This window comes from Mauremys mutica, chromosome 2 (genome assembly GCF_020497125.1).
Source record: "Mauremys mutica isolate MM-2020 ecotype Southern chromosome 2, ASM2049712v1, whole genome shotgun sequence".
In the NCBI taxonomy this organism is placed as follows: Eukaryota; Metazoa; Chordata; order Testudines; family Geoemydidae; genus Mauremys; species Mauremys mutica.
This window is the reverse complement of record NC_059073.1, coordinates 208377360-208449448: the sequence shown is the minus strand read 5'-3', so window position 1 is coordinate 208449448 and position 72089 is coordinate 208377360. Positions and strand designations below refer to the sequence as shown.

General features: G+C 42.6%; 1 protein-coding gene across 1 annotated transcript; it reads right to left on the bottom strand.

The window, feature by feature from the left end:
- Positions 1-33429: 33429 nt before the first annotated feature.
- On the bottom strand, positions 33430-71682 carry DCLK3 (doublecortin like kinase 3). Its single transcript, XM_045006554.1, has 5 exons — positions 71601-71682; positions 49407-51286; positions 38757-38889; positions 37657-37824; positions 33430-34131 (listed from the first exon to the last, which is right to left on the bottom strand). The coding sequence occupies exons 1-5, from the start codon at positions 71677-71679 to the stop codon at positions 33935-33937; spliced, it is 2457 nt and encodes an 818-aa protein (XP_044862489.1). The 5' UTR covers positions 71680-71682; the 3' UTR covers positions 33430-33934.
- Positions 71683-72089: the final 407 nt, after the last annotated feature.

The following is a 72089-nucleotide window of genomic DNA, read 5'->3' as shown; positions in this document are numbered from 1 at the left end:
CCCCAGTGCTGGTGCACCATTGGCCCAAAGTGAATTCAGCTCAGCAGCCTCTAGCTAGATTCCTAGTGGAATCAAAATTAGCTCTGCTATTCAACAGTGGTGACGGAGGGAAGGAGAAAAAGGTGCAATTGTGTGCCAGGCCTTCAAAGGGGGCCCATACCATCAGGTACACATACCTGTCTCCAACCTCTCTCAATTCACTGGGTTTTGGAACCCATGTCCCTTGTCTAGCGAGTGATACTTAGTTGATGGTGAGACCCTCTGTCATAAAACAGTCTCATAGTCCTTCATTCACATAATCAGGGTAACGACACTTTATTCCTCCTACCCCAATAACCGAGAAATTGGGGATCCCACAGCGGTCAAAGTGACCATTTGGGGCTGCCGTGGGCTCATCCTAGGCAGAGTGGGTGTGCCTATGCAAACAAGATCAGCCCCCTAAGTTCTTTTCCACACTCGCCATAATTCACCACCAGATGTCAAGGCAGAGCTCATCGTGACTCTGCTTACACAGATAAAGCCAAGATTGTGTCTGCTCTCTGTGTACATTAAAATTCTCACCACACTTTTCATTAGAGCTTTTGCCCTGGTGTCTTAGGAAAAATATCTCCTCTCCCCTTAGTGGTGCTCAGTCTACTAGTTGGTTGCTCTCCTCAACCCCATAAGTGGACATATTGCAGTACTGTAACAAGTATTTGAGTAAAATTTTCTAAAGCACCCAAGTGACTTAGGTGCCTAAGTCACATTTCAAAAGTGACAACCTGTAGAAGGGTTCGGCCGGGGCTCGTCCCCCTCCAGGATGGCTGGGAACCAGGCTACCTTACTACTTAGGTCCAGTGAATCGACTATTTAGCCTGGCTGGGCTAAATACAGTCAGGAGCTCAGGCCCTTAGGCAGGGGCTGAGCAAACAAGTAAGTTTAGGAGGCCCAGGTCCTAGATCCGAAGGACCAGGGAGAGGGGGAGATGGCCACCTGCACATTGGGTGGCAGGAGGGATGCAGGCTCACCCGCTCCACTGCGTCCCAGCCCAGGACCCTAGCAGCAGCAAACAGCCCGCAACACACTGACATCGGCTCTGGGTGTGGTGCAACCAGACTAGGGTCGGCTGCCCCCAGGCTACTTCCCATCTCCCCCTCTAGAGGTACCTGCGCCTGGACGGTGTCTTCCAAAGAATCAAGCAGCATGGGCTCCTCGGGGTATTCGGCGAGCGGTAAGCTTGGCAGCTCCTCCAGGTAGCTTGCCACAGGCAGGCTTAATAGCTTCTCTGGGGCCTGGTCGGCATCAGGCCTTGGCTGGTCTGGCCAGTCCTCGGGTCAGTTGCAGACTGCAGGAGTCTCTCCACCGGGAGCTAGGCCACAGGTGTCTGGCTTCTCCGGCGGCCGGGGCTCTAGTGAGCTCTGCGGTTGGGCTTTTGTACTTCCTGTCCTGCACCCTGATCTCTGGGGGGGCGGGTGCAAGCTCCACTGGCTCCTCCCACTTTGGCATCTGGAGGGGCTCGTCCCTCTCTGGGGCAGCTGGGAACCAGGCCGCCTTACTACACAACCATTGACTTTTACCATGTACCCAAGTCACATAGGAGCTTTTGGAATTGTTACCTCTAGCTCTGCTCTCCTTCGTATCTATATAAATCTGCTCATGAATTATTAGGTTGAAGTCAGTGGAGTTTCTGGTGTAAATGAGAGGAAAATCGGGCCCATAGGTCCAAATTCTGAAGCCCTTACTCACCCAAGTGTCAGAGCATTGGTTCCACGATTTTCAGAGCATTTGAGATTAAAGATGCTATGTAAAACTATTTTGTTTCACACGTCAGCAGGTGTGACATTCCATCTGGTAGAGGATAATCAGAGTTATACACAGAATAGCACATTACAACTGTGTCTTATTGAGTCAGCCACAAAGAGGTCAATTCTTATCTAGCAAGTCAGACAGACAGAAGAAAAACAGATAACAGCCAAAGGATTTTTAAATGTTATATTTGACTCTTTTATGTTTAAAAAAATAGAAGAAGAAATAAAAGAAACCGGATGAGAGGTTTAACTTCAGGTGCTTTTCCAAACAGGAACAAATAACCTCAGAGCTCAGCATTTAAAACCTCAGGGGGGTTTATAATTTCAAGATGAACCAAATTATCATTTTTTGGTTCCATTCAAGGCAAGACAGGTGCAAGCCTGAATCCAAATAGGTAGATAATAAAGATTGCTATAGCCAAGTGTTTTCTGAACCAGTGCAATAGGTTGATTTCCTGGTAGCACTGAGGTGTCCTACCAACCTTTTTCAAGACCGTTTATAAATACAAATTAAAGTCTTAATCCTGCACCCCTTACTGAGTAGTCCTGATTTCTGTGAGCACTGTCTTCCCAAACTGTGTCCCAAAATACTCTTCTGATATTTACATTTCATCGTTGTAGAGAGAAATGATTACTTATAGGCCAGAGAGTAAAGATACGTTTTCAGCAGAGACCTGAAATGAGATAGGAATCCTCCCATGTAGAAAGCACAACAAGGAGAAGACAGAGCTCAGATTGTATGGATGGCCAGAAATGAAGCCGGTGTTAGATGAGCAGAAGGTTTGGTATTATGTTTGCCAAGTCTGCTTTATGTTCTACAAAATGTAATGCAACTATAGTAAAGAATCTCAGAAAGATTTATTTTCTCCTAGCAGAGCACTTTATTACAATAGTTTTTAGAATGATAAAATGTCAGGGGTGGAAGGGACCTCAGGAAGTCATATAGTCCAACCCCCTGCTCAAAGGGGGACCCAATCCCCAGACAGATTTTTGACCCAGATCCCTAAATGGCCCCCTTGAGGATTGAACTCACAATGGTGGGTTTAGGAGGCCAATACGCAACCCACAGAGCTATTCCTCAGCCCCTGCCTTGTGCCAATGTTGCCACATAGAGCAGAAACTAGTCCCTTCACTCCTTCTCCATCATTTTCTGCTCCTTAAGGTTTCTCCTGGGTGCCTTCCTTTCCTCACACCACTTAACAGTTGCACGTGGGAGTACATGCCCCAAATATGTCCAGCGCTTTCTTCCAATTCTGGTGGAAACGAGCTGCTGGTTGTTAATTTCTCAGACCTCAGAGTATGTCCGAGTTGAAAATTCTGTCACGTTCTCTTTTTGATTTCCATATATGCTACAATAAGGAAAGCAGTATTATCCCTAAAGTTTCTCTGCCCTCTCTTCACTGCAGAGCTTATGCTTGCCCTCCCACCTATGGGGTTTCCTGTTACAGTTTTAAAGGAACCATGCATATATCATCACAGAAGATGCATTCGAAGAGCTGTTCAATGTTTTGAACTCCTAACAGAACTGCCCACCCACTTCCTATCTCTGGAAAACTGCCTGCTCAGCCCTCTTAAAGAGACTTGTCTAAATACTGTCAACTGTCAGCTAATTTTCAGGTTCTGCAATGATCCTTTTTCTCCATTACTTTTCTAATGTCTCCTAGTCTAATCCTGGCCATTATCAAGGCCTATGAGAACATACACGTCAGGTGGAAATGGCCTGCAGCTGAGAACTCAAGCATTTTCTTCATGATTTTAAAGAGTTTTGGCCACCTTCTCCCTTAGGCTTGCAAAGTGAATTAAATTTCACACACGGCTTCTTTCCCTATTATATGTATTTGAGCAGGCTTCTGTTAAGGAGTTTAGAATAGAAATGGAAACAGGCACTTATCCGATGTAGTACAAATACAGTCAAACAACAACAAAAAAAGCTTCATCTATCTTACGTAGTTATATAGGCCCTACTACCACAGTATCCGACCTCCTCACTCGCCGTGGGTTCATACATCATTCCACATTCCACTTAAGGAGAAAGTGAAAAATAGGTAGGAAAAGGAGAGGGAATAAATCTGTCATCTGCTCTGACAGGAATGGGGTTCCCGGTAGGTGGAGTTAGACGGGACTCATTCTAAGCAAAAATCCTGCCCTGCTGCTTTTACTAAACGTTTGTAGATAGCTCCGCAGATGTTAATGGCACTTTCTACACAGTAGATATGTGACGAAATAGCCCCTGCCTTGAAGAGTTTACAATCTAAATTGAGAACAAAGGCAGCATATGGGGAAATAACATCAGGCAAGAGAGCGGGTACTGATTTGCAGGAGCCAGGAATACATTCTTCTTTCAGCATACCCCAGTATTTGATACACTTAGGCCCAACTCCTGCAGTTCTTACGTTGCTCTGGGAAAGCGTCCATTGACTTCAGAACACTGTATGATTTAATCCCTAAGGATGAGCCAGTGCCTGAAGGGTTGAAAAACTGCCAATCCCTAATGGGAAGTTTTTAAAAAATACCCTATTTTACTTACCATAGTAATAGCATTTCCCCCTCACTTGCTCTCTCCCCTTCCTTACGCCTTTTTGCTCAAAACATTTGCTTAAGAACAGGATCTTAGCCTGTGATCGTAGTTCATCAGCTCCTGCAGCTTGTTGCCCACTTGACAGCATAATCCGCTGCCTGTGATAATCACTTCCACAGCAACCCAATGTGATGCTTGTCACCACACTGAAGGGGCTAACTGATTGTTCAGAGACAAAGATCCTGTTTTCATGCAAGCGTTCTTAGTAACAAAGAATTTAAAAAGACAAATACAGAAAATATTAGGCCTATCAGCAAAATTGTTTACAAATAGAATTAGGCTACGTCTACACTACAGGGATTATACCAGCATAGCTACGCTGGCATAGCCATGTAGGCATAAACCCATAGTTTAACACACCCTACACCGATGGTAGGGTTTTTCCATCCATGTAGTAACACCATGTCCCCACACTACAGTAGCTATGTCGATGGAAGCATTCTTTCGTTGACATAGCTCCATCTACACTGAGGGATAGGTCAACGTAGTTATGTTGGTATGGGGGTGTTTTTTCACACCCCTGACTGATGTAGCTAGATTGACCTAACCTTTAAATGTACACCAGGCCTTAGTTTCATTGCTTCAGAGAGGCCAGCAGCATTCTGACTCAGGTTTCTGTCCTGTCTGGGTTTAAGACCGACTGTTATTGCTAAATTCTTCAGTTCCAAGTCAACCCTTCATACAATCACAGAAATTAGAAAAGACTGTATAGATCACATCGTCCATTCCCTGGCAATATAGGATCATTCTCTACTTTACACATTTTAGTCCATCATTCAGTCTAGTTTCAAACCTTAGAATCCTAAAGACAAATATATTTATCCTGAGATTTCTTGGATGAGGGGCAGGTGTTGTCATGATGCATAGAATCACAGCCCATCTTAAATTTGAGGCATTTTTATTAACTATAAATGCAAACCAACAGGCTTCCACTCAGCCAGAGTTCAGGTTTTTCTCCCTTCTTTACTAGGAACGACTGCTGGACTGGAACCCTATGCAGCACACACATGCATCTAGTGAATGAGTAATTTACTCCAAGTGAACATAACAATTACAGGAACCAGTCTGCAGAGTGCTGAGTTGAAGGACTCTTCTCCTTGACTCTTTCCCTTTCTCTCCACCCAGATTTTTCCACCTCCTTTAACTCTCCCTCCCAGCCACAGAAGCTCCTCTTTCCTGTTCCTCACCCACCTCACCTCAGCCACTGGAGCAGTGGTGACAAGGAGGCATTGAGAGTCCCAGAGCTAATGGACAGGACTTCCACACAGATGGCCTTGTGCCTTTAGGACATCCATGAGGTTTGAGGGCCTGACCCATGGGCTTCTTCTATAGGAGGTCCCATCTTGCTCAACTGACAGACAAATCTGAAGAAAGCGCTGCAAGAGGAATCTCAATTGTCCTTCCCTAGTCCCCTCTTGTAACATATTCCATGGGAGGAAACAATCTGAACCAACAACAACAAATACTTGGGGCCTGGTTCCAAAGCCCATTGGACTCAAAGGAAAGACTCCCATTGACTTCAAATATTCCCTAATTAATTGTTTTATGAGTTCATTAAATTTCATCCCACAACAAACGTCCATGAAGGAAGAGAATGAAAGAACACAGAAGTAGGGGACTGAGAGGTAAAGATAAAACAGACTGACAGAGAAACACCCAGCAAAAGACAGAAGAAAAATATACACTGATACAAAGTAGAAGGAAATAAATGTGAGGGCAAGAAACTGAACATGGAAAGAGATGCAAGAACAAAAAGCAAGGCCATTCTATATACTTGAATAGGCTCCAGTACTGTAAACACTTAAGTATGCATTTAACATTTCTCATGCAAGCAGCTTCTTTGTATGCTATGGGTGAGTAAAGTGATGCACATTGATTTTGTGTTTGCACAATGAGGGCCTCAATCGGTTTATGCTTTTTATGTCTTGTACATTCTGGCATTATTAAAGTTTGATTTTATGGACAAGCAATAACTTTTGACCAGCTCTAAAATAAGTCTAATTCCTCTCAGAGATACACATATAAGTGATTCTGGTGAATTGTGTGACATGGTAAACTTAGGTGAACTGTCTAAACAATATTACCCAGGGTCCTTGCACACACTAGCCCAGCACTCTATTACTTCACAGTAATCAGTTCCTTATTCAGAAGAAAGTGTTTCTGTACAGCATAGGACCAGTTTCAGAAATCCTGCAAACCGGTGCAATTCCATTGAGTTCAGTGATGCTACGCCCGCTTACATAGTTAAAAAATTCAGCCCCTTAAATTCAGCAACAGCTTTGGACCAGGCATCCTAAAACTCTTGGGATAGATTCTCTTCTGCTGTGCACCTTGTGACATCATTTATACCTGAGTGAAGGTGGATTTTAAACATTCCCAGATCAGAATTCTCCACTCGCACCAGTGGTAGCATTTTATACCCACATTGCACAGGTAAAAGATGATGTAAGGCAGGGAAGAATCAGGTCCCTAGTTTCATATGAACTTCTTAGTACTGGCTGTAATCCATTCAAAACCATAGAAGGCTGCTGGCACGAAAAAGGGGGATTAGCAACACATGTTCTTTGTGAGAAAGAAGGCCAATAATCTATTTAAATTGGTGCAATTATCCAGTCAGGTCAGGACAACAGAACATTTCTTATCTAGGAGAATAGTGGTGGGTACTCCAAGCTACACGTTTTAAGGGGGCATCTAGACAAAGAAATACTATTTTAGGGGTGATTATACCCCTCTTGCCATAATTATATTCATAATTTAGATCAGATACATCTCAATCAGTGCCTAGATATTGACGTAATGCATTCAGCATCAGCGAGGCATGACTGTGTTTTAACTGAGGCAGCAGGACAGCATAAATCCACGGCTTAGAAAATCAGTTGTAGAAGCTTGGGACTGTTAGACACCAAAGTACCCAACAGATAATTGCAGAAGCCAAGTGCGGAATGTGGTGCACAATTATTTCATTAGTCAAAATAAAACTAGCAGAAGTCCTAGTATTAACTTGAAAGGAGAGGTGATCAGCATTCAAGCACTGGTTGCTATAGTGGCTAAAAAGAATAAAGAGTGATCTAAAGACTAATTCTATACAGGGGCGGCTCCAGGCCCCAGCACGCCAAGCACGTGCTTGGGGCGGCAAGCCACTTGGGGGCGCTCTGCCGGTCTCCCGCAGATGTGCAGAAGGCAGTCTGCCTGCCGTGCTTGGGGCGGCAAAATGCCTAGAGCCGCCCCTGATTCTATAGGATTGTGCGTATGTGCAGGGGTTGGGGTTTTTTTTGGAATTTTGGGGCAGGGGGTTAAAGTGTAATGGGCTAGTTCAGTGCTTCTCAACCTTTTCTTTGCTGAGACCCCCTTATTTAGTAACGTGGAAAGGGCAGGGTGGTCACAATCCCAACACCCTTTTATGACCCTGGATTGAGAACTCATGAGATATTTAGGTTGCATTGTACCACTGCCCTTTACAGGAGAGAGTCAGAACTGTTCACATATGTTTCATAGACCTTTTAGTGGTATGAGTTAATGAAGAGTCTCTTATAGCTGAAGTGGTAGAGGCCAGTGCTTTCAGAGCAGGCGGCAGTGAGTTCTGTCCCCTCTGCTACAGTGAAGTTCTGATTATGCTGCACATCATAGCCAATGATAACTGTGACATTCCTAGGGAACCACAGATTTGTTACAACAGGAAATAGTATAGTGTTCATAGAGGCTTTTTTCTATGCTATAGTACAGTTGTTCTGGAAGCTACAGTAGGTATGATCCAGAAGTAGAAATGATCCCAGTTACTTACCATGCTTTCCTCTCTGCCTGATTTGACTGGAATATTGTGCTTCTCACCCCACAGCTCTTTATAAGCCCTGAATTGTAGCACGTTTTTCGTGCTCAAACAAAGCAGTGCTATAGCTCCAGAAATGGGAAAGTCCAGTTTGAAGCAAAAGCACAGAGGCCGGGATCCTCAAAGGCCCCATCACCCATTGATTTCTGGCCCAAAGAGACACCCCCTCCCCCCGCCCCACACACACACACACACACACGTTTATGTAGCAGGTAGCAAGATAAAATAAGCAAAAACATCCAATATTGTAACATGTATTTAACCTTGGTTTCTCAGATATTTGGCATCGCAAACTACGTCCACAATTCTCAGAAGCTTATGCAGCCAACACTGGAAGCTTGGGTGACTACAAATATACACTTATGGAGTGTTTTACAAGTTTTCTTCTTTGCCCTGTTGCAGAGGATATGAGTCTGTTATCAAGTGATACATCTAGATCTTCTCAATGAAAATATGTTTTAAAGGGGGATGAGGGGGAATATCCAGATGGGAGTAGATGAAAGAATGGTGTTGTTCAGGGCATAGCTACTCAGCTGGGATTCTCATGAGCCACACCAGGGCTTTCATGGACCCATTTTAGACATGTTCAGGCACAACTAACTCAGCATGCCCCAGCTAATAATCTGAACTCACAAGCACTCATTGGCTGAGGCAAATGCTGTACGCTGTTGGCCCTAGTACACAGGGATTAAAAGACCGCCAAACACACAGCATAGATTAGAGAGACAGAGCATACTAGAATCTAGTCTTTGTTTGTGGGTTTGCCCTTGGCAGAAGGAGGCTGGCAGGAAGAAAAGTGAAGAGAGGCAGGCATGAGGATTGAAGGCTGCTGCCCAACTACACATGCTTCCAGACACGATTCCTTTCTACATGCAGAGGCAGGTGAGGGAGAGGAGGGAGACCAGACTGGCACAGCAATGGAGAAGGCAGTAGCAGCAACACTACCTGGTTAATCAGGTGTTTGAGCACTGCAGAATCTTCTTCAACCTCATGGAGACATGTCATCTGGCAGTACCCCTGAAGCCATCATGAGAGGTGACCTGGCCAGGCGGACACAGAGGAGACAGTTTGGAGGTGGTTTTTAGCCTTCATTGGAGAGGCAGGGTTTGCTACCACTCAAAACAGGAAAACAACAACATGTTCTACGGAAAGTGCCGGGTTACGCAAAATACAATTACCTGATTTGGCACTGGGCTGGGACAGCAGGTTTAATGTACCCTTAAGTCTACCAAAATCGCTAGAAAAGTTCAAGTGTTCACTTTGTCATCCCCACCAGAAGCCAGCACCTCTGTGAACAGTGCTGGCATGAAGTACTGGGTGAGTTCTTACTCAGAGGAAAGTGTGCCACCTATTGATTCACAGTAGGGAACAGAAATGAGGACCATAGTTAAACCCAGATATATTTTAACAGCAGAATCCCTATACACTCAAATTATTTATTGTATACAAACCTGACTTACAAGAACCTCAGCTGCTCACCTTTGATCTGGACCCACTATCCTTAGTGTCTGAAGGCTCCTGCTGGCAAATTGCTAACAACTGTGCTGTTTGCCTTTGTAAACAATACAGATATTTTAGTTTTCCTCTGAACTAGACAATATTCTAGCAAGTTAAAAGCAAAACAAGACAAAAAAATGCTAAAGCCTTTTCAATACAAAAAGGGTGGTACTGTTTTATATGAATCATTTATATGGTTTGGGTTCTGTTATAGGTCCCAGGTGTGCTCCTGCACTGCCTGAGAAGGAATTTAAAGAATATGCACTTGATCTGGTCATATTTAAACCAATGGAAATTTTGTTCTTGATTTCTATGGGAGCAGAATCAGAGCCGAAATCTACAACTAGTTCAAGCACTAGCTGTTGTTCATGATATGTTGTTGAATCTCAAAAGACCAGATACATTAGTGACATAGGTATGTACAACTCCATTGACATCCATGTTGATTGGAATGGAACTGTGCTCAGTTTCACCGGTGGGAGAACTCTACTCTGATCTAATAAGAGGAGAACACAAACTCCCCTTTGCAGAGTCTATCTGGAGTGAGTAGAAGAAAAGAAAATACCTCTAGTAGAAGAGGACAAAAGATATATTTGACATTTCTTCCACAATGAAAATCCAGAACCGAGCCATTACTTTTATTTTTTAATCCTTAACTCTGTTAGTGTTTTTAAAGCAATGATATAACCATCCAAGGGTCAAGTATGGACACTACCATGATAGTCCTATATACCAATCATGCTCTAAACCTGAGGTCAGTAATAGTTTTATGTAAAACTGCTCTCTTCCTGTGGAAACACTTTTATATAGAGAAATTTTGTGTAACTGCTTCATCTGGATTAGTTTCAAAGCAAAGGGACTTTTATGCATTCTGAATAAAAACAACTGTTTGTGGCAGACTCCATTTCAAAATTAATATTGTTCCAGTAAAAACAAATACGTTAAACAAACCAAAGAAAGTACATACTGTGATAGTCAAGATTTTACTATCATTTTTGTGCTGAGATCACCACCTGGTGGTCATTACTTGAAAATGATGTTTTCTCAGTGTATTAGAAGGCCAAGGGATGAAAATATTTTAAGGAGAGGACAAGTCAGAAACAGGCTCTGTGAGAATTGAGTTGACATTAAGAGTTTATTGGATTGGCTGAATTTAGAGCAATTATCATTAAGATAGAAGTGAATGAAAGCCACTGTTGTGTGACAACAGTTCAGTGCCCATATGAAAGGAGTTGGTAGTCTCTATACTTGACTGGTTTTTGTTTTGATCTACTAAATGCTCAGTAAAATGTTACTGCAGTGGCTGCTTGAAGCAGCATCACCCATGAAAAGGAGTAACAAACATCCCTGACAAACAAGCCCTTGACAATTTTTCTCAGATAAGAAAATTATTGGTGTTCTAGAATCTTTAGGTTTTCCAGAGTAATACTGTCATTCAATGGCCTATCAAATTTCAGTATTTACCATCTTAAAGATAACACAGCAGACATTGCTTGTTTGTTTAATCTCATGCAATAGTATTGGGCTCCTTCATAAGTCATCAAGTTTCAGCAATTCATATTGGTTTGGCTTGGCTTATCTTCTAGGCAACCTTCCCTATCTCTCACCACTAAGTCCCAAGGTCTTGTTTTCTGCACAGAGAAGCAGCTTCCTGTGGTGTAACACCCAAAGTGTACACACTGCCAAGCCACTTAGTGCACAGAAACTGTGCAGTTGCAGCGCTGTAAAAAAAACCACCCCGGCGAGAGGCGTACAGCTTTCTGCACTGGTGCTACAGCACTGCGGTGCCAGTGTAGAGACACTGACCAATTACAGCGCTGTGATTGGCCTCCGGGAGGTGTCCCACAATGCCTGTTCTTGCCTCTCTGGTCATCGGTTTGAATTCTACTGCTATTCCCTCAGGTGACCAACCGTGAGTCCCACCCCTTAAATTCCTTGGGAATTTTGAAAATCCCCTTCCTGTTTGCTCGGTGATGTGCCAGTGGTCTCAGCGCATCTTTCCAAGTGGCCATGCCTGTTTCACGCACCAGAGGCGATCCCCCCGCTTGGGGCAATGCCAAGCTGCTGGACCTCATCAGCATTTGGGGAGAGGACGCTGTCCAGTCCCAGCTGCGCTCCAGCCATAAGAATTATGATACCTATGGACAGATTTCACGATGCATGACAGAAAGGGGCCATGAACAGGTCACACTGCAGTGCAAGGTCAAAGTGAAGGAGCTGCGGAACACCTACCACAAGGCATGGGAGGCAAACCGCTGCTCCAGTGCTGCACCCACGAGCTGCTGGTTCTACTAAGAGCTGGATGTGATACTCAGTGGCAACCCCACTTCCACTGCGAAGGCCACTGTGGATAGTTCAGTGGCTCACAAGCCAGTCAAGAGTGGACTGAGCCAAGAGGAGGAAATCTTGGATGAGGATGTGGAGGAGAAGGGTAACGCAGAGGACGACTCGGAGGTCAGAGATGCATGCAGCCAGGAGGTCTTTTCTACCCTGGAGGAGGTTAGCCAGTCACAACTGTTGGAGCTTGGCGAAGCACAAACAGGAGAGGAGGCTCCTGGTAGGTGGCTTTGATTTTGGGAATTACTGAAGGGAGTTGTTGGGGGCAGGAGAGTTGCAGAAACAGGGCCGGCTCCAGGCACCAGCTTATCAAGCAGGTGCTTGGGGCAGCAACTCTGGAGCAGGGCGGCACTTTCAGGTATTCGGCGGCAATTCGGAGAAGGGTCCCTCACTCCCATTCGGAGCGAAGGACCTCCCGCTGAATTGCCGCAGATCGCGATCGCGGCTTTTATTTTATTTTTATTTTTTTGGCTGCTTGGGGCGGCAAAACCCTGGAGCCAGCCCTGTGCAGAAAGCAGGCTTGTGTCTGTATGATGCTCTTACATCACATGCCTAGTCTGGGCAGTGGAACAGGGTGTTGATTGACTCCCTCACTTCACAGGAATCTGCCTCAGAGATCTCCAGGAAACTCTCATGGAGGTACTGGGCAATCCGCTGCTGCAGGTTCTTTGGCAGAGCTGCTTTGTTTCTTGTCCCTTTAAAGGTAACTTTCCCACGTCACTCTGCCGTCACTGGGGGGGGCGAACCATTGCTGCACACAGGTGAGCCGCATATGGACCTGGACAGAAGCCGCAGTCTTGGAGAAGACCCTCCCTTGATTCCCTGCTCACTCTCAGCAGTGAGATATCTTCCATAATGAACACAGCCTGTGGAAAATGTGGGGACAGTAATGATTATAAGCTCCCCCCCACTAGAGCCACGTGCCCAGTGTACAGTAGGGTCTGGGAACACTGATTTCCCCTGCCCCTACGGTTACTCAACATTTTGGGGGTCTTATGGCTCATGTGTGCTTGCCTAGGGTCAGCCAGTTAGTGACAGGTGTGTAAATAGTGGCTGTGTTTTAAATCAGTGGTCTGCGTCTTGCAAACAATACTGCTTCTGTAAAATGTTGTATTTTGGCTTCACAGATATGACCTTGGGAGCCCAGCCTCCCTCTTTGTTATCGCTGGCTGAACAGCTGCACAGAAGTAGAAAGTGGCCATGAAGAACTAAAGAGGACTTCCTGCGTGATGTCATGATGCACTCTGCAGCCAAAAAACAAGAATTGAAGGAGTGGCGGGACAGTGAGAAGAGGGACCGAAAGGAGAAAGCGGCGCTCCAGAATGAAGCCACGGAGTGGCTCTTAAACGTTATGGAATGCCAAGCGGACATGCTCCAGGCACTACTAGCACTGCAAACCGAGCAACTCCACACCCGCCCTCCCCTGCAGCCACAAAACTCTTTGCCATACGCCCCCCCACCCCCCAGACACTGCCAACACACTCTTATCAACCTGCTGGATCCAGTCTGTACCCGCTGTATTCCACTCCTGCCCCATCACAGTCCAGCCCTGCGGACTCCCAGTACCCACTGCACTCAATACCCGTCCCTCTGCAGTTTAGCCTGGCTGAAGTACAGTACCTGCTGCACTGTACTCCATAGGACAAAGTTGCATATGATACCTGGACATACACAAAACTTTAACCATCCTGGGACCCCACCTCTCCAGGGACCCTCCCTTCCCTCAGTTCCCCACAGTGCTGATGTGTTTTTTGTTTGTCTCTCTCCTCCGGTTGTTGTTTTGTAATAAAAGAATTGTTTTGGTTTGAAAGCAATCTTTATTCCATTAATTGAAAGCAAACAAAGCCCTGCAAAGCAACAGGCAATTTTCTTAAACCTTCATAGTGCATCATCTGCACCAATCACAATCACCTCCTAGCATTACAAGCACTGCACTCTTGAGCATAGCAACAAATATTAGTGGCTTTCAGCTTCAAATTGCTGCCTCAAGACATCCCTGATCTTTATGGTCGTGCTCCTCTAATAGCCCTGGTCTCTGGCTGTTCATATTCAGATTCCAGGCACTGAGCCTCAGCGGTCCGGCCCTGAGTGAAGCTTTTACCCTTCCCTTCACAAATATGGAGCATGCAGCACGCAGCTATAAGCATAGGAATATTGTCATTGGCCAGGTCCAGCCTCCCATAGAGGCAGGGCCATCCCTAGCTATTTTGGTGCCCTACGCAGTCCCCCCCCACGCGGGGGTAGGGGCTGGCTGCTCTGCTCCCCTGGCTCCCAGGCTTGTGGGGAGGAGGGAACCACCCCCCAGCACTTGCCGGCGGTGCAGCTGGGAGTCAGGGGAGCAGAACAGGCTGGGGCCGGGTCGCTCTACTTACCAGTGAGGGCAGGCCCAACCACTTCTGGAGTCCTCAGGGGAAGGGCTGGTGTGGGGGCAGAGCAGGGGTGGGAAGAGGCAGGTGGGGGCGGAGCAGGGGTGGGACTTTGGGGGAAGGGGTGGAGTGGGGGTGGGGTGAAGCAGGGGCGGGAAGAGGGGGGGCTGGGCGGGGTAGGGGCAGGAGCCATGGGGAAGAGGTGGGGCAGTGGCTGGAGCAGCACACAGCTGCGTAGGGCACCAGATTGGTGCCCCAAATTCCATGGTGCCCTACACAGCTGCGTACTTTGCATATGGGTAAGGATGACCCTGCATATAGGCAGGGCCAGCAGGCCTTTAAATGGCCAAAAGCACACTCAACGGTCATTCGGCACCTGCTCAGCCTGTTGTTGAACTGCTCCTTGCTGCTGTCAAGGTTCCCCATATATGCCTTCCTAAGCCAGGGCATTAAAGGGTAGGCAGGGTCTCCCAGGATCACAATGGGCATTTCAACTTCCTCTACAGTGACCTTCTGGTCTGGGAAGAAAGTCCTGGCTTGCAGCTTCCTGAGCAGGCCAGTCTTCCAAAAGATGCGTGCGTCATGCACCTTTCTGGGCCAGCCTGCGTTAATGTCCATGAAACTGCCATGGTGGTCCACGAGCACCTGGAGAACCATTGAGAAATACCCCTTGCGATTAATGTACTTGGTGGCTAGGTGGCCTGGTGCCAGAATTGGAATATGCGTCGCATCAATCGCCCCTCCGCAGTTAGGGAAACCCATTTGTGCAAAGCCAGCCACAATGTCACACATGTTGCCCAGAGTTACAGTCTTTCGGAGCAGGATGCGATTAATGGTCCTGCACACTTCCGTCAACATGCGTTCAGCAGTCAACTTTCCCACTCCAAACTGCCCAGCGACCAATCAGTAGCAGTCTGGAGTAGCCAGCTCCCACAGTGCAATCGCCACGTGCTTCTCCAGCGACAGGGCAGCTCTCATTCTCGTGTCCTTGCGCTGCAGGGCTGGGGCGAGCTCATCACACAATCTCATGAATGTGGCTTTCCTCATCCGAAAGTTCTGCAGCCACTGCTCATCCTCCCCGATGTGCATGACGATGTGATCCCACCACTCAGTGCTTGTTTCCTGAGCCCAAAAGCGGCGTTCCACTGCGGTCAGCACCTCTGTGAATGCCACAAGCAATCTTGGGTCGTAGCTACTACGCATGGCAAGATCAATGTTGAACTCCTCTTGCTTTTGTAGTTTAAGAAATAACTCTGCTGCCACTTGTGGCGTGTTAGTGAGAGCAAGCAGCATACTGGTCAATAGTGCAGGATCCATTCCTGCAGACTGAAGAGGCAGAGCGCACTGTACACAAACCGTTGAAAGATGGCGCCAAATGCGGACGGAAGCACAGGGATTGCTGGGATGTGAAACAATGCATCCCGGGGCATTGGGATAGGACCCAGGATGCCCCGCAACCCCCTCTGCCTTTCCACAATTCTTAGTGGCAGAAGAGGAAGAGATGCTCTGTAGGATAGCTGCCCAGAGTGCACTGCTCCAAATACCGCTGCAAGTGGCGCAAGTGTGAACACGCTATTGCGCAAGCAGCTGACAGTGTGAAAACACAACAGCAGTTTCCCTTCAGTGCTCTCTGATTGGCGATGTAACTGCCAGTAATGTAACTCTGCCAGTGTAGACATACCCTGAGTCACAGCTATATTGCAGTACTGCCTACAGGACCTCCGTCGGGCTAGGTATTGTATAAACCCATTAGAGCCAATGGTCCCCTGCCCCAAAGAGCTCACATCTAAAATCCCAATCCTGCAACCAGCTCTACATCCACAGACCCCTCTGGTATCCTACTGAAGACCCCCATGTGGATCTAATTGCAGAATCGGGCCTAACAGACAAAAACAAAGGGGAGAGGAGAAAGAAGGGTTAAAACATTCCAAGCCAGTCACCAAGGTGAAGACTGATAGATGAACATCTTATTTACCATATTCTTAAAGAAATTTTAAATACAATTTTTACTCCAAACTTTCTCTTTTAAGTTTACATATTTATCCTTATCCCCATTCAGTGTTTTATTTAACCCTGGCCGTACTGAGTGTTAAGGTTTTAAAACACTGTATATTTAACTCTCTTTCCTCCTTCTTTCAGTGACAATCAATCCTTACCTGCTTTAAAGTATTTTTAATTTATTTTAACCTTGGGAACCCACAGTTCGGCTGCAACATTACTTCCCTTTTTCACTCGTTTTCCCCCAGAGGCCAGCCCTTCCCATTCTCCACCTGACCAGTGTTAGTGATAACAAGCCCCCTTCCCTTTGCAATAGGGATCATTCCATTGATGGCGTCAGCATCCTACACCTACCTGCTTCTCCCAGCATAGTGGGGAGGAAGATCTCCCTGGAGCTCCCGTCGCACTTAGCTGGGAAATTGAGGGAGGTGTTCCAGTCTCTGCTCCCTGCTGGCTTCTAGGGAGTGTAGCAGTGAGAGAAGCTTGGACCACTCAGTCACTACCCTGCCTTTGAGCTTCTCTTACTCCTCTCAAGGGGAAGGAGCATTTAAAGTTCGTTGTGGGATGAGGAAGTTACCATAATTCATTACAGACATTACAGTAGTGGTTAGAGATACTAACTGAGGTTGGGCCCCTGCAGTACTAGCACTGTACATACACACTGTCCCTGCCCCAACGATTATCATCTCAATGGACCGGTCAGACAAAGGGGTGGGAAGGAAAACAGAAGCACAGAGAATTGACTTAACTAAGGTCACACAGCAGGTCTGTAGCAGAGTCAGGAATAGAACAGAGGTCTCTTGCCTTTTACGATGCTGCCTTAGCCACTAGACCATGCTACTCCACTGAGGCTTCAGACTTCTTGCTCACTGTGACCAGGGACTCACACCTTCCTCTTCATTTGCAATTATTTATGTGCTGCCTTCAGGCTTCAGCTAGTGTTTCACAGTCCTCGGTCTCCCTTGAGTACAATAAATAAAGAACTTTCTCCTGTAGGATCTATCTGTGTGTTCTTGAGCTATTGGCTGCAGAAATACATTAAATAATTCAAAGTGAGCTAGGGGAGACATCCTTGTGGGAAATCATTTATCTAAGTATATGACTGTTTAATGGAAATCTTAACAGGGAGAAATGTGCATGTCAATTGAAAAAAAAAAGAACATATCTCTTTAACAGAAAACTCCCACTGGCTCTACCTGGTTAACTGATGAGCAAAGATAAAGAAAACTGTGACATGTTAAATATAAAACACAACTTTGGGATATTTTCAGAGGAATGGAATGAGTCTGAAGGGGAATCCCAATCGGTGTATGAACGGCTGCTCCACTGAGTGGTGTGATCACGGTTGGAGAGGAAGACCTGGGGAAAAAATTCAAACAGAAGTCCCGTGGGGAGCCAAAAATCTCCCAGAAAGCTGGTCTACCCCATCCTTTAAACCCTTTTCCATCTCGGAAGCCAGCAAGCTCACTCCTCCGCAGGCTCAGGACCTCATTTAGCTAGTAAGTTACCTGCAATGGAGCAAATCCCTGCCAGAAACATAACCACTAAAGAGAAAAAAGCCCACACAGAGATAATTTGGGAGCAAATTACCTACATTTAATTTCCTCAGAGATCCAAGAAAGAATCACAGACCACTGGGAACAGCACATGCAGACTGACAATACAACACACTCCTAGGTGGGCAGCATAGGGTCGTATGATGCTTTGGTATGTAATGCTGGATTCACAGATTGGTAGAAACATAACATCAGAGGTCAAATATCCTCTTTAATTCTCCCTCTCGCTTCCTCATCTCCATTCTCATTTTTTTCCCTTAGGGCTTGTATTCTCTGTAGATAAACTGGCAGGATGTGCATTCATAGACGCGATATATTATGTTGATGTGTGGTAAACACATGTATCACATACCAGTGCAGTTTATCACATGCCTCTCCAGTTTATCACATGGCTATCACCTTTACATAAATACATTGCAATCTTTTAGCCAAGAGGAACATAATGTTAAAGTTCCAGAGGGAGGATCTTTTTCATTTATAACATTAACACTTGCTGAAAGAGCCTTAAATTGAAGAAATGATGCTTACTGGTGATATGAGCTGACCCTTTGAATTATATGAATCTTTGACAGAACAGACATCAAGTTTCAGCCACAGTTATCAAGTGGGACTGAATCTGGGCATTTTCGCCTCAAAAGCCTCCACCATTTGAGCTAAAGGATAATGCCTTCACCTATGAATTAAATTGCAGGCTGCATAGTTGCTGGGACCAGCCACTAGAGGGATATTCACCTACACAGTGTATATTATATTCACATTCATGTCAGTATCTCAAAGCAATCTCATGTTTTCATTTCCTAAAAAATTTCTAAAGCCCAGTTTTACACAATGCAATTAAAAAGATAAACACATTCCATTTCAATGGTTACATTGCTATTATTCCAACATATGTTTTTCTCAGTTATCAACCGCCATAGAGCCTGTCTTACAAATTTTACCATGGTCGATGCTAAATGAGGGAGCCCGTAAAGCTATCTATCTCATTTTAAAATTCTTCTGGGAAGTTGATTAGTTTGTTTAAAAATCCTGTGTGAGTCATTTATATGATTATAGGAAATTAGTGATCTCTAAAGCGATATCTGTTTTAAAAACATGATAATATTACTTGTCTTTTTGTTGACATAAATTATATTAATGTCACAATATGTAAAGCAGTCATTTTCTTTTATGCTACCATGGCTTTCCTAATAGCAGTCCTTCCCAAACATATTCTTTCATTATGTCATGTTTTCAAGATGCACTTGGCAATGTGAAACTTGTCAGATTGAGTGTACAACCACCTCTATTTTTTAATGGCATGTTTACAGGTTCTAGCATGAAAAAACAGTTTACCTGCAGCAACAGAATGAATATCATATGCTGCTCACTTTCAGTATGAATTTTCAAATCATAAACCTGCCTTGCAGTTTTCGGTACTTATGTCTCTGGAGAAGAAATTAGGAGTCTTCAGTTTGTAAGCTGTCATTTACTATGTTTGTACAACTCCAAGCAATTGGAGTCCAATCTGGTTGGCATCTAGGTGCTATCACAATATTAACACTGAATAAATAATAATGTTTATTTTTTTAAAAGACCTGACAACCAATTTCCCTGATTTTTTCCCGCACTGTTAGACTAGGAGTCAGGAACCAGGGTTCAACTCCCAACTTTATCACAGACTTGCTTTGGGCAAGTCACTTAATCTCTCTATGCCTCCTTTTCCCAGTCTGTAACGTTGGAATTATTATACTTATTCACCTAAGAAAAGCACTTTGAGATTCTCAGATAACATTGCTATAAAAGTGCTAATACCAGAGAGTATTGTTCCCCAGTGCAGATGCCTCAAGCCACTTTTTAGAATGCCCCATGCTGCTCTGCAGTGTGACGTAAGATAGGAGCAGCACAAAGAAAAGATCCATTCAGGTCAGACAATAAGCGCCAACCTTGAAATTACATCTACCTTAACTCTGGTGATGTAACAGGAAACATCAATCCTGTCAGGTGGCTGATTCCTTAATGCCCTGGAAAACTCCCATAAGCCCACACGTGCTTGCTTACAAAATTAGTCGAAACAATAGTTAAGAATAAAATTGTCAGACACATAGAAAAACAAACTGTTGAGCAATAGTCAACATGGTTTCTGTAAAGGGAAATCGTCTTACTAATTTATTAGAGTTCTTTGAAGGGGTCAACAAACATGTTGAGAGGGGGGATCCAGTGGACATAGTATACTTAGATTTCCAGAAAGCCTTTGACAAGGTCCCTCACCAAAGGCTGTTACATAAATTAAGCTGTCATGGTATAAAAGGGAAGGTCCTTTCATGGATTGAGAACTGGTTAAAAGACAGGGAACAAAGGGTAGGAATTAATGGTAAATTCTCAGAATGGAGAGGGGTAACTAGTGGTGTTCCCCAAGGGTCAGTCCTAGGACCAGTCCTATTCAATTTATTCATAAATGATCTGGAGAAAGGGGTAAACAGTGAGGTGGCAAAGTTTGCAGATGATACTAAACTGCTTGAGATAGTTAAGACCAAAGCAGATTGTGAAAAACTTCAAAAAGATCTCACAAAACTAAGCGACTGGGCAACAAAATGGCAAATGAAATTTAATGTGGATAAATGTAAAGTAATGCACATTGGAAAAAATAACCCCAACTATACATACAATATGATGGGGGCTAATTTAGCTACAACTAATCAGGAAAAAGATCTTGGAGTCATCGTGGATAGTTCTCTGAAGATGTCCACGCAGTGTGCAGAGGCAGTCAAAAAAGCAAACAGGATGTTAGGAATCATTAAAAAGGGGATAGAGAATAAGACTGAGAATATATTATTGCCCTTATATAAATCCATGGTACGCCCACATCTCGAATACTGTGTACAGATGTGGTCTCCTCACCTCAAAAAAGATATACTGGCACTAGAAAAGGTTCAGAAAAGGGCAACTAAAATGATTAGGGGTTTGGAGAGGGTCCCATATGAGGAGAGATTAAAGAGGCTAGGACTCTCCAGCTTGGAAAAGAGGAGACTAAGGGGGGATATGATAGAGGTATATAAAATCATGAGTGGTGTGGAGAAAATGGATAAGGAAAAGTTATTTACTTATTCCCATAATACAAGAACTAAGGGTCACCAAATGAAATTAATAGGCAGCAGGTTTAAAACAAATAAAAGAAAGGTTTCAGAGTAGCAGCCGTGTTAGTCTGTATCCGCAAAAAGAACAGGAGTACTTGTGGCACCTTAAAGACTAACAAATTTATTGTAGCATGAGCTTTCGTGAGCTACAGTTCACTTCTTCGGATGCATAGAATGGAACACACAGACAGGAGATATTTATACATACAGAGAACATGAAAAGGTGGAAGTATGCATAACAACAGGAAAAGTCTGTTATGCATACTATGTTATGCATACTTCCACCTTTTCATGTTCTCTGTATGTATAAATATCTCCTGTCTGTGTGTTCCATTCTATGCATCCGAAGAAGTGAACTGTAGCTCACGAAAGCTCATGCTACAATAAATTTGTTAGTCTTTAAGGTGCCACAAGTACTCCTGTTCTTTTTGCAAATAAAAGGAAGTTCTTCTTCATGCAGCGCACAGTCAACTTGTGGAACTCCTTACCTGAGGAGGTTGTGAAGGCTAGGACTATAACAGCGTTTAAAAGAGAACTGGATAAATTCATGGTGGTTAAGTCCATAAATGACTATTAGCCAGGACGGGTAAGAAATGGTGTCCCTAGCCTCTGTTTATCAGAGGATGGAGATGGATGGCAGGAGAGAGATCACTTGATCATTGCCTGTTAGGTTCACTCCTTCTGGGGCACCTGGCATTGGCCACTGTCGGTAGACAGATACTGGGCTAGATGGACCTTTGGTCTGACCCGGTATGGCCGTTCTTATGTTCTTATGTTCTTACCCATCTGAGGTAGTAACCTGGACACCTGATTGCAGTGTAGCTGTAGCTATGTCGGTCTCAGGATATTAGAGAGACAAGGTGGATGAGGTAATCCATGGTCCAATAAAAGGTATTACCTCACCCACCTGGACACCTGATTGTCATTTGTAATACTGTAGTGTACAGAGTTCAGCTGACCATGGATCTTCACATTTCCCCTAGATGGCCACCAGTGCCTGCATATTGTTAAGAGCTGTGGCAAAGCACAACACTACATATGTTGAGTGCTATCTACTGGCACTTTATCTATTAACTCATGATTTACATCTACAGAGAGCTCTCAGCCTCAAGCCAGCTGATAGTACACTTGTATGATTGATTTCTTCTGTGATACATAAAAGTGAGTATTTTTTTCTTATAATGTAGGCCCAAATTACCAGTACAGAATCTCTGGGCCTTCACTTTCAGACAATGCACCCTCTCAATCAATCCCCTTCCCTTGGTACCAGCTCTCTCTAGCTCTCCTTGCTACATGCAAGTGTAAAAGTATAATTAGCCAGGCCAAAAAAGAATGTGAAGACCAACTAGCAAAAGACACAAAAACTAACAGCAAAAAATAAAAAATTAAAACATCAGAAGCATGAAGCCTGCTAGACAACCAGTGTGGCCACTAGCTGATCAAAGTGCTAAAGGAGCATTCAAGGCAGACAAGGCCGTTGCTACTCCTGGGGGAATTCTGCACCAAAAGTTAAAAAATTCTGCACACAATATTTTAAAATTCTGAATATTTTATTAGTCAAAATAACACAATATAATCATGCCAGTGTCAATTATTTTGGTAATTTATTGTCAACAACTATGTCTGTAACAATAAAGATAACAAAAAAGATTCAGGAAATGTTTTTTGACAAATAAATTCCTTACTAGGCATATTAATATAGAACTTTGAGTATAATTCATTTAAACTACAATACAGAAATGTATTTTCCTCCAACCCTTAGAAGCAGTGCAAAGGCTTAGGTGAGTCAGGGGTAACAGAGGAGCTGAGGGAGAGGGAAGCAAATGCTAGGAAGAAGCGTGGGAGTGAACCTGGAGGGTTATTAGGGGAAGTATGAACAGGTTCTTTGGTTGGGAAGGGATTGTTAGGGAGACCCTGGCTGATCCCTAGCCTCTTTCATTCAGTCAGGCACATCTGCCCCAGTCCCCATGTGTGCCTACACCTCAATTCAGCCAAGCACATCTGTACATGTTACCATGTGGCCTTGCACCCCCACTCTCCCGTCGCCAATGTGTCCCTGCACCCTGGCATAGCTGCCCCATCTCCTTATATCTGTGCACCCTCCTCCCCCCATCCTTATGTATCCCTACATGTATCCCCTCCATCCTTATGTATCCCATGTGGCCCTGCACCCCTACTCCCATTCAGCCCCTGGCTCAATGCTGTCACCCCACTAGCCTCTGTGCCCGTTCCAAACTGTTCTGCCCACTAGCCTTTCTGAACTTCAGCCTGTGTGACTCTGCCCAGCATCCGTGTGTGCCCCAATCTGTTCTCTCCCACTCCCCATAGCCTGTGCCTCCTCACCTGGCCCTGCAGGCAAGGGGCTGTGAGGAAGGCGACCTCTCCCTGTCTGCAGCTGGCTGCTCCAGCCCATGAGCCCACGGTCCTCTCTTCTAGCACAACCTGGTGGGCAAAAGGTGTAATTACAGCTTCCCTTTGCCTCCACAACAGAATCAATTATTCTGATGGGGGTGGAATCTGTGGGGGACATTAATGCTGTGCTTGTGCATGGGTGCTGAATTCCCACAGGAGTACATTGTGGAGAAGCTAAATGAATTCTCTGCATCAGTCTTCACTGCAGAGGAAGTGAGTGAGATTCCCACACCTGAGCCATTCTTTTTACATGACAAATCTGAGGAACTGTCCCAGACTGAGGTTTTGGAACAAACTGATAAATTAAGCAGTAATAAGTCTCCAGGACCAGATGCCATTCACCCAAGAATTCTGAAGGAACTCCAGTATGAAACTGCAGAGCTAACTGTGGCATGCAACCTATCGCTTAAATCAGCCTCTGTACCAGATGACTACAGGATAGCTAATGTAACACCGATTTTTTTAGAACGCTCCAGAGAAGATCCCAGCAATTACAGGCCCTTAACTCTGTCAGTACCAGGCAAATTGGTTGAAACTGTAGTAAAGAACAGAATTATCAGACATAGATGAACACGATACGTTGGAAAAGAGTCAGCATGACTTTTGTAAAGGGAAATCATGCCTCACCGACCTATTAGAATTTTTTGAGGCTGTCAACAAGCATGTGGACAAGGGAGATCCAGTTGATATAATGAATTTGGACTTTCAGACAGTCTTTGACAAGGTCCAGCACCAAAGGCTCTTAAACAAAGTAAGCGGTCATGGGAGAAGAGGGAAGGTCCTCTCATCAATAGGCATATGGTTAAAACATAGGAAACAAAGGGTAGGAATAAATGGTCTGTTTTCACCTTGGAAAACGGTAAATAGCAGGGTTGCCACAAGGATCTGAACTGAGACCAGTGTTGTTCAATATATTCATAAATGATGTGGAAAGGGAGATAAATACTAAGGTGACCCAGTTTATAGCTGATACAAGATAGTTAAGACCAGAGCAGACTGTGAAGAGTTACAAAGGGATTGCATAAAACTGGGTGACTGGGCAACAAAATGGCAATTGAAATTCAATAGTGATAAATGCAAAGTAATGCATACTGGAAAACACAATCCCAACTATACATACAAAATTATGGGGTCTAAGTTAGCTGTTACCACTCCAGAAAGAGATCTTGGAGGCATCATGGATAGTTCTCTGAAAACATCCACTCAGTGTGCAGCGGCAGTCAAAAAAGCAAACAGATTGTTATGAACCATTAGGAAAAGGATAGATAATAAGACAGAAAATATCATAATGCTGCTATATAAATCCATAGTGTGCCCACACCTTGAATACTGCACGTAGTTCTGGTCTATAAAGATACACTAGAACAGGAAAAGGTACAGAGAAGGGCAACCAAAATTAGTAGGGGCATGGAACAGCTTCCATATGAGAGATTAAAAGACTAGGACTGTTCATCTTAGAAAAGAGATGACTAAGGGGAGATACGATAGAGGTCTAAGAGATCATGAATGGTGAGGAGAAAGTGAATAAGAGTTATTTACCCCTTCACATAACACAAGAATCCGGGGGTCACCCATTCAAATTGATAGGCAGCAGGTTTAAAACAAACATAAGGAAGTACTTGAGTGATCCATCCTATCGTCCAGTCCCAGTTTCTGGCAGTCAGAGTTTTAGGGACACCCAGAACATGGGGTTGCATCCTACATTCCCTCTAAGGTGCATGCCTGCACAGCCACACAGGACACCAAGAGCTGTGCACTTAATGAGCAGAGCCGTGCAGGAATTCACACTGCACTCAGGGGTGTGGCCACAGGTGGGCCTGGAAGATGGCAGTGGGGTGAGGTGGGGGTGATGAGGAAGCTTGGGGCTGCGGTGGGGCAAAACGCCTCTTCCTCCCAACCCTGGAGCTGCTGTGGCAGGGAGAGATGCTCTCCCCAAGCCCAGGTGCTGCTGCAGGGAAAGAGGGCTGGGGGGAGTAATCTATCCTCACTGCAGCCCCAGGGCAGCCTGGACCCCAAACCCTTCATCCCCGGCCCCACCTCAGAGCCCAGACCCGCAGCCGAGCCCTCCCCAGCCTCACACCCCAACCCTCTGCCCTGAGACCCTTCCCGCACCCTGAACCCCTCATCCCCGGCCCCACCCCCCACACTGTAACCATCTGCCCCAACCCTGAGACCTCCAACACACTCCAAACCCCTGGGCCCCACCCCTGCCACACATCACCTCCATATTGGTTCACATAACAAAATTAATTCTGCACATTAATGGGAAAAATTAGAGGAAACATTGGTTGCATCTCTGACCATCTTGGTTTATAGCCATTGATGGGCCTATGCTCCAGGAACTTATCTAATCCTTTTTTGAATCGTTATACTTTTGGCCTTCATAATATCCCATGGCAATGAGTGCCACAGGTTGACTGTACATTGTGTTAAGTACTTCCTTTTGTTTGTTTTAAAACTTTGCCACCTCGCTGTTTACCCCTTTTTCCAAACATTTACGAATATGTTGAACAGCACTGGTCCCAGTACAGATCCTTGGCATTCAAACTCCTTAGCTGGCCTAGAAGATGTCATCCTAATTGTTTAAGGAATGTCATTGCATAAAAGTAGGATCAGCTATATAATGGTGTGACTGTAAAAAAAAAAAAAATTAGAAATCAGATTCATTCTCCTGCCTTCAGTGGTTTTCTGTATATAGCTTTGTTCAAATTTTCCTCATTTCCTGCATCCCTTCTACAGCTCAGCACATTTTTGTTTTACAACCTTCCCACCTCTTTTCCATAAACTTGTGTTTTTTGTCTTTCTTGAGGGGTTGTTATTACATTTTAGTGCTCTTAAGTATTGCCTGAGAGAGTTATGAAGACATTTACAATTAAATTTCAATGAAATCCTTACTTGGTTGAATCATTATTCAGACTTATTTACATGATGGAGAGGTTTCAGTTTTATTTATTTTTTAGCACTCCCACCCAACCCCCAGTTCTGTTGTTCAGGAGTGGTGACCCAGATGGGAGGACATTAGGGTTGCTATGGTACATACTCAAAACCACTTTTTCCCAGACACACGTAGAAATAACTGGGAAACAATCACTGGAATGTTATACACACTGAAAACACATTTTTTATTTTACTCAAAGATTCCTTCGCCTCATTTACATTGATTTATTTCAAGAAAATAAAGACATCTTGGAAAAAGTAAAGAGTTTCTATGCATTTTCATCCCTTGTGCTTACCTGTCTTGATGGTCCCCTTTTCTTTTGCTTAGCTGTTACTTCACAAGGGCCACCATTTAAAAAATAAGTGCAAGGTGCACACCAACAGGGTTACTGCATATCTGTTGAGTTTCTATATGTGCAACATGCATGTGTTTTTGCAGGTATACCACTGCTTCTGTGTTTGAAAGTTGGCCCACAATGTATCCTACACTCATCAGTATATAGACATTAGCATATCCTATTAGGTTCTGCTTCCAGTATTGGCCAATATCAGATTGTACGGAAGACAAACAATAACAACGCACCTGGCCAGTTCAGTGCCATACATAAAGTGGGTGCAAGGATGGGTTTTATCTGAGCCCAGCAGGTGATAAGCTTATGCTCTGAAGTTAATTAAAGTTGTCAACATCTCAAGCCCTGTATCTACAAATGTTTACGGTCACAAAATTATACCTTCCTTTTAACAATCCAGTAACAGAATTTGCTTGATAATGGGCTGCTGTAATGAATTCCACAGACTTCTGATCCACTCAGTTTTTCTAGAGAGACTTGTAATTACAATCTTCATTACTGAAACCTTTGAAATTAAATATTTTTTTGAAAGTTCTGTGCTGAAATTTTTCCAGAGACATGCCTTCTGAAGGGACACCGATAATCGTATTCTAAGAGGCATCATTGCCTCACAGAGCAATAATAATACGACCATCGTTCATTTAAGGCATGAAACTCTAAGCAATCAAACCTAGCATCCAATAGACCCTATTCACTACAACTATCAACAAAGGATTTAGGAAATAGTTTGTAATGGATCCTAAATGTTTCTCCCAATCAATATAGTCTGGTTGTATTTTTCCATTGAGCAGATATTCCCACTACTTTACTGCAGAAGCACTTTTATTTCTAAATTAAGCTGCACTGATCTAATTTAGTATTTAGAGATAACCTTAATGCTCCAGATCTTAGTTGTTTACTTACATCACTAATCAGCCCTGATGGTAGCACACAATGTTTTTTTCCTGTTCTGAACCATTTCCCTTTTAAATGATTAAAACTAACTTTTTGCACTATCCAAGCAGTTTCTGAAGTGCCAATGCAGGTTTTATTTGCATGTAAATAAAATCTCTGTTTAAAATGCAAGGCTGGTATAGTGAACGAGTAGACTGGATGTTACAAGAAATCACCTCCTCCCTTCCCAATAAATAGCATCTGGTTGTGACAAGTTTAAAAGCATATTTCAGTAAAATATTGCCAGACTGTGACTTTATTAGGAACACAGGAAACATAACTATATCCAGCTGTTAAGATCAAAGCATTAAATCACAGTCTTAATTAGCCCTCTGAACATACCACTAAAATGCAATGCGGCATTGTTATAAATTAGAGTAATTACTATAAAAAGGCCAGTATTCGATAACCGATGCCACACAGTTATTCCTAGTTGAATAGTAGGGAAGCTGTGGTATTGTAGGTAGCATGTTACGGTAAATGTGGACACATACTGATTTTAAATGGCAACCACTTTATCACAGGCATTCACCAGCTATAGAGAAAGCCTTTGACTTCTGTAACTTCTTAATATGCCATCCATATATTATATACATTTCTATTTATGCTATTTCAGTTACAAGAGTATTGATGCTGAAGACCTACAGGAAAATAGTACTTTTCAATGTCAGAATTGAAATATACATGAACTGCTGAAAAACCGAGTCCTTTTGAAGAAGTAGCTTTTGTAATAATTGTCAATTTTACTTATAATTGCTTGTTTTCTCAAGCAAAGTAAATCCATTTTTAAATAAATAAATTAGAATTAAAAAAAATGAATATATGACATTTCAATGCATTGCTATGTACATGTGGTTTTAATGGAAATAGCTTCAATTGTCATGCTTGCTTGCTTGCACAAAATGTTCAATGGACATGATTACTTATGGCACTGAAATAAGGACCCTACTGGAACTAATTTATGCCCCTATCCTGAAAATATGTACATATCTGCTGCGCTTCACTACTGTGAGTAGCCTCCATTGAAATCAATGAAGTGATTGTGGTTTGAAATTAGGCATGTGTGTGTTTGTATGACCAAGACCTTAGAATAGGTCTTTCCCAGTGAAAATGAAGACACATTACATTCGGACTGTGCCAGCATCAGTCTTTTTAAACACATTTCCAAAACTGATAAAATATATATTGTTAGAAAACCCATACACTTACAGCCTGTACTCCTAATATAGTAAATTAGAAAACATGATATACAGTGTTCACATGCTGAAGTTTATATCCCAGTGTCAGTTGGAATAATGGTACAATTTCATGCTACCTGTAAATTGGTCTTATTATAGGATCAACAGTACCAATACAGATGCCAAAACATTGTGATGGCCCATACTCCTCTGAGAAGCTCATGACACAACCCTGTTGAATTCTACTGCTGGACTTGCATAGGACACAAACTTGACACCAAAAGAAGTTTCAGGAGAAATCTAGGAGGCAAGAGAAAGGACATCTAGGAAGGAGAGAAGGAAAAGATCCATTTACAGATAGAATAAACTTGTCACAATCCCAGGCAGACTGCATCTACCAGTCTGAATTCTGGACACTGGGAAAAGGCAAGCTGTAGACAATCTTTCCTTCCCAGTGGAACCATCAGTCAGACCAGAGTTTGGAGGGTGATGCTCCAAAAGTCCTTACATTACCTTGCAACCAAATGCTACCTCAGTAGAGGGGTGGAAAAGCTACCTCATAATGTCTGATGAAGGAGTATACCAAGGACCAGCTGGTGGCTTTCAAGATTTCTGATTATGACTCTGTTCTGAGCCATCCATAAAATAGCTATATATCAAATAGCACTCACATGAGGAAAGATAACCCAATGGTGAGCACATTAGCCTAGGATTTAGGAGAGCTAGGTTCAAGTCCCTGTTGTGCTGCAGACTTCCTGTGGAGCCTTGTACAAACCAATTAGGACTAGATTTTTTAAGTTATTTAGGTGCCTAACTCCACTGATTTCAAGTTAGTTAGTTGTTTAGGCACTGTCTTGCTAGGTTCCTATCTGCATCTTTAGTCTCTCTGGGCCTCAGTTCCCCATCTGTAAATACAGATAACAATACTTCCCTAGCTCAGAAGGTTGTTGTGAGGATAAATACATTGAAGATTGTGAGGTAATGCGATATAACAGTAATTGAGACATGTAAATATAGATAGATGAGAGGATTGGGACCCAAGAACGGCAATACTATGTTTTTGTTAAGGTGGAAGGGGGAATTGCCCTTTGTGCACCAAGAGAGGAGGAGGTCTGGGGGAAAACTTCATTAAGTAAGAATTTAATCAGCGAAGAGAATTGTACTAATGGAGAGAGTTGCGAGCCTATGAGTCATGATAACTGCCACCAAAAGTAAAGTTTGGATTTAGCCTTCAACATCATAGCTTATGAGGTGAGAAAAATGCAATATTAACCACAGGAAAGAAACATACTTTTGCTTGTCGTCCTCTTGAATTTGATAAAGTATCTAGCAAACCCCGTTACTCGATTTTTTTTCCTTTTTAGGGAGATGCCATTGATTTCCACAGCATCTGGAATACAGAATCCTATTTTATGCTTAACTTTTCTTTTTAAAAGGGTCTTTCCTGGATTTTTCCTTTTTAATATTCAGAATCATAAGGACACTGGTAATTAGTTTTAATATTTATTCTAATGGAATAGTCTGGCAGTATGAGCAGAGGAAGACAAGGAGGAAAGAGAAATTTCACTCTCCTCAGGAGGGTGAAGAGGAAAAGTGAGAACAAGATCTCAATGCGGGCTTTAGTCTTCTCTTGCTTCTGGCTATTTTCCTGTGTGATTTGGGGTTTGTCTGTTTTTTGTTTGGTTGGTTTGGGGTTTTTTGCTTTGCTGAGGCAACGAAACTGGCTCATGATGGTCCAAATCTAAGGGGAAGGTGACTCAATCTCAGGGAACCATAGGAGGGAGAAGGGGTGATCGGAGAAGATTGCTGAAGGGGGGGGTAAAAAAAGAGAGATGCAAGTGGGGAAAAGCTCCCTCCAATGAACATATCCATATAGAAGAAAATTTGGGATCTATGCACCATAAAGACTGGGTCTGGGTTGGAAGGTCTTGGAATAGGAAGGGAAGAGGAGAGAGAGGGAAGAGGAAGAGAAGAGATAGTATTAGATGGGAGGAGGGTTGCGAGCTCTCACGACTGAGGTGCTTTCACAGATTCCCTGCCTTTGCTAGCTTTCTTTGGCTGAATCCTCCTCCGTCTTGTTAAATGTCAGCATGAGCAGGGGATCCTTGGTGGTACTGGGCAAGCAAAACATTTTGGCCCCCTGCACACTCATTGCTTCAGGTTCTTGGTTTAGACCGCTCTAGGCCTCTGAATCCACAGAACTGGCGAGTGTACAGCTGCAGAGACTGGGCCCTGGAAACAGGGGAAGAAAAGAAAAGACGAGAATAGCTAAAAGGGAAGGGAAAGGAGAAGGTGAAAGCCCCGAGGAGGAGCACTGAAATGCTTCCTAAACATCTCAATTGAGGCAGATGATTGGAATCCATCGCTGAGTGTCTCCTTTTGTCCTGTGCAAGATCAATGGTAAAATTCTTCAGTACTTCCTTCATAGTGTAGTGTAGTGTATTAGCATTCCCTTCCATGACTGCATTGTCCAGGGCCAGGACTGTGTGCAATGACATTAGGCAGTATAGGCTGCATTTAGTCAGTCTAGGATTTAGAGAGCCAGAGAGAATGACAAGAACCTGTCCTTGTAGCAGCAGAAATAAGAATCCCTTTTATATTCATCACTAGTGCGTCCTGTCTCTTCTGTACCATAAAGCTGTTACACACACACAATTTCTTAAAGGTGATCAGACTACAGGGTTGTCTGAAATCCAGACTGGCAGATTCACTGCACCTAAAAATGTCATTTCAAGCTTATTCTTATATTAAAATATCAAGTAAATTAAGAGAATTGCAATATCTGATATTGCAAGTTAGAAGCTGTGTTTTACAACAGTTTCCTGTCAAAGAATTAACAAGTTTACAGAGGGAAAATTATTACTTACACACAATTACCACACAAGGCCTCCGGAATACTGGGGCTTTTTAGGGCTCTGACTCAGGAAGGCACTTACACACATGCTTAAACCCATCCGTGTTCAGGAAAGCACTTGAGCCCATGCTTTACTTCTTTCCTGAAAAGGGATGCGTTCCTTCATCAGGGCCAAGACACAAATGTACAGAATATCAATTAAATATAATTACTGGCATAGTTTCATTTAAAGGTCTGAGAGTTCTGATTAGTAGTTTAATTCCACATTAACCTTTAATTGAGTAAGTATTAAACATAAGCCAGTTCAACTTGATCATAAATATTGAAGGCGCAATTCTTCTCTCCGGCCACTTACCAGATCTCAATTCTGACATTTTATTCTTGCTGCAGAACGCTTTGTTAGAACAGACACATGGTGCAACACCTTTCATTTTCCTGGCAGTCCCGTCAGTTTAAACTTTAAACTTAAAAAAAATTCTAGTCCTTATGGTTACTAAAATATCCTTCTGATTATGAAACAATACAACATTGTTTTACTGTATCTACAGATAAAAACATTGAAACAATAGCTCTGAGTTTGCCCCCTTCATATCAATATTGTTGTTAACTACCACATGTGAGCTGTTGGACAATTTTACCAGAAACAGACAACAAATGTGCTTCTTGCTTTTGGTTGGATAACAAATAACTCAGGGATACAAAAGATATATTAGGTCAGACTCAATCCCTGGACCAGATTTTTCCTGACAGATTTTTTTTTAAAACACTTTATCCTGTCCAGTTTTAAATAACTCAATAACTGAAGATTTTTCCACTTCTCTTGGGAGATTTTTCTATAGAATAATAGGAACTATTTTCCTGATTTTAGTTTTTAATTTCATCCCATTATTCATACTTGTAGACTAGCCAAGTAAAACACCAGGGAAGGGGGGCATAAGCCACCAGGAGAAGGTGGCAAGAGGAAGGAGGCCAGTAACAGACACCAGAAGAGTCAAAAGATGATTAAGCAGAGGAGGGAGGAGGAGGGAAATTATTATGTTGAGAGGAGGAAAACAATCAGAGAAGGGGCTAAGGAGAGCTTTAAAAAGTCCCACAACTTTTTCCCCTCCTGCAGCACATGAGAATACTGGAATCCAGAACCACCAGTGTGGATCTGAGAGGAGAAATCTGATCTTCAAAAAACACTGAGTAACTATTCTCCACACTCCACCTCATAAAAGAGAGACAGAGTTCCCACAGAAATTGCTCACCCTCCCGGACTTTTTTGTCCCCAGAGAAGGAAAAAAGAGACTCCTCAGCAGCACATAGCAAAATGTTACAACAGTCTTACACAGCTGCCATGAAAAATTACCAGCCATGACATCTTTCCTCTCTCTCAAGAATCAATGTAGAAACACAGGAATTGCATACCGTAACAGACCAATGGTCCACTCTACTGCTCTGTCTCTGAGAATGACCAAGGAAGGATGTTTCCTAATACCTAACACCACAAAATAGCTAATTAGGTGACTACTTTTGTGAGCAAGACTGCAAGGATTTTTATTCCCTCATACATACTTAGGTGTTCACATGATAAGCCAAATCACAGAGGTTTGAGTTGACCTTGTAATATAGAACCCCACTGCTGAAAGAAGAGGGGTTCAAATTTTTCTCTACCTGTATCAACTCACCACTATTTATATTGAATACAAGTAGCTTGCATCATATTTAATGTAACCTATAGCTAAAGGATATATTCCTTTATATTTTGTTTACTTATCATTTCTGTCAAACAGTAACTGATATAAAGGCTCGGTCTAGAAGTTAAGTGCAGGGTGTCTACATACATATATGTATTTCCAAAACAAGGTGCCATAAACACAAAACTTCTGGCAGCTATCATAAAAATAAGTACAGAAAACACTCTGTAATTATTACTGATGGTAACTGCAAAAGCAAATACTTTTAATCTATAAAAGAAAAACAGTTTGTACTATAAAGACCCAGTTCAGTGTTTAAAAAAAAAAGGACACATGTAGACCTATCCAGTGCCCACTGAAGTCAGTGGAAAGACTCAGTCACTTCAGTGGGAGCTGGACCAGGCCTTGGAATTCCAGAACTTTCCCAGATTCTCAAAATCTAAAAAAGGTCAAGCAACAACAAGCAGCAGCTATGGGCTCAATTCATTTAGGAAAGGAAAAAACAAAGAGGACTAGATTAACAAGAAGGGGTTTCATGTGTCATCATCTACAACTCCCTTCCTGCGCTGGCTCCGAAAGTGGCGCTCGATATTTATTGTCACTTCCCTCTGCAGGTTTCTGCTGTTGGTTTTTCCAGCTGTTCTGATCCAGGGGTGCTGAAGAACTTGTTGAGCTGTGTAGCGCTTTTGAGGATCTATCACCAACAGCCTGGTTATCAGATCTTTCGCTGCTATTTCATGCCAAAAAAAATAGAAGGGGAAAAAAAAATACAGTGTGATGATGTTGATGGCCTGATGTCCAGTGATAACCAAATAAAACATTATCTCCATTTTCCTACTACTTTTGCCATAACAATATGTATGACTATCACTGAGTCAGTGCAGTGATTGGAATCAGAATTTAATGCCATGAGGTTGTTATGCTTATAAAAAGCACACAAGATTTTTTTTTATAGGGGAAAAGGCAACACACTGCATTTATTGAGAATACAGCAGTTAGCATATGCTTTTTAGTCAGTCACACACACACAGTCTCACCAGTTGATGTTTATAGTTATTAGTTTAGAGTTTGGATTAATTTAGTGGCCAGCCAGATTGGTTGAAGAGGGGAGCCGGGCTCTGTTGGTTGCGATTTGATGCTTTTGGAGTTGTTGGCAAGACGAACCCAAAGCCCCATGGCAAAGCACTTTGTTATTATAGTTGAGGGGGTTTTGTTGAAGTTTATGGATTTTGCTGAGTTAGTTTATGACCGGTTATTTTTTAGTGGGTATTGTTTTTTGATGGCTCAAAACACCTTCGGGAGGGTTATTTTGTTTGGTTTTGATTTAATTAATTATTTTGTTTTAAGGATGCTAGCCTTTACCTTAGGGTTGTTAATTTGCCCCTTTTTAACTATAGATGCGTGTTGATTTTTTTTGGTGATTTTGAGGTTTTTTAGGGTTGGGTTTTTTTGGCCATTTAGCTTTAATAATGGCCTTTACATTTTTTTTTAATGCATACATTTTTTATTTACAGTTTTTTGCAGAGATCTTTAAAAGGTAACAAATAGCAGTGTTTTATGTTGAACAAGAAAGGCATTGTAAATTAGACCTTACTAAATTTTGTAATTATTTTTTCCACACTGGGGCCTCGGCCTCCGAAATTCCTCTAATTTAATTAACAGACACAGACAAGATTCTGTCTGTTACTTGCAAGGCATAAATAAAAAGAAAATGGCTAATACTAGCATTTATTTATTTTATTACCTTAATTCTTACTATAAAACATACACTGTATATAGCCAAAACATAACCAATTATATAGCACAGTACCCATGGTACAACATAATCCCCCTTTTGACCCCTTGAGAACAATTTTTGAGTGAGTCATATTTTATATACCATATATACTCGTTCATTAGCCCATTCGTTTATAAGCCGACCCCCCAAGATACTTAGGTAAAAATAGCAAAAACTGTATGACCCTTTCATAAGCTGACCCTATATTCAGGGGTTGGCAAACTTTGGCTCCCGGATGTCAGGATAAACTGCTGGTGGGTCGGGATGTTTTGTTTACTTGGAGCGTCTGCAGGCATGGAGCCCCTCCGCTCCCTATGGCCGCAGTTCGCTGTTCCCAGCCAATGGGAGCTGCAGGAAGTGGGGCTTCCCGCAGCTCCCATTGGCTGGGAACGGCGAACTGTGGACACAGGGAGCTGAGGGGCTCCATGCCTGCAGATGCTCCAACTAAACAAAACAATAATGTATTAGATATTCAATTAAATGATTCCATAGAGTTTAAAATCATCAGATTTTGGTGTAGACCCGCTTATAAGTTGACCCCCGCTCTTTGATTTATCACTTTTTACCAAAAATATTCAGCTTATGAACGAGTATATATGGTAATTGTTTTATAGCAACGTATTGGGAGGGAATTTGAGCATGTGGTTGTAATTTGACAAACATTTTTATTTAGCAACACATACAAAACATTTTAATTAGGCAAATACAGAATAGTACCAATACAATTAACAATGGATGAAGCATGATTGATAATATACCTTTGGAAGTGGGAGACCAGTTTGTAAAAACATTATACCAATGATATGCAGTAAGGTTGGGTTTTTTTAGAATCAGCTATTTTAATTATATATTTATTTGCATGTGGTTTTTGGAAAATTTGTTTTTTTATATTTTTTGAGTTTATTGTAAAAACTGAGTGACTTTTGCTTTTAGAAGCAAATGATTATCTAATTTTTGCCAATTCAAACCGAGGGAAATGGAGAAGTTAACTAAAGGGGCGATTACGGTACTTTGGGCTTTTTTTAGCTTAGGAAGGTAATAAGTGTGATTATTAATGTATAAAATGTTTGCATTGCATTTACACTTATTTATTGGTGGCTAGCTAATGCTGTTATTTTTTTTTAATATTGTTTTTTAGGATACAATACACACACATTGTTTATTATATACAACACGGGTTATATTTTATAGTTTATTTTAGATGCATGTGCCTAGCGATATATTTTTACTGCATGGTTTTGTGGTGGCAGGCAGGGCGAGGCATACCTATTTGCAAGGGTTTTATTTTGACTGACTTATAATGCGAGGTAACCAGAAAGATTTTATGGTCAATTTTGGTAGTGGTCTGGTTTTGATTTAATGAATTATTTTCTGTTTTAAGGATGCTAGTCTTTACCTCAGGGTCGTTAATCTGCCCCTTCTCAACTATGGATGCGAGCTGATGGTTCTCTGGCGTCTTTGAATTTTTTCAGTTTTTTTAATTCTCCTCCCTTGGCCATCTGGCTTCAACCATGGCCTTCACACCTTATCTTTCCCTGATGCATACATTCCTCATTCACACAAACCGTTCTTTGCAGAGATCTTCAAAAAATAACAAATAGTGTTTTATGTTGAACGAGAAAGACATTGTAAATTAGACCTTACTAAATTTTGTAACTATTTTTTTCTGCATTAGGGCCTGGGCCTCCAAAATGCCTCTAATTTAATTAACATAAACACAGACAAAATTCTATTACTTGCAAAAGATAATTTTTTTAAAAATGGCTAACACTAGTATTCACTATTCTATTTATTTATTTTATTACCTTAATTCTTACTATAAAACATACACTATATATAGCCAAAACATAACCAATTATATAGCACAGTACCCCATAGTACAACAAGGTGACATATCCCTAATGTGTCTTTTGGCATCACCATTGTCCCCCATAAGAAGGCAGGAGGGCAGAGGCAAAGGGCAAATTTCCAAGATAGAGGATTTCATCTGCAAGGCACCAGAGGAGGACAAGCAATTGAGGGAGCTTTTGGCTGCCGGGTTTGGTTACTTGGTGCCAGGCCAGTGGAAGAACAGAGTTCTATGTGCATGCTTAAGACTAAAGGCACTGCTGAACAAGGGTTTTCAAAAGAGATACTGCAGACAGATAAAGTATTAAACTGGATGAGGAATCCCATTAACTTCAATGGGGTTATGGGGTCTCCCTTGGACATTATCCTTGTGTGTCTTTTTGCACAGACCTTCACACTCTAACATCACCAAATGTTCTGCTTTGATGCCTTAATTGTAGATACATTTATAGCCAGACTGCAGAAAAAAACCCTTGCTCTTCAGAAAGGGAATTATATCCAATTTAAATGTATCAGATCTGATTTTTATACACACAGCTGTTGATGTGAACTGAGGACTAAAGTCATGTTTTAAAAAATACTGCGACATTCTGTAAGATCCTGAGGTAGGTTATAAGTAATGAATCTTACCACCCGAAATACTGTCCCAGTATGGTGAAAGGAATTCATAGTGACCCAGCTGTATGATTTTAAACAGTTCTTCCTGATCTCGCTCCTGACTTCGGAAAGGAGGGAAGCCACACAGCAGAATATAGAGTATCACACCAGTAGCCCACATGTCTACTTCCAGTCCATAGCCTAGGGAAAAGAAAAGAAAATACCATTTTTCATACCACAGGTTAAATGCCTCTTACCAAAAATACCTTTTAGAGATGAAACTCAGACTTGCAACGAACTGCCGGCTTCATATTACATTCTTTAAGAAACACCATTGATCCACAGCTTTGCCTGCTGCTCAGAAACTCAGTTTTCTGACCAAGAGTGGTGAATGGAATAAGTAGTGACCAAGGCAGCTCTTGACAAACTGTGTACTACACTATACTATCATTTTATAATAATAGTCCTTCCATAGCATCTTTCCTCTTCAAATACTGTCAGTGTTACAACACCAGTGTCTATTATAGCTTAATTGAAAAATGCAGCATACATTTAAAAAATACCCTTGTAAACCAGTTATTTTTAGGTTCACATTCCCTTCCACAAGCAGTAAACAGATCCCGAGTTTCCTTTGTAATTCTGAATGATTACAGATGGGTGAGTCTGCTCTACAAACAAGAACCACAACCAGCACACTCATGCCCTGAGCCAAATTGAACCCCAAACCTTTTCCAGGTTTGAATATATTTGGATAAGAAACTCCTCAACTCTTCCTTCTCTCTCTTTATCTTCCAAAAATGTTGGGTTGTTGCTTAGTGAGACCATTCAGGGTCACTGCCTCCTCTTGTACTGATGGGACTTTAAGGTTGTAGGGGCTTCGACCATGAGGTAGAAGAAAACAGGAATCTTCAGTGAGTAACACCAAAACAATTCTTCTTTCTTTACACAATTTTAACAAACATAATCTATGCTAGTTTGATTCTTGTCAATTGAGAAGAATATACATTTTAGTATTTATACATTAATAATAGGAAGGTTAGTTAGGTTTCTTTAGTGACAAGCAACACACAGAAATATTTTATGAATAGAAAAGGCAGAGTAATTGATTTTTTAAAAACTGATATTATATTCACCCTTCTCAGCAAGTATTTCAGGGGAAACGTATGTTGGTGTTCCACACACAGTAAATATGGGTTTCGTAACCTTCTTTGCAAGGCCAAAATCTGCTAGTTTCAACGTAGTAGATTTATCTGCATTATGCTGAACCTGTACCAAAACAAAAACAAAACAACACAAAACAGATCTTTAATCCAATGGCGTTTGAGAAGCAAATGAACAGATGAAATTCAGGATGGGAATAAACAGAGAGGATAAAATCTTTAGCCCAACAGTAACAAATTCAAGTTAGCCAAAATGAAGTAAAAAATCAACATACCAATAAGCAAGAGCAGTCTGTACATTCAGAAAGTCAAAAAGACAAACATTTTCAGAAGGAAAGGATATAAATGAAAAAGAAAATTTACTCTTCTATAAACTGTGTTACTCAGCAATTTCCAAGGAAAAAACAGGTGGTGTGGCGGGTATGAATAAAGAAGAAATTGTTCTTGTTTCAGACAGAGATTTCAATGTTAATTTACCCACCATCACCACCTTTGGAAACTAAATGCTTCACAAAGAAAAAAGCGGTGGGGTTCTTTCACACTACTAGTAACATTTCTGGTCACATCAATTTCAGATAAGATATCAACTTTGTAGTAGCACTGCAAACGGATTCCCCTCAACTTGATTCATTTATATGGCACTATTAAGGGTTTTCAAAACCCGGAAATTTGCGCATTATTCTGCCCAAATCTGTACTCTACATCCTGTTATGGAAATGGATATTGGTGGAGTTGAACACAGGAATAATATAGAAAGGATAGGAGGGAGGGACCCTGACTCTGGAGCATTCTTCTCATCACTATACATCATTGGCAGATTACATCTTGATATCCCTCTGGAAAATATTCAAAATCTACCTTTCATCCTAGTTTTGTTAGTACAGATATTTAACTTTTTTTAAACCATAATTAATGAAACATTACATTGTAATGAAACCAAAGTACTAGAAAGTCCAGCAATGCAGAAATGCTACTGAGTATATTAATATTCTTAATACTAGTACAGTACTTAGTATTCATACTAAAATTTTAAAAAGAAAACTAATCATGTCTTTGCTTTGAAAGAGAAAGTGTTAACCTCTATCAAAATAGGAAACAAAGAAATGTGGCTAACTTTTCTGCAAGAAATCCAGCAATTTCCAGAGAAATCTGGACTTCTCAGGTTTTGAAGAGATAAGTTAGAATGTGAGATGCCAAGCACACCCCACATTCCGTAATTACAGCTTGAGATGGCCAAAAATTCAAGATGGTCCTTGTAACAAAACAACTGAGGGCACAGATGGGATGAGGTTTGCTATCCAATATGCACTACCCAGTCAAAGTACATTTGTATTCATTGCAAAAATTATAAACATAGCAATGTTCCCAAATCCACTAAGCAAATTTAAAAAAAAAAAAAGACATTCAATTCAAAAAAGAAAATAAGATATGTATTAATATAGTTAATAAAAAAATCCATACCACTTTTTAGTAATGCACACCCAAACCTGCTGAATTTTTTTTAAGAATTAGTCAACTCCCCTGATGACATTTTGTATTCTAATTTCTCAGCTGCACAGCTGACAAAATGCAAAAAACATTATTATTTATACAAAGGTAACCAACCACAGTTTTCTAGAGCACTGTCTATACATAGAGCAGTGGTGAGCAACCTGTGGCCTGCATCCACAGGCGGGCTGCCAGACCGTTCGTTTACATTTGCGCGGCTGCCCACAGCTCCTAGTGGCCGCAGTTCGCCGTTCCCAGCCAATGGGAGCTGCAGGAAGTGGCGCGAGCCTGGCTGTCACTTCCTGCAGCTCCCATTGGCCGGGAACAGCAAACCACAGCCACTGGGAGCTGCGGGCAGCTGCACAGATGTAAACAGTCTGGCAGCGGATTACCCTGACGGGCCGCATGCAGCCCAGGAGCCGCAGAGGGAAACTCAGTCCAGGTTACCTAGTAGAGCTCACACTCTAAGAATACAAGCACCAAATCAAGAAGGATACACGGATACAATCGAAATACATAAAGTCTTTATGTACACTGTGTATGTATGCGCTTCCTGTTTGTAGATGTCTATGTATACCTACACACATATACACAGAACGTTTTTCAAATATTTAATAAATGCATATCAAATATACCCAACTGCCACTCAAACCCTGCAAATTATCTTGTTAAGAGATAAATAAAAGTGAAATTCTCACATCCTCATTTACAAACTTGGGGACATTGGCCCCAGTCCTGCAACGAGTTCCATGCAGGCAGACTGCTGCTTCTGTGCAGAACCCCATTCAACTGAATGCGATATTGTATTTTCTCTTTTATCAACCAATCTTCAACTCTACTCTCTCATTCCAACACAAGGTGGCGATGGTGCACCACCTGTTATTTCAGAACACCACCAATTTGTTTTCCTTTCACATAGCAGCGAAATAGGTAGGAATACTAAACATCTTTGATATATTTTATGGCTGTGTAAAAAACACATCTTTCAAAGAAAAGTGCTGTAAATTGTAGGGATACTTGGAGGCTCCAACCACATAGTGATCTGCTAGCTCAGTATGCCTGGAAACAATTTAAAAGCCAGCCCAGGTGGGGTGGCTATCATTGCTCCACACAGTTTTTATCCCTGTCCTTCTCTCTCTCTCTCTGCTATAGAGCCTTTCATCAGGCAGCAGAAAAGCAAGTAGACTTCCCCTACACAAATGTTTATACACTCTGGTAGAACAAATTACTTGTCAATCTCTTTTTCCTTCTGAGATCAAAGTATATAATCTCAGTGATGTGACCGAGATCCAAGGCTCCACAGCCTACTGAGCTGAAAACCGACTGCCTCTCCCAAGCCTACAGTGTGTGTTCCAAGGGACAGAGTACAATCTTGTCAACCAAACATGGCAGTTAGTGCTGCCATCATCATACTTAGGGGTTTCTAATGCATCCATCACTGTGCACCCATATGATTTCTATTACCAAGCCACTATTTGACTTGGAAGGAAGGGCCATTGCAGCAGTGGATCCTCTTTTCCCCTCTCCATTAGCCTGACCACAGCTACTCCTGCTCCTTTTCTCTGGCCATGTCTACACTATGAAGCTGAGCCATGTTTAACAGGAGGTGTCAAATCCTCCTATACCCCTTCAACTGGCATTAAACAGGTGTCTTGTTTTTGTGGGACAGAGTCAACCACACTCAACACTTGTGGTATCAAAGTTTGCTTGCTCGAAAGCGCAGTTTAGCTCAGCTGACGGAGTTAGTTGCTCGGAGGGAGACAGAGCAGCTGCATTCACCTGTTGTTGAGCATATTTTGTTTCTGTAGTGCAGCCACAGCCCTTATGCCTCCCAGTTCTGCTGCACTGAGTGTGGAAGGAGGTGGCAGACAGAGGAGTAAAAAACAAAAACAATGAGAGCAAATGACTGCTGCAAAAGTTGCCACTGATAGGTGGAGGGCAACACTACACGGAGAAAAACAAATTAGTTTTCCTCTCACCATAAAATCATAGAATATCAGGGTTGGAAGAGACCTCAGGAGGTCATCTAGTCCAACCCCCTGCTCAACTAAATCATCCCAGCCAGGGCTTTGTCAAGACGGGCTTTAAAAACCTCTAAGGAAGGAGATTCCACCAACTCCCTTGGTAACCCATTCCAGTGCTTCGCCACCCTCCTAGTGAAATACTTTTTCTTAATAGCCAACCTAGACCTCCCACACTGCAACTTGAGACCATTGCTCCTTGTTCTGTCATCTGCCACCACTGAGAACAGCAGAGCTCCATCCTCTTTGGAATCCCCCCTTCAGGTAGCTGAAGGCTGCTATCAAATCTCTCTTCACTCTTCTGCAGACTAAATAAGCCCAGTTCCCTCAGCCTCTCCTCCTAAGTCATGTGCCCCAGCCCCCTAATCATTTTCATTGCCCTCCGCTGGATTCTCTCCAATTTGTGTACATCCTTTCTGTAGTGAGGGGCCCAAAGCTAGACACAATACTCCAGATGTGGCCTCACCAGTGCAGAATAGAGGGGAATAATCACTTCCCTCCATCTGTTGGCAATGCTCCTACTAATGTAGCCCAATATGCCGTTAGCCTTCTTGGCAATAAGGGCACACTGTTGACTCATATTCAGCTTCTCGTCTACTGTAATCCCCAGGTCCTTTTCTGCAGAACTGCCGCTTAGCCTGTCGGTCCCCAGCCTGTAGCTGTGCATGGGATCCTTCCGTCCTAAGTGCAGGACTCTGCACTTGTCCTTTTTGAACCTCATTAGATTTCTTTTGGCCCAATCCTCCAATTTGTCTACGTCACTCTGGACCATAGCCCTACCCTCCAGCGTATCTACTTCTCCCCCAAGCTTAGTGTCATCCGCAAACTTGCTGATGGTGCAGTCCATTCCATCATCCAGATCATTAATGAAGATGTTGAACAAAACCGGCCCCAGGACTGACCCCTGGGGCACTCCACTTGATACCGGCTGCCAACTAGACATCGAGCCGTTGATCACTACCCATTGAGCCCGACAATCTAGCCAGCTTTCTATCCACCTTATAGTCCATTCATCCAATCCATACTTCTTTAACTTGATAGCAAGAATAATGTGGGAGACCATATCAAAAGCTTTGCTAAAGTATATCATGCCCACCGCTTTCCCCATATCCACAGAGCAGGGTATTATAGACTGCAATCAGGTTGGTCAGGCATGACTTGCCCTTGGTGAATCCATGTTGACTCTTCCTGATCACCTTCCTCTCCTCCAAGTGCTTCAAAATGGATTAGTTGAGGACCTGCTCCATGATTTTTCCGGGGACTGAGGTGAGGCTGATTGGTCTGTAGTTCCCTAGATTCTCCTTCTTCCCTTTTTTAAAGATAGGCACAAGTTTTCAAAGATAATGGCCAATGGCTCTGCAATCAGCCAAGTCCCTCAGCACCCACAGATGCACTGTATCTGGTCCCACGAACTTGTAAAGGACTATTTAGAAAAGCTGGACATGCACCTGTTCTTTCACCACTGAGGGCTGCTCACCTCCTCCCCGTACGGTGTTGCCCAGGACAGCAGTGTGGGAGCTGACCTTGTCTGTGAAGACTGAGGCAAAAAAAAGCATTGAGTACTTCTGCTTTTTCCATATCATCTGTCACTAGGTTGCCTCCCCCATTCAGTAAGGGTCCCACACTTTCCCTGACCTTCTTCTTCTTGCTAATGTATCTGCAGAAACCCTTCCTTTTAACCTTCACGTCCCCTGCTAGCTGCAACTCCAATTGTGCTTTGGCCTTCCTGATTACATCCCTGCATGCTCAAACAATATTTTTATACTCCTCCCTAGTCATCTGTCCAAGTTTCAACTTCTTGTAAGCTTCCTTTTTGTGTTTAAGCTCACCAAAGATTCCCCTGTTAAGCCAAGCTGGTCACCTGCCATATTTCCTATTCTTTCTGTACATCAGGATGGTTTGTTCCTGCACGCTCAATAAGGCTTCTTTAAAATACAACCAAGTCTCCTGGACTCCTTTCCCCCTCATATGAGCCTCCCAGGCTAATCCTGATCCTGCCCATCAGTTCCCTAAGGGAATCAAAATCTGCTTTTCTGAAGTTCAGGGTCCGTATTCTGCTGCTCTCCTTTCTTCCTTTTCTCAGGATCCTGAACTCGACCATCTCATGGTGACTGCTGCCCAGGCTGCCACCCACTTCTACTTCCCCTACCAATTCTTCCCTGTTTGTGAGCAGCAGGTCAAGAGGAGTACGGTCCCTAGGTGGTTCCTCCAGTACTTGCACCAGGAAGTTGTTTCCAACACTCTCCAAAAACTTCCTGGATTGTCTGTGCACTGCTGTATTGCTCTCCCAGCAGATGTCAAGGTAATTGAAGTCCCCCATGAGAACCTGGGCCTGTGATCTAGAAACTTCTATTAGTGGTCCAAAGAAAGCCTCGTCTAGAAAGAAGAAAGCTTCCTGGTCTGGTGGTCATTAGCAGACGCCCACCAGAGCATCACCCTTGTTGGTCTCACCTCTAAACTTAACCCAAAGACTCTCAACAGGCTTTTCTCCAGCTTCAGACTGATGCTCTCTTACATACATTGCAACTCCTCCACCTTTTCTCCCCAACCTGTCCTTCCTGAATAGTTTATACCCATCCATGACAGTGCTACAGTCATGTGAGTTACCGCACCAAGTCTCTGTTATTCCAATCACATCATAGTTCTTTGACTGTACTAGGACTTCCAATTCTTCCTTCTTGTTTCCCAGGCTTCTTGCATTCATGTACAGGTACTTAAGATAACTAGCTGATTGCCCTACTTTCTCAGTTTGAATCAGGAGGCCTCCTGTGTTGCACCCTCCTCCTTGAGTTTCCTCCCAGTATCCCACTTCTCCACTTACCTCAGGGCTTAGGTCTCCATCCCCCAGTGAACCTAGTTTAAAGCCCTCCTCACTAGGTTAGCAAGCCTGCCTGCGAAGATGCTCTTCCCTCTCTTTGTTAGCCGGATCCCATCTTTTCCTAGCAATCCTTCTTCCTGGAACAACATCCCATGGTCAAAGAATCAGAAGACCTCTCTCTGACACCACCTGTGCAATCATGCGTTTGCTTCCACAATTTGATGGTCCCTACCTGGGCCTTTTCCTTCAACAGAGAGGATGGACGAGAACATGACTTGCGCCTCAAACTCCTTTATCCTTCTTCTCAGAGCCACATACTCTGCAGTGACCTGCTCAAGGTCATTCTTGGCAGTATCATTCACGCCCACATGGAGAAGTAGGAAGGGTAGCGGTTTGAGGGCGTGATCAGTCTCGGCAGACACACCATCACATCCTGAATTCTAACTCCGGGCAAGCAGCACGCTTCTCAAGTTTCCTGGTCTGGACGGCAGATGGACGACTCCGTCCCTCCTCTTGGGAGTGGTGGTCATGGAACCCCCATCCCTAGGAAAATGCATCCCATGCCTTCTGGTTGATGGGGTCTCCTTCTGATCCCTTCCCTCAGATGACTCTTCCAAACCATTCTCCACCATAGTACCTGTGCAGAGAGTCTGAAGACGTTTTCTTACCTGTATCTGCACTGGGGGTACAAGGGTTCTCCTCTTTCTTCTTCTGGAGGTCACATGCTGCCAATTTTCTTCCCCGTTTTGCACTGCCTTCTCTGATCTTCAGCATGCTGTGCCTGCAGTAGCAAACGCTGACTTCTATCCAGAAAGTCAGCACTTTCTCTGATGCAACGCAGGGTTGATACTTGGGTCTCTAGTCCTTTAACCTTCTCTTCCAATATTGAGACCAGCTTGCACTCCGTACAGATGAAGTCACTTCTATCCTCTGGGAGAAAGTCAAATGTGACACATCTTGTAAGGTCACAACTGCTGATCGCTCGCTATCCATATTGTCTTCCTTCTAAGAGTCTCTTCAGATATTCTATTTACTGCTCACAGAAGCCTGAAAAGCAAAAACTCTGTGGGAACTCCCCGCAGGCAAACTCCCTCTGTTTGCTTCTCCTCGGTTCGCAGCTCACTCACTTCATAGCTGGCTGCTTTTTCATAAAGCTGCTGGCTCGAAGCAGTTGCCCCTGCTCAAAGCCTTCCCTCCAATCAATGACTCAAGGCCCACCTGGAAAAAATTCATACTTTTCAAACAACCACACCTCCCATTCCTCAAGTCCTGGAAGTTGTCAGGGAATCCAGTATGAGGACAGGCTCCGATAGTCAAGGAGAAAACGGAAACACTGTAGGGTTCCAACACCCATAGCAGCACTCTTTGTTTAAACTGATGACACTCCCCTCCCCAGGGCCCATTCCACACCCCATTACCTGCCAAATGCATACGACAACGGGATGAGACTATTAGCTTGTGTTTCACATTTTTCATTGCTAGTCTTCAATTGACAGCACTTTAAGATTACTGGGAGCAGTTCCTCCTAGTCCTATGCCATTTTTCCAGTCTGCCTGAAGACTCAGGGAAACAGTACTACAATGGGTCACATTAAAAGGTCAGAAAGTTAAAAGCTATTTCTTGAATGTATTGTGTTTATAAAGGTGCTTATTGGACAGCACATAAGTGCCTTACAAAAACCAACAACCACCATTATAATTAGAAATAAAGATCAATCAGCTCAAACAGAATATCAATCAAGACCTAAGATTCTATAGGACAAATGCAAGACCCCAGCGACAAGCAACCCACCAAAGAAACGAACACAGTTCCTGGTTCACATGAAGAATGGGGAAAGAAAGGGGCTTGACAACTAAAGAAAAAGGAAAACAAAAACAACAAAAATGACATTCTGCAGAACCTGACAGGTTGATAAAGTTTAAACTCCCTGGCTAAGCTCAGCAATAGCACAGTTCCAGCTGTTTATGCGTGAAAGGACAGGTCAGCCCCTATGCTCATTCAGACTTTGTCCTCTCTGCCAAGACTGACAACAAGGGGCCTAATTAGTGCCAGTTGTGCTTGCAGTTTTTGAGATGTGGAGCATAAATTCATCTCCCACAGACTGACAAGCAGCCATCGCTGTAACTGTAAAAAGAATAAGAATTATACGTTTAAAAAAATAGCATTGACCTCAATTTCAGCTCCTTCCATAATACCCCTATGTGTAATACTTCTTTTAACACTGAGTTTTAAAATATTGTGGGCATTGTGGATTTGTTCGTTCATTTGTTTAAAAGGATTTTTTCCTTGCAAGGCTTTCATAAATATGAGAATTTCAAACAGGGTTTCATAGCAGTATCTACAAATACACAAAACAATATTGGAGGTTCCTAAACTCATTTGTATTAATAGCCCATTCAACCTCTTAAATATGATATGATTGATATACCCAATTACAACCAGTTGAGGTGTTTTTCTATAAACAGTATCTATTATAGGAAGTCAGCCAAGTAACAGTAGGAGGCCTCTAAAACACAAATTTGTAAGCTATTTCTCATTAGCTTTAAATATCCATGCTCTAATATGAACAAATATCTGCTGAACATTAGGTACGTTCCTCTTCATAAAATCTTCTGTATCCCATTGTACCTTATCTGTATGCAGCAGAGTGGCCAATATGAACATATTAATCCTGTAAATGTTCACTAGGAGACAGATTCTCCATTACTTTGCACCTTGTGTAGTCATTTATACCAGTACAACGTGGGTGTAAAGTGCCAGAAAATCTTTGCACTGGGATAAGTACCTACACACATGCAGGGAAATGGAGAATGAAGCCCCAAGTATTTTTACCAGCATTGATTTAATTTTGGTAAAGTTTGGAAAAAGAGGCCTGGGTTCATAATGGAAAACTAGCTTCAGAAAGAGTGCACTTGAATTCTGAGCCTTTCATGCCAAAATAATAGGGTGTGCAGGCCCTGCTCAAGGCATAGCATAGAAATACACTTCTCCCCATACCCAACTGCTTCAATACACACCATGTCCTCCCTCTTTTCTCATGCAGACCAGATCCCAAGGAATCCTCCCGAGACTGACCAGCACTCACCAGGAGCCAGTCCCCACATTGTCAGCAAGGCAGACATCCATCTGGGTTCCAAAGCAAGCCCTCCATATCTATCCCTGTTCATTCTCTATCTGCCCACAGGCTACTTCCTCCTTTGTCACACTGGACTTACTCCAGATACTCATGAGAAGCATATGTTCCTTTAGGGATTTGGCTTGCAAAGAGTCCAGTTTTTTTCCTATGTCCCTTTGCTAGCAGATGAATTAGAGTTGTTCAAGACATGCAAATACAGCCATCTGTGGTTTTCCATCTGGTCAGAATTTTGGAATACTGGTGAAGAGTACAAAATGCATGACCAGCAAAACAGAATAACTCACTTTTATACCTTGAACAGGGCATAATCCAAAGCCCCAATCATGGCAACACTTATGCACACGCTTACACATAATCACGAGTTGTCCCATCGACTTCAGTGGGACTGCTCATATGCTTGAAGTTAAGAATGTGTGTAAATGTTTTTGGCATTGGAAGCCAAGTTAGAATTTTGCTCTTTGGGAGAAGCTTAATACTTCAGCTGACTTCAGTGCCATACTTCACTGGGACATGTATGTTTTCATTTCAGGAGACTTATCAATCAGTGAGTAAATTCCAGGTTCATGAAGTAAACAATTGCATCATGCTCTTATCATCAGTAACAGACATATCCTTACAATGTTAGAAATCACCATACAATCTCCAGTAGACGACTAGCGTGCTGGACTGAGTGATATAGCTGCAATGGAAAAAGTGACCTTCACATTAACAGGTTGAATGGGCATTATTTAATAATTTTTGGTTCACATGTGATATGTTTTATGATTCAGAGTACGCATTAGACAAAATGTTTGCGCTTCTGAACCTAAAAATAGGTCCCTAAATAAGAGGCCTGATTTTCAGAAGAACTGCAAACATTCAGCATCTCTGAAAGTCAGGCCACTTACTTAAGTGCACAATTGCAGACATTTATACTATATGGTAGGCCTCTCTGTATTTATGCTAAGGAAACTGTAAGACTGATTTCTCTTCACCTTTGTACATTTATTTATTTGAAAACGCTAACAGTACAGTGTGTATCTTTTCCCTACTACTGGATATTTTCTGTACTGTATTTGTTTAAAAGCAAAAAAAAAAAAAAAAATTACATATCCACAACTCTCCACCCACCCCGAAAAACCTCCAATAATTACTGGACATAACTAAACTTCAGTACTTACCAGAAGATTTTCTGGTTTCAGATCTCGGTGGACAATGTTCTTGCCATGAATATAAACTAGAGCCTCACACAGATCAGTTATCATGAGAGCAGCATCGTGCTCAGTGAACTTTACGCTCTCTATGATTGCATCAAATAGGTCCCCTCCTGGGACATACTCTAGGATTAGGTAGATCTCAGCCTCAGTTTCATACACCTCAATCAAGCTCACTATGTTGGGATGAGAAAGGCTCTTAATGATCAAAATTTCATTTTCCATCATGTCCTCCTTCCCCTTCAGCTTGGACTTATCAACAATTTTCATGGCATAGTTCTGATTGGTGTTGCAGCGCCGGCACTCCTTCACAATAGCAAAGTTTCCATCCCCAATGGTTCTGCCTATTTCATAATAGCTCTCCACATCAGCTCTAGTATGGATATTTTGCCTCAGCCTCATGCTTTCAAATTCTTGTGGCTTGTTTTCATCTTTGTTGGCTTTATGTTCTCCCATCTTTTTCATCCTTGTCGATTCATTCTCTCCACACACTACATTCTCTTCCCCTACAGCACTTTCTTCTTTTCCCTTCCACACCTCTTTGCTCTCTCCCTTTGCTTTTATGGGCTTCCCTGCATCTCCTTGACAGTTTTTCATTAACCAACAACTTTGATTAATTCTGGAACTGCTTCTATTCTCTTTCTTTGCTTCAGGAGCCCCCTGCAGAGCTTCCACCGTATTTTTCTTTATCTTTACTAACTTTTTGTCATGATTCTCATGCCTTTCCGGATCCCTTTCCTTCTCAAAACTCCTTTTTTGGTTTTCTAGCTCTTCATTAACATTCCTATGTAGAGGTTTCCAGCTCCTTCTACAGCCAGTATCCTTCCATTCAACTTCCTCACCTTCTATAGAGTTTTCTGAAGACTTCCTGCAATTCCTCATTTTTACATTCCTTTCTAAATTATATCTCTGACACATTCCCACATTCAGGCCTCTGCTCTCAAATGAGACATCAGCCTGTCTTTCCCTTTGTAGTTTTTGCCTGAGCTGTCTCTCCCTTTGACACTTCTCACATCTCATTATCTCATCTGAACTCTTTTCTGTTTCATTCTCAAGACTTTTCTCTTGATTAAAGTACCTTTCTTCTTCTTTGGCTTTTCTAGGTGGCTTCGTATCTTGCTCTCTGCCCCAACTGTCTCTGCCCCATTTTTTTTTGGCCTTCACCTTTTCTTCTTGCCTGGTCTTAGGTTGAATTTTTCCTTCATGCCTGGCTCCGAGTTGGGAAGACATGGCATCATTGCAGTTCTTGGCAATCTCTTTCTCATCAAAGCCACTATCCACAGCTTTGTCACACAGCCTGCTCTTAAGTTTTTGGGACTGTTCCAAGTTTTGTTGAATTATACCAACAGCATATGGGCTACTGGGAAAAAGTTCTTTCATTACCACCTCAAGGTTCTTCAATGTCAACTGCTCCCTTCCCATAGCAATGAATGCATCACCGTCTCTGAAGAAATCAGAAACACTTCTTATTTCTCTGCCTTTCAGGTTGTAAAGTTTTCTCACACGATCATTTTTCCAACGTGGAAATCCCAGAGCTTCTGATATATCAGCCATCAGCTGTTCAAAAGTCTGTACAGATCGCCTGTTCAGAAGCAATGTGATCTTCCTGAGTGTGTGTCCACTTGGTTTCACCACTGTAACAATCCTCGGTTTTACAGGGCTATTCTCTGAATGGATAGTGTGAAAACCATTCCTGGGGTTTAAAAATGGGGAACTATAACTGTTTGCACCCAAGAAAGGTTTTCCAAAATTTCCACGGCCAACAGGTGGACAAGTCCCTTGTAGCCTCCTTTGTGTTATCCTTGAGCTTATGCTGTTTAAAGTGTGGTCAAACAAGCCTCGGTGTCCTGTAACAAATAAAGAGACTGCAGATTATTCATTTTCCAGAGGAAATTTCCAATTAACAATTTTCTACACATCAATATATATAACTTCTGGAAGTAAAGCTAAATTCATTAAATATTGTTGAAGTGCTTTGAAATCCTTTGATAGAAAGCAGTATATACTTGCATCTCCAACAGTATTTTTATTTGTGTGGTAAGGGTTTCACCACACACACACACACACACACACACACACGTAATTCTAACAAGAATGGCAAACTGGAATTTTCCTATGTAATATATTGAAACAAACTGGAATTTTCATTCTACTCTTCTATAAACAGAGTTTTGCACTAATTGTTTGTAAAACTACAGTAATATATAAAATTATTATTTTGTGGTTCTAAATAACATCAAATGCTAATAAAAATAGTTACATTTTATAATTTAAATGCAACATACCATTTAACATTTATACTCCATCATGATATATCTGAGAAATATATAGTCAAAATTCATAAAAATATATATCTTTAAGAATTCAGAATAATCACTTACAACCTATCATCTTCTGAAATGTTTGCCTGTGTTTTATATTTGTCTGTCTCAACTGGAATGTAAACTTTTCAGTGCAAACATCTTATTTTTATGTGGTTGTAAAGTGCTACATACACATGGAGACTCTATAAATACCTACATAGATTTGATGTAGGGGACTCCATAAAAAATAAAATCAACAGTGATCTTTTTTTTAGACAAGCAACCATAACTCACTATTTCCTTGGTTTCTAATATTTGGTTACTGAATATTTACTGGTTTCAGAGTAGCGGCCGTGTTAGTCTGTATCCGCAAAAAGAACAGGAGTACTTGTGGCATCTTAGTGCCATTCTATGCATCCGAAGAAGTGAGCTGTAGCCCACGAAAGCTTATGCTGAAATAAATTTGTTAGTCTCTAAGGTGCCACAAGTACTCCTGTTCTTTTTGTGAATATTTACTGAAAACACTGTGACCATACTTGAAAGTTTTCCACGTAGGATTTCAGCATAGAATGAGTAAACCCTTGCCTGGAAGAGGCCTTCAGAACCATACCAGATGTCAACCAACAGAGGAAACATTCCACTCATGTTAAAAAAATTGTTATCTTTTCATATGATTTCCTAAAGACAAGAATGAATAAACACTATGTTTATATATAGTGATGGCTGACCCATGTTAAAATATGATTTATTCTTATGTGTGTAGATGGCAAAATAATATAATCATTTTAGAGAACCATGTTTTAGTTTCCATATCTATCAGGATTCAAATATGGTTCCCTTACATTTTTATAATGCAGTTCTTTCTATTCATACAGACACAAACCAAACTTTTTAAATATGGTTATATCATGTTACCAACTCTGTTTAAATAGGTCTAGTTTTAAAAGTGTACTTGTATCCTGAGATGGGGTATATAAACCCCACACTGGACCCTAAGGGGTTAAAAAGCAATACTGGGCCTAGGTAGCCCCGCCCCTCTGGGCCCGCCAAGCATGTTCCGACTGGAGGAACAGGTTAAAAGGTGCTCAGAAGCCGAGACAAAGGATGGTGGACAGGCTGCAGGAGAGAGGAATCCTTCTTCAGGAAGCCAGACAGAAGGTTGATCCTGAGAAGGGACCAGAGAGCGGGTAAGGCCCCGGTAAGGCCTTCTCCAGCCACCACCTCCTTTGAGAACCTCCTGCAGGGCCCTGTTCCTTTGGACAGTTTTTTGTTAAGCGATTAACAGTATGGACCATAAGGACCAGGTCCCTAATTGAAGGGATACATAGGAAGGAAGTAGCCCAGGGCAGCAGACAGACTCTCTGCAAGGAGGACCCTGTTGGTGTTGTTTCCCACAAGGTCCTGGCTTGGAAAGGGAGGGCTTGGATCCCCATACCAAGCCCTGGTAAGGGCTGAGACCTAGATGCAGATAGAGAACAGAAGATTCTCGGCTTAGGGTCAGAAACAGGCACCTCTATCACCCTGACAGAGAGGGGCTGGAAGTTGGGTGCACCACCCAGCCCTCTGAGCACCCTATCACATGGCCAAACATTCAATATATTTGTAGCCAAAAGGATAAGACGTGAAATGGGAGCTATAACAATTACTGGACAGTGAAGATTGAAAAATTGGGTACTGGACTTTCCGTCATTCAGATGGTTCCATCCCTTTTGACAAAATGTTTCAAATATCCTTCTCAGTCTTTCTTTCAAATCTCCATTTTCTTCTGCAGCATTCAGGGCTCCAGTCTTCAAAGTGCTGAGCATTCTCATCCCAGCCAGCAAGGCACTTCAAGCTTTGTCTAACTGCACAGGAATAGTCCCAGTGACTTCAATGGGTCAAGGCCAGAGTGCTTAGCACCTTGCAGGTTTCAAGCCTATAGTGCAGGGGTGGCCAAACTGTGGCTGGTGAGCCACATGCGACTCTTTTACCATTAAAGTGCGGCTCGCGGAGCGCCCGCCCCCCCCCCCGACCCCCAATTCTCCACCTACCGGACTGCAAGGGGAGCTCAAAACCTCTGTCTTGCAGTGGGATGGACGATAGGGGCTTCTGCCCAGCAGGGGGGGGAGGGCTCGGGGCTTCAGTCCTGCAGGGTGCACTGGCCAGGGCTTGGGACTTCAGCAGGAGCATGGCTGAAGCCCCAAACCCCGGCTCCCAGCAGATGTGCCCTGGCCCTTGAACTTCTAAAGATTGTTGTATGTGGCTCAGAGGCCCAGTAAGTTTGGCCACCCCTGCTATAGTGATTTGCTTTTTATCTTTGGGAACATCATCTTCAATATGTTAAACTATGTATCTTTGTTTGTTCCTTTCATTAACTCAGAGTAAGTGAAGGAGACCATGACTCCTTTCCTAAACCTTAGGTAAAAGGGAAAGCCATTCTTAAATGGAAAGTATTTCAGCATCCTCCGTTTTCCCTAAAACAGCCCATCCGAGAGGCACTGTGAAAAAAGGAAAGAAAAGAAAAGAAAAAAAAAGAAAAAAAGTTCCTCAGCTGTAATTGTGGCTCAGCAATGATGGCTCAGCAAGTCACTTAGCTTCCTGTCTCATCATCTTCTCCATCTGTAAAATGAGAGGATATTTCTCCTCGGCAGGAGTGTTGTGAAGAAGTATTTGTGTCTCTTCAGGTTGCTGTAAAGCGTTATGTAAGTGCTATGCATTACTAATGCCCAGTGGTGTACTGGAGAGAGTTATTTTTGTCTTTATTTTATAAGCATGATGTCCTGGTTTTCTTGAAAGGTCAATGTGCTCTACAAATTCTTCAGCCGTATGATTTATATTTTACCCAGAACGGAAGCCTACTGTGAATGTATGTAACTCAGATAATATATTTATTCTCTGAAATAAAAGACAGAAAAAGAACTGAAGCTCTCCTATAAATGAAGTCTAAACCATGCTGGTTTCTAAGAAATGATAAAGTTCTGAATTTCATGCACATCTGTATGTCCACACTTCCTACGTGCACAGGCATCCGCCACTGTCAAAATGTTACTTCACTGTATTGAAACAGTGTGAGACAAAGTGATACAGTGCATTATCCTCTTGCAGTATGAACACAATGCTGCTGTGAGAATTAACTTCTCTACAGATCATCACTCTCTGGCTTCCCACCTGTACTGCTATGAGTGTTTGCAAAAATACCCATTTATTAAAAAACCCTTGGTTAGGTTGTTGACTGATTGTTATTTTAACAAAAATGTTCCAGTATGAACTCCCACCAAGCTGAAGCCAGGCATTTAGGGGATAATTTAAAGATATGATATTTTTAAATGGAAGTTTCCAAGTTATGTCAAACATATTTGCTAACATTAATGTTACATATCAACATCAGCACAATTCCACAGCATAGAGGGCCCTTATCCTCTTCCTCCCTCTCTGTTGGTAATTCCACCATCCTTACTTGTCCCTCAGACTACAACTTCAGTGCTGCTTTTTACTCCTCTCTTCCTCTTCAACTGATATTATTCCTAAATCCTGCTGTTTTTTCCCTTTGCAACATTCAGCCATTCCTTATGGCTAAACTCTTGTGCAGACCTGGTTCCACCTCCCTTGACGACTGTAAACTCCCCTTTTTTGGCCTCCCTGACTCTCTTCTTACTCCCCCACATTCCAACCAGAACGCAGCTGTGAAACTTTTCTAGCATCCCCATCAACTCCTTGTTCTCACTTTCAAGGCCCTGCACAAATTAGCTCTCTCACCTCTCTGCTCTTGACTTTTTTTTTCCCCCCACTACCTCCCTCACCACCCTTCATTCCTTCCCGACAGCTTGCCTGACCACCACCACCACCACTCCTTTATCTTTTCCCATGCTCTAGACCTTCTTCAAGGCAATCACCCATATCCGTAACCCTCTTCTTGACTCCACCTAGCATGCTTCCACCCTCTCCTCCATCATGCTTCTCACCCTAATCTTCCCTCAAAGTCAATGTATTTTAAATAATAACTATAAAACCTTCAAGAGGCATACATCACTAACCTAAAACACCCATAAGGTGTGTTCCCTCATCCCTCTACCCTATTCTTGCAAGTTCCTCAAGTCAAGGACACTGGATTTTTGTCTGTAGAGTGCCATGCACATTTATGGCACCATATAAATAATACTAATGATAGGGCTGGAATGAATGGTTCATCTGGGCTGGGAACTCTGTCAAACAAACCCATCAAAACCTTAGGAGTCTACATGTGCTATTCCAGTTTGTGATGAAAACAACATAAAAGCATGTAACTGGGTAAATGCAAAATGTAAGCAGCTTTCAGCATGGAAGTACCTGAAACTGGCAACACTAAAAGAAATGTTCTGAGCAACATCACAGCATAGCATGTATGCACTCTAGTGTGAGTGTGCGGAAGAGAACAGAGAGCCGAACAATATTCAAAGTGCAAAAATCACGAAATCCAGAATTTAAACTCATTCTTGTCCCTATTCTTGAACAAGATGCAAAGAAATAAAGTATGGATTAAGCATCCACGCTGCTTTTGTGGGAAATATGTTGAAGTCATGGAAAGCCAATGGAGAGGAAATGCATTTCTTCTTTCCATACTTCTTGTGACCTATAATTGGTTTGAGGGGGAGGGGAGTTACAAGGTCCTTGTAAATGCTGATATGAATCTATCTTTATATGTATCACCATGGACATATACAAATGTCAATACATGCCCACATGTAAAATCCGAATGTGACAGGGATTATGAGGATTTGGTAGGTGACAGGAGGATGTTGAGGATTGATGCTGTTGGTAAACATGGCAAGAGAGCAAAGCTGGGGAGAGTCAGTATTGGGGTAAACCAAGCTGAGCACAGAGGGCCATGAAGTTCTGCAAAAAGACATGTAGAAGGTATGCAGTTCGGGGTTGGTGGGGAGATGTAGACACATATAGGAAGAAAAATATATATATAAACAGTGGTGACTATCCAAATAAATAACTAATAACATAAATAACTATCTACAAGGAGACAGTCAGGATGCATTGATTACAATCAAAGTGATTTAAATCACCAATTTTAATCATGATTTAAATTAGCAAACAGGAAACCTTAATTTATATTTTGGTTTCCATTTGTACTTTTTAGTTATTTTCTTAAAGAAAAGTTTATTCTTGGTAATCATTAAACCACGCTGATTTGCAACTAAATATAGGCTTTACACTACATTTGGTACTACTTTTTGATAACCAGGAGGACACTATATCTGTTCACGTGTATTTAAGCAATTATATAGCTTAACATACAGATTTTTAATTTTTACATTTTTATGTTAGAAAATGGTGAATGATGCGTTTTTCTTGTTTACAAGCTGATTACTTTTTTACTTAAGATTTGTGTTGAATTCTATTTGGATGGAAACTGACATTCAAGAGAAAAAGCACAAAAATATTGTTTCAGTATTCCCCCCTCAGCCAACTGATTCCCAATCTCCTCACCAGTTTTCCTCACCAGCTCCTTGACTCAGTCACCTCCTTGGTTCCCAGTCTCCATCACCAACTATTTCCAGCCTCTCTCCCTGCCCCCTAGCTGCCAGTGTCAGCCTCCCCACTGAATCCACTCCCAGCTTCCACCCAGCTCCTGGGCCCAGCTTCCCCTCTCTTCCAGTCCCAACCTGTAATCAATATCTGGCTTTTAAGAATAATCTTTGCACCTGACATGCTATACATTTGAATAAAACTTTTCCAAGACTAATAGGCTAGTGTTTCCAGTTGTAGTGACTGTGTAAACAATACCTCTGTAAAATTTACTTACTGTAAAAGGATGCCTGTGATCACATTTTATTTCCATCTGACTAATTTAATACGTTCAGGAGACTTGTTATATTGTGCCTTCCCTCTTTGCTCCCCTTTCCTACTCTCTCGTACACACCCAGTATATATTAGCCTTGCAAGTTGCAAGAGTTAATAATTTACAATAAGGAACAGGAGATCAAGGCAGTATAGTTCTGCAAGATTCAGATTACATCCTACAGATAACAGCTGATGCACGCTGGTAACCTGTGTGAATTACCTAAGGAAACCATGACATTTAAAGGACTGCTCTGAATTGAGTGCGGCTCAAGTATGCATACTTGAGAGAATCTCTGCCATCAATTGCTTTCAGATAACCATATATGCAATGATCTGTGTCTTCCCTGGAACAATGCAGCCCTTCAAATACTGTCGTTCTAGTACTGTTGACTACTGATCTTCTATCTTTAGAAATAAAAGAATTGAAGTTATTTATTTTTAGTCTTCTTCGGATATATAAACTGACCATACATCTCTCACCTGACAGTGTAGCAGGGCCATTGATCATTTGCATTCAGATATCAATTTGGTAGCTCTGCTTTAAATAAGAGTTGAATAACAGCAAAATCTTTCTCCTTGTTGAGATTCAGTCAGTAAAGGAAGTGGATACTCAAATTCCTAGCTCCTTTATTTGATCCGGCAGGAAAAAAACATACTCTGATGCCACAGTCCCCATCACCAGAAACTGAAAGGACAAAAAATGTTGAGAACCAGTGGATTTCACTCTTTTTAAAACTTATTTGATGAAATGTTTTGGATTCAAGTTAAGATTATTTTTACTCTCATGTTCTCCATTGTTTCACCTGCTTTGAAATAGGAACTGGGGATGCTCTGATAAATGGAGCAAAAGATTGTCTAGTTTTAGATTGCCTCCATAGGTCCCTCTCTATCCTTTGCTGAAGTGATATTTTATTGTCTAACAGGAATGATCTTTGTATGAGGTACTTCTTCTACAATAAAACTGTTTGTGCTGTGATGAAAGCAAATCAATATCTCATAGGGTGCCAGTTCCACAAAGGCTTGAGCATGTGTGTAACTTTACTTGTGCGAGTAGTTCGACTGACTTTAAGGAGACTTCTTGTATGCATGTGTGTGTGTGTGTAGGATCAGGGCCTTAGACTGTAATATGTTATGATTATTCTTCTTTATAATTATTCCAAGGGGCTCTGTACTTGAAGTGTAGACCTAATAAAAATGATATTGACAAACAGTGAAGCCATGGCTAACTATTATATTGCTTCTTACTATTTAAAGTCACTTTGTAATACTGTCTTTAAAATATTCATCCCAGTGAAACCTGTGACATGATACTTCATCTGGCTGCAGGGAAAAGCACTGCAAAGGCATAAATACTGAAACCATGATCTTGCGAGGAAGAGCCAAGAAGGAATGCAAGACACTGAGTGGAAACATTTTTCCATTGTTTTTGACAACCCGCTCTGCACTTGCTCAGCCAAGGTGGCCCTGTGAAAACTCTGACAGGTCGCCTCCTATGTCATCCACAGGAGGCCATACTCATTGACAACAGACTGTGTGAGCAATGTGAAGAAATGAAGGAGTCAGTGCAACGCCCCAGGCAATACTCGGTCCCACGCCCGGTCCCAGAGCCTATGCAACTCAATGTAGCCCGCTGCCATTTGACTCCCTAGGAAAGAGAATGCCGTCACTGCCACGATTTTTGTTCCCACTGTGGGGAACTGGTCACACAGTTGCCAGTTACCCGTCAAGGGCCACAGTCAGGCAAAATTCAGGAAACAACCAAAGGGGGCTGGTCTGCATGGGCCCCGAGCCATTCATCCCCTTACTGAAACATGCCCAAGGCACGTCAAGCCCTCATTACACCTCCAAGTTCAGGTCTGCTTCTTCATCCTAAGCAGGTCTCGATAAGTTCCCCTGCAAATAGGTACTCATAGACTCCAGGACTGTGGACAACTTTATAGATACCGATGCTGCACGTGCCAGTGCAGCCAAAGGCAATACCCAGCCTTGTAGACAGAACAGATGGCTCACTCCTGTCCTTGGGCCCTGTGACATAAGATACTATGCCACTGGAAGTTGTTACCCAGAACCACTGAGAAACCATAAAGTCTGCTTACCACACCTTCCCATAATCCTCGGCGTCTCATGGTTGTTGATCCATGACCAACATATCTTGTGGCAGGAATGAAAAATCAGCTTCCACTCTGAATTCTGCCAGCAAGGCTGCCTGAATGCACTGCCTGATGGAGCCCAGCCAGAGACCAGGTCACTGCTTAGGAATTCCCCAGACCAGGGATCGGCAACCTCTAGCACGCGGCCCACCAGGGTAAGCCCCTTAGCAGGCCAGGCAGGTTTGTTTACCGGCCACACCCACAGGTTCGGACGATCACAGCTCCCACTGGCTGCAGTTCGCCATTCCAGGCCAATGTGGGCTGCGGGAAGCGGCGGCCAGCACATTGGCCTGGAGCGGCGAACCGCGGCCAGTGAGAGCTGCAATCAGCCAAACCTGCAGATGCAGCAGGTAAACAAACCAGCCCAGCCCACCAGGGGGCTTACGCTGGCAGGCCGTGGGCCAAAGGTTGCCACTCCCTGCCCCAGACCCTGGCTGTGGGCCAGATGAGACCATCTCTAGAATCAACCCCAGCTCTTCCTGCTAAGAATCACTAATACACAGAAGTCTGAAGAAAAACTGTGGATGTCCTGCCACCACACTGGGACTATGACTGTCTGACTGAGCTACAGCCTGGGGCCAAAATACCCTTTGGTCATCTCTTTGCAATGTCAGAACCAGAACTGATCACCCTGTGCTCCTACCTCCAGGAGAATCTGGCTAAATGCCTCCACCACTTTCCAGCATTTAGTGAATGAAATATTCCATGACCTCTTAGACCAGTACATTGTAGTTTACCTTGATGATGTACTTGTCTTCTCCAAGAGTTCAGAGCAACATACCCATCATATCTGATTGATCCTGGATCCGCTCTGCCAACATGTTTTGTATGTGAAACTCCAAGTACAGCTTCAGCCAATGTTCTATGGAGTTCTTGAGCTATATCTTGTCAACTGAGGACCTCCAAACGTACCTCAGGAAAGTGGACATTGTTTGGACCTGGGTAGACCCTCAAAGCATCATGGAGCTGCAATGCTTCCTGGGGTTTGCTAACTTTTATAGATATTTCATTCCTGTTTTTTCAGGCCAAATAATCCTATTGACAGCACTTCTACACAAGAACACCTCCTTCACCTAGTTCCTGGTGGTACAACAGGTTTTCCACCTGCTCAACATGGCCTTCACCCATGAACCACCCCCGACACACCCCAATCCAATGCAGTTCTTTGTCATTGAGACTGAAGCCTCCAACACTACCATTTGGGCCATACTATCCCAAAGATATGACAGAATTATGAATCCTAAATAAAAAACTTATAGCAATCAAGATCGCCTTCAGAGAGTGGCACCACTATCTGGAAGGGGTCTGACACCCAATATGGGTATACACAGATCATACAAATCCAGAATACCTTCAGAAGGGTAAGGTGCTAAACCAAAGTCAGCTTGTTCTTCACACATTTTAATTTCACCATTACCTACCTCCCTAGGGCCCAGAACAAGGCCACTGACACCTTCTTCCAAAAAGGGGAGTAGTTCACCAGCCAGGACCCATCTTGCATGGAACAACCCTGCATCCTCAGTCGCTGTGATTTCTTGGACACCGCCATTTCCCAAGACCTCATGTCTTTGATCCACTCAGCGAAGAGGGTGGAGTCCCTTCCCAAGGAACTCAGGGTAGGAAGCAAGGGACAACATCAGATACGGGATGGCTTATTCTACATCAAGGGTTGTCCGTATGTCCGACTGGGACAGTCCCAAGTGGAAGTACTGAGACTCAGCCAAGACTCCCCACCAGCAGGTTACTTCTGCCTTTGCCTGATTCCCTGCTCTTTCTACTGGCCTCAAATGTGTTTGCATTAAGAGGCCACTCTAGAGACCCCTGGACACTCCAATACCTACAGAAACCCCGGCTAGACTTTGAGCAGCCATCAACCCCGATTTCATAGTGGAGCTTCCCATGTCTGATAGATATACCATCATCCTCACTGTGGTTGATCAGTTTGTGAGGTTTGTGTTTGCATTAAGAGGCCATGTTTCCACTGGGAAAAGTCCATTCTACACAAACTTCAGGTTTTATCCCTGTCTCCATCCGGATGTACCTGCTGTCTCCACAAACCCCACTGCCACCAACTGGTATAGCAGATTCATAAAGCCCACACGGAGCTTAAGACACATTTTGAAAACACACAGAGGGACTATAAATGATACGCTGAATGCCGGCACCAGAAAGGCCCAACATTTGCAGTTGGACAAAGATCTAGCTCTCAGCACAACCTCAGCTGGAGTATTGTGTCCAGTTCTGGGCACCGCATTTCAAGAAAGATGTGGAGAAATTGGAGAGGGTCCAGAGAAGAGCAAATGATGAAATGTCTAGAGAACATGACCTATGAAGGAAGGCTGAAAGAATTGGGTTTGTTTAGTTTGGAAAAGAGAAGACTGAGAGGGGACATGATTGCAGTTTTCAGGTATCTAAAAGGGTGTCATAAGGAGGTGGGAGAAAACTTGTTCACCTTAGCCTCTAAGGATAGAACAAGAAGCAATGGGCTTAAACTGCAGCAAGGGAGGTTTAGGTTGGACATTAGGAAAAAGTTCCTAACTGTCAGGGTGGTTAAATACTGGAATAAATTGCCTAAGGAGGTTGTGGAATCTCCATCTCTGGAGATATTTAAGAGTAGGTTAGATAAATGTCTAGCAGGGATGGTCTAGACAGTATTTGGTCCTGCCATGAGGGTAGGGGACTGGACTCGATGACCTCTCAAGGTCCCTTCCAGTCCTAGAATCTATGAATCTATGAATCTCCACATAGAATGGCCTTGTCAAAAATCGGGCTACCAATACCTTGCCCATACACAATCAGCCAGGTGATCAATCCAGTGATGGTCAGGCTCTGACTCCCCAGATCTGTCAGGGTATACCCACTGTTCCATGCATTGCTGCTGAAGCCACAAGGCGACAACTCCTTTGCTCACTGACAGCAACCGCCACCCCTTCCAGTACAGGACCAGGGTCATGATGAATGTGAAGTCCATGAGGTTTCACATTCTAAAATCAAATGTTGTTGCCTCATTGACTGGGAAAGTTATGGCCCCGAGGTGCACTCCTGGGAACAGATCCATGTGCCTGACCTTGAAGCAGCCTCCCGGGCAGCCCACCCAGACAAACCTTGAACTAGGGGGATGATATAAGGATTGGCAGGACTCAAACCTGGGCTGGCAGAGCCACCAGGCAACAGACACCTCCACACCACCACCAACAGCTGTAATCCAGCACCTCCCTGCAATCTACAAACCACAGCAGATATACACTACTCGGACATCCCATCCAAGAGTCCTGATTGCCAGCCACCTCTAAGGCTCCTCATTGGCCCCTTAGCCCCATATAACTCCATGGGACATACCAGGAAGCGTCCAGACAACAACATGGACCCCAGTGAGCTGCCATGACCAACTATGCTTCTCTGCTCCCCAATTCCCAGCATTGACTTTGGCTCTGACTTGGATTCTGACCCTCGCTCCAGACCCAGAACCCTGACACAAGTTCTGACCTCTGGTACTGACCTCAGCCCAGAAATCTGATCTTGAGCTCCGACCCCCATCCCAGAACTCTCACACTGTGACTCAGTGTCCCCATCTGTAAAATAACCTCCCTGACTCCCTCAATTAAAAAAAATTAGTTTAAAAACAGTTAAGATTGCTTAGTTGAACATTCCACAATACAACAATTAAAGAGTCAGAAAATTCCTAATTAAATCCTCAGTCATTTCTTGCAGCCTACAGCCATGACTTTACTATCTTCTCATTATCTCATCTTCAAATATCACCCATGTACAGACATTCTTCCATCTACCTCCTCACAAAAGATGCAACTTTTGACTCTAATTATGTGGATGTTTCCTAGTTGTTTGGAAAATTAAATGTGTTTCATGTTGAAGTAGTGTGTGTTGTGTAGATTTTTAGTTTATGGTTATATTTAAATTTGTTGTATTGATTGGCAGTTTGTTTTTTAAAGTGGAGATAATTTGTAATAGTGTTATTTTGGGGAAGATAATCATAGAATGTTTCTATCACTTATTTAGGTGAGGTACTGGAGTTAATGTTCTGTGGTTCGCGTGGAGGTGGAAGGAAGAGATGTGTGCAATGTCTGAAATAATGTGGAGAAAGTGAATTAATGGTTACAGGTTGTAAGAGATGACTGAGGTCTTAGCTAGGGATTTCCTGGCATTTTAATAATTATGTTGGTAGAATATTCACTTAACCAGTTGTTACTAAAGTATTTTGTTAAGGAAAATTTCCCAGATTTTTAAAGAAAACTGTATCCAGGGGGATAAAAATCAGATCTTTTAAAAATTAAGTTAAATACATTTTGTTGTTAAAAATAAACCTATTTAAAATTAAGTTTGAAATCAAAGCAATGTATGTTAAGGGCTAAACTTAATAAAACCAATTATAATTATTTAAATTAAAAACAAATATTAAGCAGTATACGTTCACTGCCAAAGTGTTAAAGCACTGAACTGGTGGAAGTCACTGGCTAAGCACCTGGAACCAACTTTTGTTGACACGTTAAACCAACTTTTGACAGCAGTAGCCTCTTTTGCAGGCGAAAATATTTTCTTCATTTCAGTTTATTCAACTAGTTTCAGTTCAATGACAAGATCATTCAAAGTTAAGAAATTGATTGGGATTTGAAAAAGCGGGAAAAGTTTTTTTGTTTTTCTTTTCCAATCTGCAAATAAAAAGTAGGTGTGAGAGGAAGGGAAGGGGCCACAGAAGGGGACAGGCTCCTGCATGTGTGCCGCTTTTGCCTTTTGAAAAGGTGGTCACCTTACTCTCATTGGAGGAGCTGAGGACAGAGAGGGCACTGATTAACTGGACAGGGCCAGGGGTGCATGAATTTTCAGCCATCCTGCCAAAAGCCTGAGATCAGCAGTAGAGGGACAGAAAGCTGGAGGTTAGGCAGGTCAGCTTCCTGACCTCTCTCTACTCCCTACCCAGGCCACTATTCACTGGTTGCTGGTAGGCATCCTCCTGGCTGCTCCTCTGTTCCCATACAGGCCCAAGTTTGGCATAATAATTACTCAATCTATAAATTCCTAAATTAAGCCATTATTTTACATTAAAAGAACTACTCACAGCAAACAATTGCTGCAATGTTATGCTTCTTTGCACAGCTGGGGGAATAAATGAGTTCCTCCCACCCCTCAATGCAGATGACGATAGGATGTCATGGCAGTTTGTACACAAAGCCCTGAGAAACCCACAAAGTAAACAAACTGAAAAAGGGAAAATATTTTTTTCTCTAATCTCTTTCCGTTTTGTAATATTAAGTGCCTGAGGACTGGCTACAGGATGTTCATGGTGGAAGGCCTATGAACTCATGCTCCCAGTAGGTCAAGCAGAGCCCAAGTCTGTCAAATCTACAGGGAACAGTGTTGGTGTTGCATGACCTCACAGTGTCTTAACTGTAGCATTTATTGGTGGGTTAACACAAGCAGGTATACTCCCCAAAATGATGACACAGGCGAGAGCTCAAACAAAAGAACATCTATTTATTGCTGGAAGCGGTTACAGAGAAAACTCCTCTCCTGCTGCTGGCGCTGCTGACTCAAAAACATGCTTGCCTTCTACTTCCCAAAACACGGGTCCTTTCCATCTGGGAGAGGCACACCCTCAAGGGGCTGTCTGTGATGTGCCACACATGTTGGAGGCCCAGCCAGCACAGTAACTGCTATAGTACCATAACCCTGTTTATTTATTCAGGCTTTTGCCCCAATTAGGGTGACCAGATGTCCTGATTTTATAGGGACAGTCCCGATATCTGGGGCTTTTTCTTAGATAGGTGCCAATTACCCCCAACCCTCTGTCCCGATTTTTCACACTTGCTATCTGGTCACCCTAGCCCCAGTGGTGGTGAGACAATTGGTGGGAGGGAGTCTGTTTAGTTTCACAGTGTTTGGTTTCCTGTTTTGTTTTCTGAACTCAACATTTTTACTGAGTTTAGGTAAGTAGAGAATTATGCAAACAATCCACAGTCCATTAGGCAATTCCACTCCCCAGTTATTTAAAAAACAATGAACAATGTCAGACTGTAGATGCACTTAGAGCTTGCCAGGCAAGTGCATCATAAAATATACAAGCTACCATTTAAAATAAAAACACAAAAATAAGTGAGCAGTTGCAGAATTTTCTTTTTAATCTTTTATGCAAAGTCATAACTTAATAGCTTTGAACTACACTACAAATGACTGTTTTATTTATGTGCACAGTGCATCACATCTGTACAAAATGTAAGTCAGTACAATTTTTAGAGAGATTTCCTAATGCCTCTTTTTTAAGCTATACCACCTCAAAATGTCAAAAATAAATTAAAGTTCTGCAGTAAAACAAGGTTTAAAAAATGGCACTTCTGAGTCATCAGCTCCCTAAATGTATTTCAAAATCAGATCATCACACTTCGTAAGTTTTTTTTTATACTCCTGGTAGTCAACACAGCTACGAAAGGAGCTGGATTCCACCTAGAGAACGATTCAGTTACTCTTGAGCAAATTCAATGAAAACAAAGAACATGCACAGGTGCCAACTGAGGGCATAATTAGGCCTGCAGAACCTTTAACAACTCGTGATGATGTTGCATAAGGAAATAAAGGCCCCACTTGATTGTCACATCCCATGTTTAGTTTGCAGAATTGGCAATTAGATAAACGATCGTTTTACTTGTAAACTGAGAAAACCTGATATAGAGTCACTCAGAGCTAATGTATAGTACACAGGCTTTGCTGATACAGCTATACCAGCATATTAATATCAGCAGAGCCACCTAGTGTAGATGCAACGTATGCCAGCAAAAGGAGATTTTTTTGCCGACATTAGCTAAATCAATAAAAGCACTCTTCTGACAGCAGAGTTGCACCTACACAGAATAGCTATCTTGGTGAGGATGGGTGTTTTTTTCAAACCCTGACCAATATAGCTATGCCAACAAAGTTCTGTAGTGGATACCTGGCCTCAGACACAAACATGGAATGTTCTCAAAGTCAGTATTATACAATCTCTTTTTAAGAGTAGAACCACATCAATAATGACATGACCATTTAAACAAAGACAGTTGCTTTGGAACAGTTGTGAAAGAACGTGTCTTCTGCAAGGTGAACTGTCAGCCAGCGCTAATTATATTTAAAAGTATAATGACAGCTTAAAAATCAAGATGTTCAATCCATTAATTGCTAAACATTTCTATTAACTTCATTGTTTAGGATGGCACAAAAATGATAAATTTCAATTTTTTTTCAAGCAGGCAAATACTAATTGAGTGGGAGATCATGTTTTCAAAATGATACTGAAAGCTTCCTCTAGGACTACTTAACACAGTTAATTGTTTTGCATTCTTGTAATAATTAGACTGCATAAATTACACTAGAAACAGAGAGAAGCTGGAATATGTACCTGATTTTCATTTGCAATGAAAGCAAATTACCTCTAGGTAAGTTAACAACTTCCAAGTGTTATGGAAACCTCAAGAGCATACTAGAAGCAATTAAATACGTAATTTTCTTTTTTTATATTTTCTTAAGTGTGTATAGGATATTTTCCCACCTATCTATTTTTCTGAGAGCAATACACTTTGAAGAGCAGCAGTGGCAGACATGCATCTTGCCCTCGCTAAATCTTCAGATCTTCAATAGGCTGATTCAACTCACTTTGCCTACAGAAGGAGCACAATAATATCCTAAATGAGATGCTAAATTCACAGTAGTGCCCAGACAGCCAAATACATTTTTGAGAATATATAAACGGACTTCAAAAGTTGTCAAATAGTTTAGTGACAATCAAGGCGAAGACTGGGTGTGATAACAGTAGCAGAATCCTATCCAATTAGACCTAAAACTGTTGGAAGATAAGGAAAGGGAGCCACTGAAGTATGTTTTTCCATATGTATGCTTGTCCCTGTGGAAAGCCAGACAGCGAGGACTCACAGTGTTGGACTAATCAGAATGAGGACAGAACAAGGGAATTTGCCCATCGGCCTCCCCTAGCAATCAAATGTGGGAATTCCCATGGATTCCCTGGAGCATGTGAAGAAGCAGTGGTAGAACACAGATAAAGGAAGCAATACTGAAGAAAAGGAGCAGTCCACTGATGACACAGGGAGACTTCAAGAATATCCTATCCCTCTATACCGTTTTTCCCCCCTCAGGAAACCTATGCCACTTATCCCATCAGCAGATCCAAACACTGCCCCACCCAGTCTACTAGAAGGGACATCAGCCAGGAATTTGTCAGAGTTTCCTGACAAGAAAAGGAAAAGACAGCTTCAACTGATAAGAAATGCAGCGGTTGAACGATGGAACAGCTGGTGAGCAGATGACAGATGCATCTTACAAGTTAGACCAGGAAGATTTTTTGTGCATTTTACATCACTTGAAGGCTATTTTTATACATTCTCATAAGTGTATTGCTCTCAATATTTCAAGGAATTAAACTGCATTCTGAGTGGGAGAGAAGGGAAATAACTGAAAAACGGAAAGGATGGCTAGAGAAAAAGTAGAGGAGTTGGGAGGGCGGGGACATTGTGCTTTGATGTCCACGTCACTGACATCAGAAAGGGAATATTACCCGAACATTTTTAATTTGTTCTAGGAAATTCACTATTCATGCTTAATTTTTTCCAACTGAGACTTCCTTTTTTTTTTCCACCTCACCCCCTTCCTTTGCTGCCAGGAAGTATTTCCTTGGAAACCATCAGAGCAAAGGAATTTTTTAATTTGTAAATGCTTCTCCCTGGTTCCCACTTTTCCAGCTCCAGAAATATTTTAAGTTTTTCTCTGACTTACCTGCTTCTCAATTCCTTTGTTTATATTTATTTTATGAATAATTTAATTCCTTTGAATTTTTTTCCCAGACCAGTCTCCAAAGAAAAAGAATGCATCAAACATACAATCAAAAATTGCAGCCAGGCAGATAGAAAAGCAAGTCAGAGTAGAAGCTGCAGTACAGCAAAACAATCATGTATTGGACTAACATCTAAGTAGGTTTTTAAAATATTTTATATGTTAATAGCAAAAATACTCTGAAAAAAAACAATTAGTTTTTGGTTGTAAATGATACTGCAAACTCTGAGATAACCCACAATATAGTTTACAAATTAGAAAGAAAAGATTTTTTCCTAAGAGAAGATTTTATTGTTTTGTTTTTAAGAAACCTTTTAGTATATTATGTGGCAAAAAATATCATTAGCATCTGGGGAGTTTTCCATGTGTTGTGACCAGAGAAGCAGAAAATTGCCCTACCAGAACAGACCAATGATCCGTCTTTTCTCTCTCTGTGGTTATTGCCACATTTTCTTGAGGAAATCTCAAGAAACCCCATAACAGAAAAGTATGGAATACTTTATCCATAAATATCTATTCCATTTGTTTATAATGTACAAATTTAACTCTGTTTTTTAAAGCTGAAATAATCGGCGAAGTCAGAGGGGTTCAATGCTAGATCAGAATCTTGAACTCTGTCCACGTGTTTATTCATGTAGCGCCACTCCCTATGTCCAAGAATCTGCTTTTGACATGCAAGGCACGTGACAATCTTCCCTACCCTTTGAAATGCATGTACATTATGCATGTATGCATGTACAACCACAAGTTGCAGTTATAGTTACTTCCAAGACAACTTAAAACTGAAGGCTAATACACAATCCTTAAACTTGTTTTAACACACAGTTGTGCAATACCTAAATCTCCGTACCGCAAGAGCTATTAATTTCACAAAGCTTGTTTGCTCTTTATCGGTCCAATGGATTGCATTCATTTTATGTATATAGTGCAAATACTACAAGAGGTTGAATGTTTCCAGAACCCCAAGTAACTTCTACTCTTTGGCTCTTATTGTAATATAAAGGAACCCTGCCCATGTCTGTCTGAACAATAAACCATGAATTTTATCTTGTGAATTTAAAACCATCATTTATTACTTTTTTTAAATGGTCTTACAGCCTGGGAAAAGATAAGTTTACCCTACCTCTAATACTTCTGCAAGAAACATCAAAAAAATTATTCAAGTTTTAGTAGTCTTTTTCATCATTTCCCCAAAGGCCTTGCACTTAAACAATAAAAAGCCAGTGAGGGGTTTATCACATCACATAAGGGCACTTCTCTTTCCTCAAAAAAATGAATTAAAAATTCCATGTTCAAGATACTTCAGTAATGAGCACAGTATAAATGGGAAGATGAAAAGAGATACCAACTTCAGACAATCTGTAAATACATTTTAAAAAATAAAACTATAATCTTAGTTTGATCAGCTGGATATTCATAAGTTTACTCCAATGTGAGAAATCATTTATCTTTAATACAATTTGCTATTACATAGTCCCAAGTTTAAAATGTAACAAAGATTTCTCTTCTTTCCCCCTTTACACACCAAAAGTGAATACCATACCCCAAGTTTGTACTAGGAGAACAATACTGTGACTGTTCTTGTAAAACATGATTTATTGAGCTGCTTATCCCGCCATACATGGTACAACTGCTACCTTAATAATATATAACAAAACTTTCATGAGCAACAATACTGGCTTTACAGCTACTCTGAGACATCATCCAGTTATAAATCTGAGAAGCACTGTTTTATCCCAACCCTCACAACCAGAAGAGAGTATCAGAGGGGTAGCCGTGTTAGCCTGGATCTGTAAAAAGCGACAAAGAGTCCTGTGGTACCTTACAGACTAACAGACATATTGGAGCATAAGCTTTCATGGGTGAGTACCCACTTCGTGCGTATTCACCCACGAAAGCTTAAACTTATGCTCCAATACATCTGTTAGTCTATAAGGTGCCACAGGACTCTGTCGCTTTTAACCAGAAGATAGACTCAAAGTACTGTATGATTAAGGGGGATCATCCATAAAATATTCTTCAAGACTTGGGGAGAGAGAGAAGCAGCTACAGAAATAACCAGGAGAATAGTCATAGAGGGTGGAGAGGGGAAGAACATTAGAATGGCCTTAATGGGCCAGACCAACCATTCATCTAGCCTAGTAACCAATGCAAGGTGCTTCAGAGGAAATGAACAGAACAGGATGATTATCAAGTGATCCATCCCCTGTAGCCCATTCCCAGGTTCTGACAGTCAGAGGCTTAGGGACATCTAGAGCCTGGGTTGTGTCCCTGACCAAACAATTACATCCTCTCCCAGACAGACACTGCCCTGAAACTGCCCTGCAGGGTGTGGCTCCCCTGTCATAGCAGGGCAGGCATCAGGCACAACATGGATTTTCACAAAGCAACATAGGAACTGATGCACACAAACTGCATTTTGGTTCATCCAGTCCAGTAGCCTCTCTCTGAAGGTGGATAGTCCCAACTGCTTCAGAGGAGAAAACTCTGCAACAGGCAGCGACGGCCAGGGAAAGTTTCCTCCTAAAGCCCCAATAATCAGGGCTTGGCTTCTGCCCCAAAGCTTGGGGGAGGGGGTATTTACATCCCTTCCAAAGCTCTTAATTAACTGTAACATTTGCTCTTATATAGATAACAAGAATATCCAGTTATCAAGGTCCAATCTCTTTTGAAACCTGACCAGCTAAGCCCTGGCCTCAATGCCATAACCTGCCACCACCACACCCACTCACCCCCTTGCCCCAGTGCAGTCACACCGATAAACATCAGAACTGCCCCCCATGGGCTGGGGAAGCTGCAAATGGCTCGACAGCCTGGTGGTCTGAGCCCTCGGCCAGGATGGGGGTGATCCAGGACCCAGCCCCCCTGCTCCAATGGGCGGGGGAAGTCCAGTACCTGACACCTTGTTCCGCTTTGCAGAACAGACGCCCACAGCTCCCTGTGGGACCTGCTGGGAGCTGCTGCACCAGAGCGGCGGCGGAGGGGGCAGGACCCGGCGCCCCAGAGCAGGCGGCGGGAGGTCACTGCCCGGGCGCTGGAAGGGGAATGGCGCTGGCAGGGTCACTTACCCGGGTGGTGGGCGTAGGGGCAGCAGGAGCCCGCGGGCCCCGCCGGGGGGTGCAGCGGGGGAGGCGCCGCGGCGGGCATCGTCCCGGGGGTCGCTCCGGCAGCTGCTGCGGTCGCGGCTGCTCTGGCTGGCTGGGCTCTCGGCAGCAGCAGCAGCAGCGGCGCCGCCTCCCGCTCGGGGAGGGGCCGGGGCTGGCCCCGGGGAGGCGGCGCGAGAGACACAGCCCAGCCGGGCGGGGCGCGGCCCCCGCCGCTCTTTCCCCACCATCCTCCGCCCCCTACGCTGCTGCCTCTCCCTCAGCTTCGCATCTCCTAGTCACCCGCCACGTCCCGCCTTCGCCCCTCTCCAGTCCGGCCAGTTTATTTAGTGTAGCAGAGACTGTGGGGCCTCTGGTTCTTACCAGCGCCCAGCACATGAACCTGGCAGGGGCTCAGCAAATCCTTTTACTCCCTGACTTCCCCCAGTCAGCCAAGTCCTCCCCCCACTCACA

Coding starts and splice junctions, on each gene's coding strand:
- DCLK3 (XM_045006554.1), bottom strand. CDS start 71,679: ATGCCCGCCGCGGCGCCTCCCCCGCTGCACCCCCCGGCGGGGCCCGCG. Junction 38,890..49,406: donor TGAAACCAGAAAATCTTCTG/GTAAGTACTGAA, acceptor GTTTTGGTACAG/GTTCAGCATAATGCAGATAA. Junction 37,825..38,756: donor TGAAATACTTGCTGAGAAGG/GTGAATATAATA, acceptor TCTTTTCCCTAG/GCTATGGACTGGAAGTAGAC.